The 72,089-nt window shown below is 45.1% G+C and overlaps 1 long non-coding RNA gene across 1 annotated transcript; it reads right to left on the minus strand.

The window, feature by feature from the left end:
• Positions 1 to 18,833: 18,833 nt before the first annotated feature.
• LOC141167148 (uncharacterized) lies at positions 18,834 to 53,068 on the minus strand. Its single transcript, XR_012251404.1, has 2 exons — positions 52,936 to 53,068; positions 18,834 to 19,925 (listed from the first exon to the last, which is right to left on the minus strand). It is a non-coding gene; the product is annotated as an uncharacterized lncRNA (long non-coding RNA).
• Positions 53,069 to 72,089: the final 19,021 nt, after the last annotated feature.

Consider the following 72,089-nt stretch of genomic DNA (forward strand, 5'->3'; position numbering starts at 1 on the left):
CTTTCTGCTGCTGGGTATGGATCAGTCCCCACTGCCTCGGACTCCGTGTCCGGTGAGATCTCTTCAGTCAGGACGAGCTCTACAGCTTCCAGTCTCTGACCCCTTTTATCACTGCTCCCACAGAGCTCCTGATCTTGCTCTCCCTGTATCTGCTCCACTCCAGACCAGACTGTGTCTCTGTCTGGGACTCCTCTTCTTCTCCTCTAACCCCGCCTCAGCCCCAGTTTATATAGGGGAAGTTCTTCCCCTCCCAGGACTGGGCAGGAAGTGTTGCATGCTTAGGGTTCCTGACCAGGAGACCTCCCACCTGCTCTCAGACGTAATATTGCTATTACTGTGGTAACCAGACCCCTGGGGTGCCACAGATGCTTAGAAACATCTATACAGTATCTACCCGTCACACATAGTCTCACTGCTCTTACAGTAAAGAATCTGCGTTTGTGATTATGATTAAACCTTATTTCCTCTAGACATACAGGATGCCTCTTTTGTCAAGGTTGCAGGCCTAGGGGCAAAAAGATCATTAGAAAGATCTTTGTACTGTCCTTCCACATACTTGTAGATTGTAATAAGATCACCCCTAAGCCTTCATATTTCAAAACTGAAAAAACTGAAGTTTAATGATCTATCTTGGTATTGCAGTCCATCCATTCCCTTTATAAGCTTGGTTGCTCTACTTTGCATCTGCTCTTGTTCGATGATATCATTCTTATGCACTGTGTTAGGGGGACGGTTGCAAACACTTTATTAAAAAGGAACGCAACCGACCCCGGGGTCCCCGATGCTGCCTGGTGGACTGCTGCCGAACTCTTCCCGGGTGAGAAGGGAAGACAACCAACTAAAGATAACCCTTCCATGTTAACTTCACACCGGACAGGGTATAGCGGTACGCTCTATCTCCGTTAACTGAACGGAGGGAGAGCGACCGGCGACGCACCTAACAACAATCTTAGCCCTTCGTGTTAAAGCACACGGAAGGGTAAGACGGTTCGCACAATCTCCAAGAACCGCAGGGAGATGTGCGACCGTGGGAACAGCAGTAGCCCTGTCTTTGATACAGGCGCTTCGCTATGGGGATTGGCGCTAAAGCGGTTCACACTATCTCCAAGAACCGCAGGGAGATGTGTGACCGGACTAGGAGCAGTAGCCCTGTCTACGGTACAGGCGCTACGCTATAGGAGACGACGCTAGTGTGCGGGAGTGATTTCCGCCAGGTACTCGTGCACTCAGCCGGCGTGCTACCGGACTGAGCCGACCCGCTCAATATAGATCTTAGAGGAGCTCAGGAGAGATGCGTGTGTAGCGCCCCGAGGGTTCGGTCGCTACAGGGGTATTGCGCCTCAACCAGAGGTGTGATATCCCACTCCCGGGTAAGTATGGTGTGTGGACCGGGACTCAGATAGCTGCATGCATCACATACACCCCATTTCCGGGGGACAGCTCAACGGTGCTCCCATTAGTACAGTAATGCAGGCACGAAAGAACATGTCCCTGGCTGGAGTGGGGAGGGGGGAGGAAAACCCAGTGATGTAGGAGCAGGAGGGGACGGTTTCTGGGCATAGGTAGGAGCCCATTGGTTGCAAGTCACCTGGGCTCATACACAGAGAGGGAAGTATAAAAGGTGGGCACCATCTTAGTTTTGGGAGAAGAAGGTCAGTTCAGTCTGAGAGAGGAAGTGACAGAGCAGGGCCTCTGTGGAGCTCTGCTCCGGAGGCGAGCCTAGCCTGTGAGGCCCAGCCAGCACTAGAAGAGGAGTTCAGCCAGAGAGGGCTGACAGGGAGCTGTGGCTCAGTCTGGGCCCAGCTCCACGAGGCAGGCCTGGAGTGGAGGCCAGAGCCAGAGGAGAGGAACGGAAACAGAAAGGAACAGAAAGGAAAGTAAGAAGGAATAGAACACCAAGAGAGGCCCAGAGACACGAAGGCAGAAGGAACCCTAAGGACCCAGGAGATTGCGGGTGACGGGTTGGCAGAACAGGGTACCGGATCCCAAGTTGGTGGAGGCGACTAATCCTCTGCCAAGGACTGGCGGTCGTGACCATTTACTGGTGCGACCCCTCACTACACCTACTAGAAAGGCACACCACATAGGGTCAGGGAAGTGGACACCCAGCCTCCCAAGAGAAGACCCGAGGCAGCTGGACAGAAGTAGTGGCACTGGTGGGGCACGGCTGACGAAAGGATAGAAGGGAGTCCTGTGCCACACTCCGGAATTGCCTGGGGGTTGATCGAGCCCCCTGCCTGGTGAACGCAGCACGGTTCGGGCTGTCCTATCTGTGCACAAGTGACCTGGATGAGAACTGTGAGTAAAGAACCTGAACTGCAACACCTTGTCTCTGTGCTTTCTCACTGCATACAGCACTACTAGTGCTGGGACGTCCGCACCATCACCCCCACCATCTACTACACTGCCCTGGGGCTGCACTCTTCCCGTGGGGAGTCACACTACCTCAGCTGCATACACCATCAGCCCCAGCGGTCGGCCTTGCAGCGGCGGTCCGCACTGACCGCAATCCACGGGTGGCGTAGTCAGACAATTAACCTAAAACCTTACAAATAGACTGCCACTGGTTTGACCACCCTGAGCCACGGGACTGGGTCGCCGCCACGGTGACTAAAACCCACAGCATCCCACAAAAGGCACGGTTCCGGGTTCCCCACGCGGCCAAGGGGGCGCGTCACGTGCACAACCAAACAACTAGCTCAAATGATCTGAGCGCGCCACCATGTTTGTGGGCGGACCTTTTAAAAACTAAGCTCTGCCCCACTGTCGCACCATTGGTGACGTTGCCTGTGACCAATCAGGCGATGCCAGGTCACCGGGTCAGCTGGTTCCTGAACCACCAATCACGGTGCGCCATGTCACGGGCATGCTCAGTGCAATGCATTTTAGACTTAGGCTGCGGTGGCCTAGTCTCTCTCCGCAACCTGTGCTTCATGTTGCTAGGCACAAATACACAAGATACCACTTGTACCTCTTGTACCTCTTGTGCATTGGCTAGGCGTTGGGACTGATGGTGATGCTGAGCAGCATCAGCCCTGGCTGAACCAGCATGGGAGACCACAGAATCCACTGATGATTCAGAACCCATTTCTGATCCAGCAAGCACCTGGCGCCTAACATTATCCCCCCTTCTAACCTCCCCCTCTACTTGATGCTCATATTCCTCAATGAGCAGCAGGGCATGAATGTGGTCCACAGGCTCCCAGGAGCAATCCTCAGATCCATGACCTCTCCAGTGTATGAGGTAAAATTTTTTCCCCCGAACTATCTTAGACCCCACAATCGCCTGTACCTCAAAATCATCACCCCTGGTGTCTGGAGCAGATTGGGGTTCCGAAAATTTTGTCAGACGAACCGGCTTGAGAAGCGACACATGAAAGGTGTCGTGAATCCTCATGTGTCGAGGTAATTGTAACCGGTACACTACGGGGTTTATTTGGGCCAGGATTCTGAAAGGACCAATAAAACGGGGAGCAAACTTAGCGGATTCCCCGCGTACCCTAATGTTGCGAGCCGCGAGCCACACTCTGTCGCCCAGGGAGAATACAGGGGCTGGACGACGATGAGCGTCAGCCGACTCTCTCATCCGATTCTTGGAAGCCAAAATAGCCTCCTGGGTATGATCCCAAACCTCCCGCGCCTCCTGAGCCCAATCTCTGACCCCAGGTTCCACAGAGGAAACCGGCATAGGAACCGGGACTCACGGATGTTGGCCATTATTTAGGAGAAATGGAGTCTGACCCGTGGAATCCGCCACTGCGTTGTTTAAGGCAAACTCTGCCCAGGGAAGCAATATCGACCAGTCATTCTGGTTGGCCGAAACAAAATGGCGCAAGCATGTCACCAGCGTCTGGTTAGTGCGTTCCACCAGACCATTGGTCTCTTTGTGATAAGCAGTGGAAAGATTTAGTTCAATGTCGAGCAAATTACACAATTCTCTCCAAAACCGGGAGGAAAACTGTGGTCCCCGATCACAGACAATCCTATCAGGCATCCCGTGGAGACGGAAAACGTGACGAATGAACAATGATGCCAGAACCCGGGAGGAAGGAACCCTAGGCAGAGGAACCAGGTGAACCATCTTAGAGAAATGGTCAGACACCACCCATATAGTCGTGTTTCCCCGGGACTTAGGTAACTCCACAATAAAATCCATCCCAACCAGCTCCCAAGGTCTATCCGCCACGGGTAATGGATGAAGAAGACCAGCCTGCTTCTGACGGGATGGTTTATTTCTCGCACAGGAGTCACATGCTTGGACATACTCCTTAACGTCCTGGGATAGCCGAGGCCACCAATATGAGCGTTGGAGAAGCTCTGTGGTACGCTTGACCCCAAAATGACCTCCGATCTTAGAGGCATGTGCCCAGGACAGTACCTCATTCTGTAAATTTGGTGGAACAAACATCCTCCAGGGAGGAACCTGGTTCAGGGACACTGGAGCCAGCGTCCGCATACACTCTGGCGGAACAATGAGCCTTGGCTCGTCCTCATCCTCAGCCATATCCATGGACCTGGACAAAGCATCCGCCCGAGGGTTCTTCTCTCCTTTTAAGAAATGGATGGAGAAATTGAACCGAGAAAGAAAAGAGACCACCTGCCCTGCCTCGGGTTAAGACGCTGCGCCGTCTGTAGGTATAACAGATTTTTGTGATCGGAATATACCACGAACGGATGCTTAGCTCCCTCCAAGAGGTACCTCCATTCTGAAAAAGCCATTTTAATGGCCAGCAATTCTTTGTCACCAATAGTATAATTCCTCTCTGCTGGAGAGAAGGTCTTGGAGAAGAAAAAACATGGTCTTGTCCCACCCTGTTCATTCTTTTGGGACAGAACCGCTCCTGCTCTGACAGAAGAGGCATCAACCTCCAGGAAGAATGGCTTGTCCACATCCGGGCGATGGAGAATGGGAGCTCTAGCAAAGTAGGATATAATCTCCCGGAATGCCTCGGATGTCTCCATAGACCAGTCCTTGGGATTGGCACCCTTTCGGGTTAAAGCGGCTAAGGGAGCCACCAGGGTGGAAAAATGTGGTATGAACTGCCGGTAGTAGTTAATAAAGCCCATGATGCGTTGTACCGCTTTGAGAGAATGGGGCTCCTGCCAGTTCTGTACCGCCACCAACTTTTGTGGATCCATAGCCAATCCCTTACTGGAAATGATGTAGCCCAGGAACGGTAATGACTCTCGTACAAATTGACACTTCTCTAGCTTACAGTACAAGGAATTTGCTCGCAATCGCTCGAAAACCCGGCGAACATCCTCTCGGTGTGTGGAGAGGTCCGGGGAAAAAATAAGAATATCATCAAGATAGACTACCACGGAAGATAGCCGCAAATCCCGAAAGATATCGTTGACAAAATCTTGAAAAACCGCGGGAGCATTGCATAATCCGAAAGGCATGACGAGATACTCGTAAGGGTCATCACGAGTGTTAAAGGCTGTTTTCCACTCGTCGCCCTCACGGATTCGCACCAGATTATATGCCCCTCGCAGGTCCAGTTTAGTGAAAATATGAGCCCCTCGCAACCTGTCAAACAGCTCAGAAATAAGGGGCAGAGGATATTTATTCTTGATGGTGATGGCATTTAATCCTCTGTAATCAATGCAGGGACGCAAATCACCCCCTTTTTTCTGAACGAAGAAAAACCCCACTCCCGCAGGAGAGACCGATTTTCTGATAAACCCCCGAGCCAGATTCTCTTTGATATAATCAGACATGGCCTGGGTCTCGGGTACAGACAGAGGGTAGACCCTACCGCGAGGAGGCTCAGTACCGGGGACCAGGTCAATAGGGCAGTCATACAGTCGGTGGGGAGGTAAAGTCTCAGCAGCCTTTTTAGAAAAGACATCCGCAAAGCTCCGGTATTGCACAGGCAGAGCGGACAAGTCGGAAGGAGGCTCAGAGACTGCTCCTGGAGCAGCTGTAAACATACACTGGGGCACACAGTGTTTACCCCACGACGAAATTCTCCCTGTACACCAGTCAATGTGTGGAGAGTGATGGCGTAGCCAAGGAAGGCCCAATAACACCTCATCTAATCCCCCGGGGATAATAAGGAAGGAGATAACCTCCCGGTGACCCTGAGGAAACGACATGGTGAGAGGAACAGACTGGTGGGTAATTTGTGTATCCAGCAGGGACCCATTGACCACCCTGATGTTCATTGGCCTAGGCAGTAAGTCCATAGGAATGGCATATCTCTGGGCAAATACTGCAGACAAAAAGTTGCCATCAGCTCCAGAATCCACCCACGCCTTGGCTGTGACCACGGTTGTTCCGAAGGACAACGTCACCTCATAAAGTAATTTGGAGGACGAGACCCCTGACTCTAACACACCCCCTCCAACGGCGGTTAGACACTTTCGTTTCCCGACTGCTTGGAGACCTTATTAACGGGGTACTCCAGGGGATGTGTGAGTCAGGAACGAGGGGACTTAGACTTAGTCCGGGATATGTCCATAGCCTCAGGCTCCGGATTGGAAACCACGGGTTTGGAGATAGGCCTAGAGAAAGCGGGTGCCAACCGAAGGAGGTCTGGAAAGCTCCAGCTCTAACTTGCATTCTGCATGACGCAGATCAATTCGGTTAGCAAGTGTAATTAACTCTTCCAGAGAGGTTGGAATCTCTCTGGTAGCTAGAGCATCTTTAATGTGCCCAGCCAGCCCCCTCCAAAACACCGGGATCAGCGACCGCTCCAGCCAATCCAGTTCAGCCACGAAGGATCTGAACTGAATGGCATAGTGGCTGGCGGTGACCGAACCCTGGGTCAACGCAAGCAGCTTAAGAGCCGTATCATGCGTGACCTGAGGCCCAAGAAAGACGCTTTTTAAGGTCCTAAGAAAAAGACCTGCATTAGCCACAACCGGGTCATTCCGCTCCCACAGTGGAGTAGCCCACTCCAGAGCCCTGTGCGAGAGCAACGAGATAACATAACCCACTTTGGCTCTCTCGGAAGGAAATCGTGCCTCCATTATCTCCAAATGAATGGAGCATACATCTATAAAACCCCTACAAAATTTACTGTCCCCAGAAAATTTCTCCGGGAGAGCAAAGCGGGGTAATGGGGCACTTGCAGCGGTGGCAGCCGAGTTTATCATGTTGGCTGCTAGAGAAGCCGCCTGGGTAGCTAGTGCAGTGGTATCAGCAACCGGGACCGTTTGTTCCAGAGACCTGAGTCTGGTCTCCAGTTGCTGTATATAACGCTGCAGCTGCTGGTTGTCGGCCATGTTCGGCAAGACCCTGGCGCTCAGATACTGTTAGGGGGACGGTTGCAAACACTTTATTAAATAGGAACGCAACCGACCCCGGGGTCCGCGATACAGTCTGGTGGACTGCTGCCGAACTCTTCCCGGGTGAGAAGGGAAGACAACCAACTAAAGATAACCCTTCCGTGTTAATTTCACACCGGACAGGGTATAGCGGTACGCTCTATCTCCGTTAATTGCACGGAGGGAGAGCGACCGGCGACGCACCTAACAACAATCTTAGCCCTTCGTGTTAAAGCACACGGAAGGGTAAGACGGTTCGCACAATCTCCTAGAACCTCAGGGAGACGTGCGACCGTGGGAACACCAGTAGCCCTGTCTTTGATACAGGCGCTTCGCTATGGGGATTGGCGCTAAAGCGGTTCACACTATCTCCAAGAACCGCAGGGAGACGTGTGACCGGACTAGGAGCAGTAGCCCTGTCTACGGTACAGGCGCTACGCTATAGGAGACGACGCTAGTGTGCGGGAGTGATTTCCGCCAGGTACTCGTGCACTCTGCCGGCGTGCTACCGGACTGAGCCGACCCGCTCAATATGGCTCTTAGAGGAGCTCAGGAGAGATGCGTGCACAACCAAACAACTAGCTCAAATGATCTGAGCGCGCCACCATGTTTGTGGGCGGACCTTTTAAAAACTAAGCCTTGCCCCACTGTCGCACCATTGGTGACGTCGCCTGTGACCAATCAGGCGATGCCAGGTCACCGGGTCAGCTGGTTCCTGAACCACCAATCACGGTGCGCCATGTCACAGGCATGCTCAGTGCGATGCATTTTAGACTTAGGCTGCGGTGGCCTAGTCTCTCTCCGCAACCTGTGCTTCATGTTGCTAGGCACAAATACACAAGATACCACTTGTACCTCTCGTGCATTGGCTAGGTGTTGGGACTGATGGTGATGCTGAGCTGTATCAGCCCTGGCTGAACCAGAATGGGAGACCACAGAATCCACTGATGATTTAGAACCCATTTCTGATCCAGCAAGCACCCAGCACCTAACACACTGGAGCCACTCTGGCTGTGTCTGTGATCTGAGGGGTACCAATTAGTGATGAGCGGGCATGCTTGCTGGTGCTCGCCTGAGCATCTCACTGCTCAAGATGCTCAGCGCTTGCAGAGTATTTCTGGGATTGCTTGGTGGGAGCTCGGGTCTCCTCCCTGCATGTTTGGTGCTCTTTACAGAGCCAATGAACATGCAGGGATTGCCTGCCACTCACTGTAATGTTGCAGCCATGTTGGTTGTTGCATTACAGTGATTGGCTGGCCGTGCAGCATCATCAGGTCTATATCAGACCTGGTGCTGCCATGCTCGTCACAGTCACTCCGGATCAGACAGTGTAGGGAGAGCTGCTGCTGAGCTAGGGAGAGATTTGTTTGTTTCTAGTTAGTGTAGGTATACCAAAGTATTTTAGAGACACATATCTATCTCAACAAACAGTCCTTCTGAGGACTAATCCATCTACAGAGATATCAGGCAGGCAGGGTATATAGCAGACTGCACTGCATATAGCACAAGAGGCTATATTCCAGTTCTGTCTGCTGCCGCTGTTAGGTATTTCTAGAAATAGTCCCAGATCTCAGGGGCCAGGAATAATTTTTTTTTGGATCCTAATCCTCATTATTTACTTAAGAAGCAATCCAGAGAACATAGTTTTTCTGCGCCATTTGCTTGTTGGCACTGTAGAATACAGCCAGGTTCTTTCCATATTACAGCGCAAAAAATCCAGCTATTTAAAACTGTGGTTTGTCCATCACACGGATCACATATAATTGTGCTGTAAATACTGCCATTTTTGGCCTCCATTTAAAATTTTTTCAGTGTGTCAGTGAAGCAATTGACACCAGTTTGCTGTTCAAAATAGTTACCTGCAGGCCAGGTATTTAAAACTGTGTTTTCTCCGTCACACGGATCACATATATGTTTTCAGAAAATACTGCCATTTCTGGCCTCCATTAAATTTTTTTTTCAGTGTGTCAGCAAAGTTTTTGACACTGGTTTTCTGTTCAAAATAGTTACGTACAGGCCAGGTATTTAAAACTATGTTTTCTCCGTCACACGGATCACATATACGTTTTCAGAAAATACTGCCATTTCTGACCTCCATTAAAAATTTGTTTCAGTGTGTCAGTGAAGCAATTGACACCAGTATGCTGTTCAAAATAGTTACCTACAGGTCAGGTATTTAAACCTGTGGTTTGTCCACACGGATCACATATAAGTTTGCTCCAAATTCAGTCATTTGTAGTGAGCGTGGAAGATATTGTCCTCCATTTAAAATGGGCAAGGCACGTGGCAAGGGACGGGGAACTGGATGTGATGGTGTTGATGGTGCATGCAGAGGCCGAGGCCGTGGGCAAGCTGAAATTGTACCACAACAAACACCCACATTTTTTCATTCGAAATTCCTGTCCCAATTAATAGGGGACCGCAGAACACCACTATTGAACACAGAGCAGTTTGAAAAGGTTATTGGTTGGATAGCAGATAATGCTTCCAGTCACTTAGCCACCACCACCACCACCTTGTCTTCCACACAGTCAAGTCTCAGTACCTGTGAGTCTGGACCGCATATTCCTCACCCTGAACCTCCTTCCTCCCACCATGCCGAGTGCCCAGAGACAACTGATCCCACACTTGAACACTTCGAAGAGCTGTTCACTTTTCCATTTATAGATTCGGGCCTCTTGCCTGGTCCACTTAAAGCGGGGCAAGAGGAAATTTGAGCAGCCACGATCACACGAACGCGATGGTGGGAAAGTGTCACAAGAGGTGGACGATGATGAGACACAATTGCCAGAAAGTCAGTAGGAGGACCAGAGTGCGGAAGTGGAAGACGAGGTGGTGGATGATATAGTAACTGGCCCAACCTGGCAGGAGGACATGCAGAGCGAGGGCAACAGCACACAGAAGGAGGGAGGCAGAGCACCCCAACAGGCAGGAAGAAGCAGTGTGATGGCCGCAGAAAGAAGGCAGACAACCGTTTCTCATAACACCAAAACGAAGGAAGTTGCCAGTACAACTGATAGGTCTTCCCGAGTCTGGTTGTTTTTTTAAGACTCTGCCGATAACCCCAAAAAGGCCATTTGCACCACCTGCCAGGCCAGCATCAGCAGGGGTGGCAAAACAACGACCAGCCTGACCACCACCAGCATGATCAGGCACATGGCAGCAAAGCACCCGACTTTGTGGGCCGAAACCCCAGGGTCCACGAACAGTGTCTGCGGGTGCCACCATTGCGTCTTGTGCTGTTGTGCATGCAAGACAATCCCCTGTTCATGGTGCATGAGAAGATGTCTCCTGCCCTGCACCTGTCGTTGCACACTCTCAAGTAGCAGCATCAGGAAGTACGTCCATGTCCTTGTCCCAGCGAAGCGTTCAGTTGTCCATACCCCAGTCCTTGGAATGCAAGCGCAGCCAAAGCCCCACAGGTCACACTACTAAATTCCCACATTTCACGACTGCTTGCGCTCGAAATGTTGCCTTTTAGGCTCATGGAAACGGAAGCATTCCGCAACCTGATGCCGGCAGCCATCCCTCGGTACTCGGTCCCAAGCCACCACTATTTCTCCTGTTGTGCCGTCCCCGCATTACACAAGCACGTGTCCCAAAACACTAGCCGTGCCCTCAACAGTTACCGGGAAAGTCCACCTAACCACGGACACGTGGACAAGTGCTTGTGGGCAGGGAAGGTACATCTCGCAGACGGCATACTGGGTTAACATAGTGAAAGCCGGGACCCAGTCAGACCTTGGGACAGAACACGTCCTCCTGACGCCAAGGATTGCGGCCCTAGATCAATCAGGGTTGCCCCCACAGTCTACAGCTCCTGCACCTCATCCTCTTAAGCCTACTCCTCCTCTTCAGCCTCCATCTCCAAAATGACCACATCAGTCACAAGCTGGAAGCACTGCAGCACTGTTTCGGCCAAGTGGCAACACGCTGTGCTGAAGCTAATATGCTTAGGTGACAAACCGCACAATGCTGAAGAGTTGTGGACAGCTCTGAAAAAGCAGGCAGATCTGTGGCTCATACCGCTGAACCTACAGCCAGGCATGGTCGTGTGTGACAATGACCGGAACCTGGTGGCACCTCTGAGGTGAGGCGAACTCACACAAGTACCATACCTGGCCCATGTGCTTAACCTCGTGGTTCAGCGGTTTCTCAAATCCTACCTGGAGCTGCCGAATCTGATTGTTAAAGTACACCGCATGTGTGCCCATTTTAGAAAGTCACCTACAACTTCCGCCGCCCTTGCCGTGTTTCAGCAGCATTTGCAGCTTGCGGCTCACAGACTGGTATGTGATGTCCCCACGCGCTGAAACTCTACACTGCAGACGTTGGGAAGGATTTGTGAGCAGAAGAGGGCAGTTGTTGAGTACCAGCATCAACAAGGCCATCGGTATTCAGTTCAGACTCCACACAAACCAGGGGAGGAGTCCTGAGGAGATAATTTGCATATTCCCACTGCATTTTGGGGTAAGTGAAGAGTCTCCGCGAGCTCAAAGAACACTGGATTTTGGCTGTTGGAGCTGAAAAGAGGACATCGGTAAACGAGGGGAGGAGTCCTGAGGAGATAATTTGCATATTCCCACTGCATTTTGGGGTAAGTGAAGAGTCTCCGCGAGCTCAAAGAACACTGGATTTTGGCTGTTGGAGCTGAAAAGAGGACATCAGTAAAGCATTTTGAAGCTTTTTTTTTAAGCTTTTTTCACTGTTTTCAGAACATTAACAGTAAGAACATGGAAGAGTCCAGGAGCCATTTGGTGAGCTGCATATCCTGCTACATGTTCACAGACTTGCCAGTGGAAAAGCCAAACTTCACATGCCAGAAATGCAAGCTTGTGTCCCTGTTGGAGGAAAAGTTGCGAAATCTAGAAGAGAGGTTAACTACCTTGAAAATCATTAAGGAAGGTGAACAGTTCTTAGACAGAGCAGAATTATCTCTTCATGATTCAGAAAGAGAAGAAATTCGAACTGCACCTGAGGAAACAGAGGAATGGAAGCATGTGACCCACAGAAGCAGGACGTTCGAGAGGCAGTCAGCACCCATACTGCTCAGGAATCAGTACCAGGCTCTCTCACAGGAGCACCATGAAGATAAGACTTTGCCAGCAATGAATAACCTTGCAAGCCCTCAGAATCCTCCTGGATGGAGAAAGAAGAATGTTGTGAAGAAAAAACGGAGAGTGGTGGTCATGGGGGATTCCCTGTTAAGAGGAACAGAGGCCGCTATCTGCAGACCAGACATAACCTCAAGAGAAATGTGCTGTCTTCCAGGAGCAAAAATTAAAGATGTGTCTGACAGGATATCAAGACTCTTCAGACCTACAGATCACTACCCATTCCTGCTAATACATGTGGGGACAAATGACACCGCAAGAAAGGACCTGGAAACCAACTGCAGTGACTTTGAAGACTTAGGCAAGAAAGTGAAAGAATTGGGAGCGCAGGTGGTCTTCTCATCCAGCCTCCCAGTGGATGGCCATGGAACAATGAGGTGGAATAAGATTCTACAGGTGAACAACTGGCTACGTCGATGGTGCCGTCAACAAGGATTTGGATTTCTGGATCACGGAAAGAATTACCTATACGATGGACTACTTGCTAGAGATGGGGTGCACCTTACGAAGACTGGAAAACATGTATTTGGAAGTCGCCTTGCTACACTCATCAGGAGAGCTTTAAACTAGAACAATGTGGGAAGGGAAGCAAAAGGCCAGAAAAAGCCATACAGCTGACAAATACTATTGAGATCTCTGCTACTGGAAGTGGAAAGGAAGAACAAAGACAAAACAATTTAAATAATAAAAATATGGGAGGAAGAGAAACCAATCACAAACTAAAATGTTTTTATACAAATGCACAAAGCATGGGCAACAAACAAGGAGAATTGGAACTACTAATGCAGGAAAAGAAATATGATGTCATTGGAATCACTGAAACTTGGTGGGACGATACACATGATTGGAATAAAAGGCTAAAAGGATACAACTTATTTGCAAGAAACAGACTTGATAAACGAGGAGGAGGTGTAGCATTGTATGTTAGAAAAGCGTATATCTGCACAGAGATTGAAGCTTCAGAGACTGGGAGTTCTGTGGAAACTGTTTGGGTAAGAATAAAAGGAGAGAACAACGGAAAGGACACCATTGTAGGCATTTACTACAGGCCACCTGGGCAAGCTGAAGATATGGATGAACTCTTTATGTATCAAATGACCAAGTTCTCCAAAAAATATGACGTAGTGGTCAAGGGAGATTTCAACTATCCAGACATTTGTTGGGAATCTCTCTCAAGTAAAACTAACAGGTCAAGCAAATTCTTATCCTCTCTTGCTGACAACTTTATCTTCCAAAAGGTAGGGGAGAAAACAAGGGGATCTGCTACTTTGGATCTAATCCTTATAAACAGGGAGGAAATGGTTGAGGAGGTAAAGGTGGCTGGGACCCTAGGAGGCAGCGATCATGCTATTATAGAATTTTGGATAACTAGAGGAGGAAGATATGTGAAGACTCAAACTTCAAGGTTAGATTTTAGAAAGCCAGATTTTAAGAGACTCAGAAAGAGAATAGGAGGGATCCAATGGCTGGATGTCCTTAAGGACAAAAATGTCCAGGAAGGATGGGAAATTTTTAAAAATGAGATTCTCAAAGCACAATCGTTAACAATCCCGAAAAGTAGGAAGAATGGGAAGCATTTAAGGAAACCAGGATGGATGAACACAGAACTTAAACACATGCTAAAAAGAAAGAAAGAAATGTTTATTAAATGGAAAGAGGGAGGCATATCTAAAGAAGATTATAATGCAGTCTGCAGATCCTGTAGGGCACGTATCAGGTTAGCTAAAGCTGACAATGAATTAAGGCTTGCAAGATATGTCAAAAGCAATGAAAAAGAATTTTGGGGGTATGTCAAAAGTAAAAGAAAAGTCAAAGATGCTATAGGATTTTTACAGGATGAAAATGGAGAAATGGTAAGAGAGGATGTTGAGAAGGCTGAACTTTTTAATTCCTATTTTGCATCTGTTTTCTCTCAGAAAGAAAATGTAACATCAACTGATCTTCACTGTCCTTTCAAAGGAATAGAAGAATCCAAGTTATCTGTAAACTGAAAGATTGTGAGGGAATATTTAGCTAACATAAATGAGTTCAAGTCTCCAGGTCCAGATGAATTACACCCCAGAGTACTGAAGGAGATCGTAGAAGAAATTTTAGAACCACTCTCCATAATCTTTGAAAATTCTTGGAGAACAGGAGAAGTCCCAGAAGACTGGAGAAGAGCAAATGTTGTTCCTATCTTCAAAAAGGGGAAGAAGGTGGACCCAGGGAACTATAGGCCGGTGAGTCTGACTTCTATACCAGGAAAGATCTTTGAACAAATTATTAAACAACATGTATGTAAGTACATGGATAAGAATGAAGTGATTAACCAGAGTCAGCATGGGTTTGTAACTAACAAGTCATGTCAGACTAACTTAATTTCCTTCTATGACAGAATCACTGACTGGGTGGATCAGGGAAATGCTGTAGATATAGTATATCTTGACTTCAGCAAAGCATTTGACAAAGTATCTCACACCATCCTTATTGAAAAAATGACCAAGTATGCAATGGACCAGGCAACTGTTAGGTGGATTCATAACTGGCTTAGTGATCGGACTCAAAGGGTGGTTGTAAATGGCTTCTCATCCAGCTGGATGAATGACTCAAGTGGGGTACCACAGGGCTCCGTCCTGGGACCTGTATTGTTCAACATCTTTATCAATGATTTACATGAAGGAATTGAGGGTAAACTGATTAAATTTGCTGATGACACAAAGCTAGGAGGGATAGCTAATACTAGAGAAGAGAGAGAGAGGATTCAAAAAGACCTAAATAAACTGGAGCAGTGGGCAGCAAACAACAGAATGGTTTTTAACAGGGAAAAATGCAAAGTACTACATCTGGGCAATAAAAATGAAAAAAGCATATACAGAATGGGAGGAATAAAGCTAAGCAACAGTACATGTGAAAAAGACTTAGGTATACTAATAGATCATAGACTGAACATGAGTCAACAGTGTGATGCAGCAGCAAAAAAGGCAAATACAAGTCTGGGATGTATTAACAGAAGCATACAGTCTAGATCACGTGAAGTCATTATCGGTCTTTACTCCTCTTTGGTCAGACCTCATCTGGAATACTGTGTACAGTTTTGGGCACCACATTTTAAAAAAGACATAGACAAACTGGAGCAAGTTCAGAGAAGAGCGACCAGAATGGTGACTGGTCTGCAAACTATGTCCTATGAGGAACGGTTGCAGGATTTGGGAATGTTTAGCTTGCAAAAAAGAAGACTGAGAGGAGACTTAATAGCTGTCTACAAATATGTCAAGGGCTGTCACATTGTAGAAGGATCATCTTTATTCTCATTTGCACAAGGAAAGACTAGAAGCAATGGGATGAAACTAAATGGGAGGAGACACAGATTAGATATTAGAAAAAACTTTTTGACAGTTAGGGTGATTAATGAGTGGAACAGGCTGCCACGAGAGGTGGTGAGTTCCCCTTCAATGGACGTCTTCAAACAGAGGCTGGACAGACTGTCTGAGATGATTTAGTGAATCCTGCTTTGAGCAGGGGGTTGGACCAGATGACCCAGGAGGTCCCTCCAACTCTACCATTCTATGATTCTATGATTCTACGACATAAGGCCTCAGGAGTGGACATTGATGTCAGACATATGTACCATACTCCAAAACTTTGAGGACTCCACCAAGATGGTGAGCGGCGATGACGCCATAATTAGCATCACCATCCCACTTCTCTGTCTTATGAAACGCTCTCTGCTCACAATCAAAGAGGATGAATTACAGGCAGAGCACGATGAGATGGAGCATGGAACCATACAGGGTGATTACACACAGCCCAGCCTCATCTCATCAAAATGTGGATTGGGTGACAATAAGGAAGAGGAGGAGGAGGAGGAACAACAGCAGCTAGTTTCATGCGCTATAGACAGTACTACCTGCACAACTGTCATACTGTCTGTTCAGCGTGGATGGCCAGAGGACAGAGAGGAGGAGGAGAGCATGGTCAGTCATCCTCTTGGTGAGGACATGGAAGTCTTGCCTGTTAGCAGTCTGGCACGCATGGCTGAGTTTATGTTACGCTGCCTTTCCCATAACCCTCGCGTTCTCAAAATTTTGGGTGACAGTCATTACTGGTTGGTGACACTTCTAGACCCACGCTACAAGGAGAACTTTATATGTCTTATTCCTGAGGTGGACAGGTCTACAAAAATGGGGCAGTACCAGAAGGCCCTTGTTGCGGAACTATTAAAAAAATTCCCATCTGAAAACGTTGGCGGCAGAGGGCACACTTCGTTGGACAACCAAGGAGTACAGGCAAGAGAGACACAACTTCAATCCAGCAGAGGCAGGGGAACACTGTCAAAGTTCTTGGAGAGTTTTCTCAGACCCTCCCAACGCACAGGCCCTGAGGCGCGGGGTACTCTCACAAGGAGTGCAAAGTTTGGGAAGATGCTGAGGGAGTACCTTGCCAACCGTACCAACGTCCTCCGTGATTCCTCTGTGCCTTATAATTATTAGGTATCCAAGCTGGATATGTGGAATGAACTGGCTCTCTACACCTTGGAGGTCCTGGGCTGCCCTGCCGCTAGCGTTTTATCAGAGCAGGTTTTTAGAGTCATTGATGGAATTATAACTGATAAGTGCATCCGTCTGTCAACTGAAAATGCTGATAGGCTGACTCTTATAAAAATGAACAAGGGCTGGAATGGGCCAGACTTCTCAACACCACCGAATGATAGCAGCATAACATAAACTCAAATCCAGTGTCTTTTTTTGGGAGGTGTATTCCCATGCACCTCTTCACACCCACACATGGGTATACGCTTCCTGATTTTGGCTATTTGCTCTTGTCCTCCTCCTTCTCCTCATCCTCATCCTCCACAACCTTATCACCAGGGTGACCGTGGTTTGTGATGCAACACCCACATAATTTTCTTAAAGGGTGTTTATGATGGCCATTAAAAAAATTAAAAAATTATACAGTATGTTCATGTTTACCCCCCAGGGGTAAATGTTTGTCAGCCCATACACTTAGTGCATGGGCATTACAAGTATAGGAGACCCGCTCCTTGCTATTGGGAACATTTTTTTATGAGGCCCTCTAAGTCTCTTCCAATGGGAATTGGAGTGCCTCCCTATTTTTCACATTTGGTCAGCCGTTGGACTCACTGCATACCCTATAACTGTATAGAAGACTCTCTCCTTTCTAATGGAAATTCCTCATTACTGTGGCCCAGCTCTATGTGTCTTTAAATTCTTAGTGGGGTTTTTCCTAAATTTGGTCAGCCGTTGGACTCACTGCATACCCTATAACTGTATAGCAGACTCTCGCCTTTCTAATGGGAATTTGTCATTACTATGGCCCTGCTCTATGTGTCTTTAAATTCTTAGTGAGGTTTTTCCTAAAATTGGTCAGCCGTTGGACTCACTGCCTACCCTATAACTGTATAGCAGACCCTCTCCTTTCTAATGGAAACATGTCGTACTTGTTACTGTGGCCCTGCTCTGTGTGTCTTTAACCCTCCGTCACATACAATATCGGTTCTAACGAGTTCACATACAATGTGACTGTCAGGCGCAGGCTAGAAAAATACCTATAATATCTAATGTTTGCAATATCAGTGCTCTAAAAGTGATCAGTGACCTTCATAGGGATGTAATAAAAGAGACTACACATAATCAGGTGCAAAAAAAAAACATTTACTTAAACTAAAACTAATAACTCTGAAATACAAACATTTCAAAACTCCCGCCAAATAGTCCCCAGTTCGACTCTGTCAAAAAACTCTACAAAGAAAATTTATGGAAACAAACTTAATTTTAAGGTACCTTAAGTACTATTAAACACATATTCAATCAGAATTAGATCCTGAAGTTTCCCCAGAAAAATTACACTTGCAGAGCAAAGAGCAAGAATTACACATCATTTTTGCATGTGTCAGGCAGATTGCATTATGACATTTGTGACATTCATAATTAGAAAGCCTTCTGATTCCGCTTTCTGTGGTGCAGGTGGTGCATCTCCTTCTTTTGGGAGGTGGTGCAGGTGGTGAATTTTCACTATCATCTTCTGGGCGGAATCTTTTGAGCTGAACTTGAAGGCGAGAGGGGATACCGATTGTTTTCATACTTCTCCTGCATAGCTCTCCAAGCACTAGTTCATGGGCCAATTTTTTCAGATAGAATCGTCTACGGAGTGGTTCAAGCTTGTTTTCAAGGTAAATGACTTGTGAATTTATACCACCCAAATTCAACATAGCAAAAAATATGACCATTGGCCAGCGTTTGGTGTTTCTGCTGACGTTGAAAGTTGAGCACATCTCCATTTTTTTTGTGCCTCAGTCCCAGGATCGATGGCATCATCATCGTGAAGTGTTGATAGAAGAAATACAATTTTTTTTGCTTGTGGTACATAGGAAACCAAAACATTTCCATTATGGAATGCAAACATACTGCTGTACTGTTGTCTCCCTTTCACACTTACAAACTGTGTAGGCAATTCTTTTTTATTTTTCTTACAGTTCCGACATATGAAAGCTTCTGCATTTTCAGATAATCAATCAGATCACAATTTGAAAACCAATTGTCAGCTGTTATATTGCGACCCAATCCAAATAAGGGCTCAGCCAGTCTTTTTACAACATCACTGGGTTTGTTGCTGACACAGTAAGGACCTTCTGGTTGTTTTCCTGCATAAACTTCCAGGTTGTAAGTGTAGGTCTTACTGGCATCAACAAGGGCATACATTTTTATTCCATATTTGTTAGGCTTTGATGGAATATATTGACGAAAGGCACATTTACCACGAAAACCAGGGAGCATTTCGTCAATAGTGAGATTCTCCCCAGGGCAATAGCTTTTTTTACAGTTTTCAACAAATTTTTGGAATATATCACGAATTGGAGCAAGTCGGTCATGTGTTTTACGTTCGGTTCGGGTAGTTCTGTCGTCAAACCGAAGGCAACGAATTAGAAGCTTGAATCTGTTTATGGACATAACAAGGCCAAATTTTTAAACTCTATCCCCATCTTTACTCCAAAGTTCCTCCAAACTTTGTCTATATGCCCTATAAGCTCCTGCAAGGTATAATAATCCAAAAAAAGCACGCAGTTCTATTTCATCTGTGGCCTTGATGGTTCTGTTGCAGATGAACTTGTCCTTTATAATGTCTATATATTGGTTGGTATATGTGACAATAGAGTCCAGAATGTCATCTGTGAATAAACTATTCCAGCATTCAACTGCAGTTTTTGCATTACTTGCAGTTCCTATAACTGCAGGAAGGTGAGTAATAATGTTTTGAGGTTCCCTACATTTTTTCTGGAGTGGCTTCTTGTTCCATTGTTTTTTTTAATCTTTTCCCATATAATAAGATTCTACATCTTCATCCTCATCACTGTCACCATCTTGCTCTGTTTCAGAATCCACTTCACATACTTCCACCTCATCATGAGAATCAATCTCACTTTCCTCTCCTAAATCCTCATTCAGTGTGGGGTCTGCATCATCTAACAGCATGTTTGTTACTTCCTCAACATCAAGGTTTTTTGATAAATTGTACATTTTCCTCTCCATTTCAGCAGATAATCTGAAGCAAGAGAAGGAATATGTGTTAGGGAACTACTGTATATGCCTAAGCAGCACACTTTCTTTTTTAATCTGCCTTATTTCTATGATATATCCTCACACTTTGTGCTATACATTCATAAAACAAGCTAAATAAACAATTGTGATGAATAAAAACATAAAATACCAACCTTATTGAGTGTGACGTGTTCACATACAATGAGCCTGAGAGATTAGCGCAGTTATATCTGTCCTCCTGAAGCTCTGCAATCCAACTGTGGTATGAGGTTTCACAGAGCTGCTAGAGACAGGAGACTACCTGGAGGGAGGGGATTTCCTCACAATCTGGTGAGGAAGGAGAAATGAAAGTAAAAGAGATGTGCCTGTCAGGCCTATTGTATGTGACGGAGGGTTAAATTCTTAGTGGGGTTTTTCCTAAAATTGGTCAGCCGTGGGACTCACTGCATACCCTATAACTGTATAGCAGACCCTCTCCTTTCTAATGGGAACATGTTGCACTTGTCACTGTGGCCCTGCTCTATGTGTCTTTAAATTCTTAGTGGGGTTTTTCCTAAATTTGGTCAGCCATTCGACTCACTGCATACCCTATAACTGTATAGCAGACCCTCTCCTTTCTAATAGGAACATGTCGTACTCATTACTGTGGCCCTGCTCTATGTGTCTTTAAATTGCTAGTGAGGTTTTTCCCAAATGTTGGCAGCCCTTGCAGTCACAGCATGGGCATTACCACTATAGGAGACCAGCTCCTTTATAATGGGAAGATTTTTTTTACTGACATTTTTTTTACTGAGACCCTCCTCTACGTCTCTTCAAAGGGGTATTGGGTTGCATCCGAATTTTTGGCAGCCCTTGCAGTCACTGCATACGTAATAACAGTATAGGATACCCACTCGTTAATAATGGGAACAACAAAGCATAGCCGGCTGATGACTCTCTAACAATAGCGAGCGCCAACTGCTGGCCTTTTAAGAATAGTAAGGGCCGCCTGATAGCCCTATAAAAATAGGCTTTGTGACTTTGAGTCCCTCCTTCATAAATAAAGCAGGATGTGTCTGATGATGTGGCACACACCACCTTGCCAGATAAGGTTGTAAAATGTTAAAATTACATTTCCTGGTGAATACATTTGTCTAGCACAAAAAAACAGTAGGATCTATCTTTAGTATAAAAAACAGAGTCGCCAATGTAACCTCAATGTAATCACATTGTTCAGCTCCTGCACCTCCTCCTCCATCTCCAAAATGACCACATCAATCACAAGCTGAAAGTGTTAGAATCATTTGTTTTTTCCATTTTGTGTTTTGTGGTCACGTGACCATCTGCCTATTGATTCCAGCTCCACCCTTTTGTCTCTGCTAGACTTCAGTGTTGTTTGACTGTTTTGCTAGCCAGGTGCTTCTGTGCCTATCTCTGTCAGTCTGCTTGGTCCTCCTGGGAACTCTAGTACCTTTTTGTCAGTTTATCTTTTTGTGTTCTGCAACTATCTTCTTTGTTCAGGAGGTGTCCCATTTTTGTTCCAGTCCTTAGATCTTTTAGGGACCCCTTCCTTTGTGCTATAGGTCTTCGTTCAGCATAGCCAAGGACTAAGGCGGGTCTGTTCGCAAGGAACAGGCAGCCCGCTACATCGTAGGGATTCAGCTTAGTCTTACTGTAGGGATAGCTTTCCCCTTTCTTTCCTTAGTACTTGTTGCAGATCATAACAGTAAGTGCAGCCCAAAAAAACTAAAAGGAAAGAAATTCAGCGATCAGTATGGCTTCCGTCCAGGATTTGTCTCAACGCTTGCAGGGATTGTCTCTGGAGGTGACCAAGCTCCAGCAACACGGGAGTAGCTGTTCTGGAGCGCATTTTGTGGAACCCAAGGTAGGACTGCCTGATGTTTTTTATGGTAAACAGCAAGATTTTTTTTCCTTTAAAAATGCTTGTTTGTTTTATTTTCATTGGAGACCAATGTCCTCTGGGAATGAATCACAGCTCATTGGTTTTATTATGTCACTTTTGCGCAATAAACCACAAGGGTGGACCTTTTCTCTCCAACTTAATGATCCATGCTTAAGGTCGATAGAAGAATTTTTTTCTGCTATGGGTCTATTATATGACAATCCTGATCGAATCTCATCTTCTGAGGCAGAACTCAGGCGTTTGAATCAGGGGTCAGGTGATGTTGAAAATTATTGCACACACTTTAGAAGATGGGCTTCAGAAGTCAAATGGAATTATCCTGCTCTGAAATGTCTATTTCTTGCTGGTCTGAATGAAAGGGTTAAGGATTTGCTAATTGCATTCCCCGCACCTGAAACTCTGCAGGATGCCATGCAATTAGCTGTTCGTATGGATAGGAGGCTGAGATCTATGCAGAATGAGATAAAGACTCCTGTAATGCCACGTCCTAGTCCCCAGAAAATCTGCTCAGACGGCGGAGAACCAATGGAGGTTGGGGAGATGTCACTCCACTCTCAGGAAAGAGACCAGAGGTTCGCCGAGGGATTGTGTCTTTATTGTGGTAAAGCTGACCATTTGATTAAGTATAGTGAGCTTCGTTTAAGTAAAGAAAAAAAAAATGTCAGGTACGCCCGTATAGCTTGTTTACGCTCTGCAGGAGTATTTTTTTCAGGGAGTACTACTTTGCAGGAAAATTTGATTGAATTTCAGGTATTTGTGGATTGTGGTTCAACACTTAATGTGATTGATAAAGGGTTTTTGGAAAAACTTAAATTGAAATCCAAACCTTTGTCATCACCTATTTCTGTGATTTCAATTGATAACACTCCCTTGAAATGTATTACTCACAAGGTTACTGCATTTCCCCTCACTATCAATGGACTTCACCACGAAATTTTGGACTTGGTTGTATTAAATAATTTACCCTCTCCGGTCGTTCTAGAATTGCCTTGGATAAAACTGCACAGTCCTTTGCTGGACTGGTCTACTAATATGATAAAGTATTGGAGTCCGAAGTGCTATGATAAATGTTGTAATGGTCGCATTGCGGCTGAGGAAAAAGGGGAATTACCTGTACCTATTCAAGATTTTTGGAGGGTTTTTTTCGGAGGAGGAGTCGCAAGTTTTACCTCCTCATAGGGATTATGATTGCGCCATTGAGTTTGTACCGGGAGCTACTCTTCCCAAGAGTCACTTGCTGAATCTGACTATCCCTGAAAGAAAGGCCTTGGAGGAGTACATACTCAATAGCCTGCCTACTGGTCACATTAGACCTTCTAAGTCGCCTATGGCAGTTGGATTTTTCTTTGTTTAAAAAAGGATGGGGGTTTACGTCCATGTCTGGATTTTTGTGAAATTAATAAGATTACCGTACGCAATTCCTACCCATTGCCGTTAATTCCTGACTTGTTTAACCAGTTAGTGGGGGCCAAGTGGTTCTCTAAGATTGATCTCTGGGGGGCATACAATTTGTTACGAGTGAAGGAGGGTGATGAATGGAAAACTGCTTTTAACATTCCGGTAGGTCATTTTGAGAATCTGGTGATGCCTTTTGGTCTTACAAATGCACCTGCATTTTTTCACAACCTTATTAATGATATCCTGAGACCTTTGATTAGTAAGAATGTGGTTGTGTATTTAGATGACATTTTGAGTTATTCGCCAGATCTGGAGTCCCATTGGCAGAGTGTATGTGAAGTTTTGCAGTTATTGAGTGATAATTTACTCTTTGCTAAGCTGGAGAAATGTGAGTTCGCTGTGCAGAAAATTAGTTTTTTGGGCTACATTGTCCATAGCGAGGGCTTTGAGATGGATCCGGTGAAGATTCAGAATGTGCAGGAATGGCCTAGGCCTATTGGTTTGACATCTATACAGACATTTTTGGGTTTTGCCAATTATTACAGGAAATTCATTAAGAATTTTTCTGTAATTGTTAAGCCTCTAACCGATCTCACTAGGAAAGGTGCGAATGCGGTCCAGTGGACTACTGAGGCCATTGAAGCATTTAAGGATCTCAAAGAGAGTTCTGCCCCCTATCCTCATGCAGCCTGATGAGACATAGCCTATTTTGGTCGCGGTCGATGCTTCATCGGTGGGGGTCGGAGCAGTTATGTCTCAGGAGATCAGGGATTGTGCCTTCTTTTCGAAAAAAATTTCTGAATTATGATGTTGGAAATTGGGAGTTGCTGGCTATTAAACTCGCGATTGAACATTGTTGTCATTTTTTGGAAGGCGCTAGATTTCCTATTCAGGTTTTCACAGATCATAAGAATTTGATCTATCTGGATGCTGCCAAGCGTTTCAATGCCTATCAAGCTAGGTGGGCACTTTGTTTTTCTCGGTTTCATTTTTCTGTTACCTATATACCTGGTACTAAGAATGTTAAAGCCAATGCTTTATCTCGCAGCTTCTCTCCTACGGTCGGTGCCGAGGAGGAGAGCATTTTACAGAAAGGAGTTGTGGTGGCGGCATTGGACTCTGTATTGGAGAATGGGATTCTGAAAGCTCAAGATGATGCTCAATCTAACACTCCCCATGAGAGGTTGTTCTTGCCTAGAACCTTTAGGAGAGATTTGTTTGTGGAGTGTCATGAGTCTTGGTTGGCAGGTTATCCGGGAATTTCTGAGACTAAGAGACTTATCAGTCGCAGTTTTTGGTGGACTGGATGGCAGAAAGAAGTCATCAAGTGGGTGCGTCAATGTCAATGTACTGTGTGTGCTAGGTCAAATGCTTCACATATTCCTGCTGCGAGATTGTTTTGCCCTCTGGAGGTTCCTAGTGCGCCTTGGACGCATCTCACAATGGATTTTATTACGGATCTGCCTGTGTCCGAGGGTTTTACTGTCATCTGGGTGGTCGTGGACCATTTTAGTAAGATGTGTCATTTGGTTCCATTCATTAAGTTGCCCTGCGCCAAGACACTCGCTAAGGCGTTTGTTAAGGAGATTGTCAAGCTTCATGGCGTTCCCACGGATAATGTTAGAGGACCTCAGTTTGTGGCTCGCTTTTGGCGTGCTTTTTGTGACAGGTTGGGAGTCCATTTGTCATTTTCGTCTGGGTATCATCCTGAGTCTAATGGACAGACTGAAAGAAAGAACCAGTCTGTAGTCATGAAATTAAATGCGCAAAGAAAGATGTTTGTGTGTCAAAGCACCACCGACAAGTGTGAGTTGATGTTGGATGGGCTGCCATTGCTTCTGCAACAAGCTGCATTAGAGGACTTCCTGGGAGAAATGACACCCAGAGTAGATACGGTTTACCTCTATGCCAGTCCTTTCACCGAGCTAAAGAATATGGCTGTGGTGAAATACAACTCTCAGCAAAAAAAGCTGTGGACTGGCTCCGTACCATCCCTGGTCACATTCACCTGTCCACGTGTTTGTGGTTAGGCGGTCCTTCCCTGTAAGCGCACTGGGGAGGGCACGGGTAATGTTGTGGGACCCGTGCTTGTGGAAGGCGGAGACGATACCGGGAGAAATAGTGGTGGCTGGGGACCGAGTATGGACACACAGCCACCGCCGGCATTAGGTTATGAAAAGCTTCCGCCTTCACGAGCCTAAAAGTCCACATTTCAAGTGAAAGCAACTTTAGAGGACTTCCTGGGAGAAATGACAGTTGGGTAGATATGGTTTCCTACGTCCTTTCACCAAGCTAAAAAATATGGCTGTGGTGAAATACAGCTCAGCAAAAAAGCTGTGGACTGGCTCCGTACCGTACCTGGCCACATTCACCTGTCCATGTGTTTGTGGTTAGGCGGTCCTTCCCAGTAAGTGCACTGGGTTGGGCACGGGTAATGTTGTGGGACCCGTGCTTGTGGAAGGTGGAGACAATACTGGGAGAAATAGTGGTGCCTGGGAACCGAGTATGGATACCCGGTTGCCGCTGCCATAAGAGGCCACTAAAAAGCCACATTTCACGTGCAAGCAGCTGTCAAAAATTTGGCAGTATAGTATTGCAACCTGTGGGTGGCTGGCTGCATACAGTACAGACCAAAAGTTTGGACACACCTTCTCATTTAAAGATTTTTCTGTATTTTCATGACTATGAAAATTGTACATTCACACTGAGGGCATCAAAACTATGAATTAACACATGTGGAATTATATGCTTAACAAAAAAGTGTGAAACTACTGAAAATATGTCTTATATTCTAGGTTCTTCAAAGTAGCCACCTTTTGCTTTGATGACTGCTTTGCACACTTTTGGCATTCTCTTGATGAGCTTCAAGAGGTAGTCACTGAAAATGGTCTTCCAACAATCTTGAAGGAGTTCCCAGAGATGCTTAGCACTTGTTGGCCCTTTTGCCTTCACTCTGCGGCCCAGCTCACCCCAAACCATCTCGATTGGGTTCAGGTCTGGTGACTGTGGAGGCCAGGTCATCTGGAGTAGCACTCCATCACTCTCCTTCTTGGTCAAATAGCCCTTACACAGCCTGGAGGTGTGTTTGGGGTCATTGTCCTGTTGAAAAATAAATGATGGTCCAACTAAACGCAAACCGGATGGGATAGCATGCCGCTGCAAGATGCTGTGGGTGCCATGCTGGTTCAGTATGCCTTCAATTTTGAATAAATCCCCAACAGTGTCACCAGCAAAGCACCCCCACACCATCACACCGCCTCCTCCATGCTTCACAGTGAAAACCAGGCATGTAGAGTCCATCCGTTCACCTTTTCTGCGTCGCACAAAGACACGGTGGTTGGAAACAAAGATCTCAAATTTGGACTCATCAGACCAAAGCACAGATTTCCACTGGTCTAATGTCCATTCCTTGTGTTCTTTAGCCCAAACTTGTCTCTTCTGCTTGTTGGCTGCCCTTAGCAGTGGTTTCCTAGCAGCTATTTTACCATGAAGGCCTGTTGCACAAAGTCTCCTCTTAACAGTTGTTGAAGAGATGTGTCTGCTGCTAGAACTCTGTGTGGCATTGACCTGGTCTCTAATCTGAGCTGCTGTTAACCTGCGATTTCTGAGGATGGTGACTCGGATAAACTTATCCTCTGAAGCAGAGGTAACTCTTTCCTGGGGCGGTCCTTATGTGAGCCAACAACACAACTGATGGTCCCAACCCCATTTATAAGGCAAGAAATCCCACTTATTAAACCTGACATTGCACATCTGTGAAGTGAAAACCATTTCCTGTGACTACCCCTTGAAGCTCATCAAGAGAATGCCAAGAGTGTGCAAAGCAGTCATCAAAGCAAAAGGTGGCTGCTTTGAAGAACCTAGAATATAACACATATTTTCAGATGTTTCACACTTTTTGTTAAGTATATAATTCCACATGTGTTAATTCATAGTTTTGATGCCTTCAGTGTGAATGTACAATTTTCATAGTCATGAAAATACAGAAAAATCTTTAAATGAGAAGGTGTGTCCAAACTTTTGGTCTGTACTGTACCTGCGCTTGCATTCCAAGGAATGGGGTAGGGACAACTGAACGCTGCACTGGGACAAGGACGTGGACGGTGATTGTTTCAAGTCTGCAATGACAGGTGCATGGCGGGAGTCATCTACGCATGCGCCAAGGATCACTTATGATGGGCACACTTTTAGGTAGTGACCTGGGAGTCAGAGATTCTTCCAGAGGTCTTCCCCATGCTGTTCCCATGTCTTTTCAGCACTGTATGCATGTATCTGATGATGTGTCACACACCACATGGCCAGATAAGGTTGTAAAAAGTTAAAATGACATTTCCCAATGAATGCATTTGTCTTGGTTGAAAGCAATGCAAAAGTGCAAAAACGCATCAAAAATGCTATGTGTGAACATAGCCTAGGTGTGGAGGAGTATTTTTGTTTTCTGTTATTTATTTTTCCTTATATACAAGTCATTACCCTGGAAAGGATGTTACTTAACATATTTCCCAGGAAAATCCATTTTGGATTAGTTTTTGTATGTTTTATTGTGAGTCCGTAAAAGTGATAATAATACCTCTGACAACGTTGTTGACAGCAGTGACCTGGGAGTCATAAATGCTTCCAGTGGTCTTCCCCATGCTATTCCCATGTCATTTGAGCACTGTTCCCATCGATTTGGGCAATTTTTAGGCCCTCTGCAGACCGCCGGGGGGAGCCGCCTGAAAAATGCTCGAGTTTCCCATAGACGTACATTGGGATCGTTGCTCAGGTCGAGCACCCGAGTATTCCAATTTGCTTGACCCTAGCATCGAGCATGAAAATTGATGAAAATGATGTGCTTTAGAAGGATTCACCAAATTTAGTTAGAGTTGTGTGCCTCTTATTTAATTTGGTTAATCTTTTACTTGCAGTTGCCCAGCAGAAGGAATATATGCCAGAGAATATTTCTGGTTTGGAAAACATCTAGTTTTATTTTAAGCCACTTTACCCTTTTATTCAAACTATTTGTCAAAGCTGGCTGTAACTTGCATAAAAATGCCGAAAAGTTGCAAATTTTTTCTGTAACTTAATTGATGGATCAGCCCCTTTGAGTTTGCTGTTGTTTATTTGTGCAAGATTGCCCAAATTAAGTGCATTATTTTGCGATGTCTTGAAAGATTGCTGCTTGAAGAGGTCTTCCAGTCACATAAGGAAATTCTAAAAAGCAAATTAATTAAAATAAAAAATAAATACGGTAAACAATTTCTATTTATCTACTGTAGCGTCGGCGTCCCTGCCTCCTGCTAGGCAGGGACGCTGTTCCCCTCACCTCTCCGCTCCGTGCCCGGCGTCCTCCTTCCGCTCTGCTGGCAGCGCGCGCTGCTTCCCGGCCACTGTGCTTAGGGTGCGCGCGCGCTCCCCCTCTCTTAAAAGGGCCGCGCGCGCCGTCCTAAGGAGTCCCCGGCCAATGGCCGGAGGACCTCACCATATATAAGGCACCGCCTCCAAAATGGAGGTGCCCGAGCAATGTTGTTGCAAAGCCTTCACTCTGCTTCAGCCCTCAGGTCCCGTTGCCAGTTACCTGCCAGTCACCTGCCAGATTCCTGCTTGATACCTGCCTGATATCCGCTTACTTGCTTACGGTCTGCCTTCCGACACCTGTCAGTCTGTCTATGGACCAGCCTGCCCGCTCACCTGGGAGCGCTCACCTGCTACCTGCCTGCTAGCCTACCTGGAGGCTCTGCCGTCACTTGCCGTGACCACCTGCCAGCCCAGAGACTCTTGCCCGCTCACCTGGGAGCGCTCACCTGCTACCTGCCTGCTAGCCTACCTGGAGGCTCTGCCGTCACTTGCCGTGACCACCTGCCTGTCCAGAGACTCTTGCCCGCTCACCTGGGAGCGCTCACCTGCTACCTGCCTGCTAGCCTACCTGGAGACTCTGCCGTACCACCTGCCCATCCAGAGACTCTTGCCCGCTCACCTGGGAGCGTCCACCTGCTACCTGTCTGCTAGTCTACCCAGAGACTGTCCCTGTCACTTGCCGTGACTACCAGCCCTTCTACCCAGAGACTGTCCCTGTCACTTGCCGTGGGTACCTGCCCGTCTTCCCTGGGAGCCACCCGCTTCCTCACAAGGACCGCCCCCTTGTAGAGTTGCTCAGAGGTTCCGCCTCCCAGACCCGTTACATCTACTATATCTTGCTCCCATGCCAAAGGTTCCCTGGTTGGTCACTTGCCTGCTTAACTGGCATCACCACTGCAGCTTATAATGAGCAGGGAAGATGGTGACCATTGGTAAAGGGACATCAGGGGGATTTTTAAAGCTGAAGTTTTAAGCCTTGTGTACTTATTTCAAACAATTTATGGGTCTGTCTCTAATACATTGAATATTTGCAAAGTACAGAGGCTGTCAACATTTACATACAATGTTAAAAAATGTAAAACTGCTAATAAATAAAATAATCATGATCGAGTTTATTGTCTTTGGGTGAACTGTATTGTGAATCACCTTCCACATATGTCCTAGCAGTTTCTCTGAAGATTATTAATCCTTAAGTAAAAAATTAAATAATTTGTTTTTCACATGCAATTTATTTGTGGCTATGAAAATTATTACCCATAGTACAGCACGAACACATCATTGAATTGAATTCAGTATGATGCTAGAATTGACCATGAACCTTTACAGAAGACACGGTGACCATTTTTATTTTCATTCTCATCACCTCTATAAAGTAACGATCACTGTGGATTGCTTCCCATATATTATTCTTTATAGTTGTTGTTTTTACTTACACACTGCTGCAAAGGAAGCATTTATTAGAAATGTTCGGCCGCTGGGTTTCCCCAAGCGACAGAGAAATAGATTTTGTTTGTTCTCTTTTATGGCTGCGCTCTTGCTCATAACGCCATTGAGAAGTAAGTACTGCAGCAGAGTTCAGGTGCGGTGCAAAGGTTTATTTGCCATCTTCTACACAAACTCAGCTATAAGTTTACTTTGATGTGGTTGGTGCCAAATAAAGCTGCTAACCAGATCTAATGGCAATTGGAGAATTAATAACAATACACAGTCTTATATCCTATTTTCCCTATATAAATATACCTCATATTGCACTTTGAATTGCAAAAAAATAACTTTTCTTTCAGACTTCTCTTTCAGAATTACGGCATAGAATATCTAACATGTTTTGCTGTAAATGTTGGGGGGATTAGTGATGCATGACCAGAAGTTACCTGAATACCTGTTATGAAAGCAAGAACCTAGATATATAATTAATATAAGTGAAAATCTTTTACAGTTCCAGGTCCTTGTGACTTTTTTGCAAATCAAATTATCTCTCTATGCTGAATACATTAAACTTACACTGCGTAAGGTCAACCATTGTTAGAAAATTTCTACAGCATACAGTATATCCAGCAGGTGCGTATACACACTGTTAGCTCCACTTATGTCCACTTGATGGAATATAATTGTGTTCTAAAATTGCAGAACATGATAAAAAGGTTATTCCCTCTGAGATGGATATAAAGCTGAATTATTAGGAGAATCAGTTGTTCTATGACCCAATCTACCAAGTGGGAAATCAGTAGGGAGTGGGATTCAGGTGTATGCATGAGGACAGAAGTACGACTAATTTTGGCATGATATAAATTAGTAAGTCTAAAAAGGGCTTTGAATTTGGGAAATAAGTTTTACTATGGATTTTGTAAGTTTATTAAAGATGTCCATCTACCATAGTAGATGTTTGGTTTTTACTGCAGCATTTCAAAGTGGCATAGATTCCACCACGTGCTGGAATCATTCTCCAAATATTTAGCCCCATGCGGACAGGTAAGCTTCTGAAAGTTGATGCAAATTATATCACTGTACTGACATTCTCTGAAATGCCTCTTGTCACAGAGATGTTCTACATGACAAAGATCAGGGGATTATGAAGGGCAGGGGAGCAATGAAAGAAAATCACAGCATGCAATGCATGACTATTTGACCATTGCAGCATGGTGCATTGCCCTGTTGAAAGTGAATTTGGTCAACCATAATGTTTAGGTAAGCCCTAAGGAAGATTAAATAGAGAGCAATGGGGCCCTCTGAATGAATGAAACTACCGGGAACAGAAGGCTGTGACAGGGTCGAACCAGGGTGTCTAACTGATGCCCCCCTGACATTCGTGACATCTGACTGGCTTGACTGTGAATATTTTTCTGATGCTCCTTCATTCCTGCTTGTGATGTGTGAAAGTGTTCCTTTATCCTTCATTATTTGTGGTGACAATGACAAAAAAGTACTTAGAGTAGTCAGAAAAATAATTAAAAAATAATTACCAAATCCATAGCTTTATTAAAGACACCAAAATGACAGTAAAAAGTAAAAAACAAGGAAGGAGAAGACATGAATGAAAGCCACACAATTACATTAAAAAATAGGAGGTGGAGGGACATCAATTGCATAAACCAATATGCTCTTATGAAATAAAGTGAACAAGTATACAAAGTGCAAATGCATAAAAAGAGTTAATTAACAATAACACAAATTAAATATAAAGGCTTATACTTGAGTATATACTTATATTGTAATATATTCCGGCTGTGGAGGGTGGTGGGGGGTGTTGCGGTGGCGGAGGAGCAGTGCACAGGCAGTAGCCAGTTGCTGAAGCTACCACGTGTGCACATTGCTAAAGATAATGAATATTCACTCTTCTGCACGCCCATGGGAGTGGAGAAGATTGAATAATCATTATCCTTAATAGCTACACTGTCAATCGCAGCAGCCAGCTTCCTGCTGCAGCTCAGCGATCCTGTGTGCCCGCTATTAGAGAGTATGAATATTCACTCCTCCCCACTTCCATGGGCGTGGAGAAGAATGAATATTCATTCCCTTTAGTAGTGGGCACACAGGATCGCTGAGCTGCAGCAGGATCTGCGGCCTCTCCTGACAGTGTGTGCTATTAAAGAAAATTAATATCCACTGCTCTCCACGCCAGGACTATGAGCGTGCAGAGGAGTGGACATGGTAGTCCACACCCTTACATTTACCTCTTGTGGTTAAGCATTCCATAGTCTGACTGCTTTAACTGTAAAGAATAATGTTGAGCAAGCACTAAAATGCTCAGGTGCTCGAAGCTCGGGCCGAGCTCACTGAGATACTCGTGTGCTCGACCCAAGCAATGAGCCCAATGTTAGTCTATGGGAGACCCGAGCATTTTTGCAGCGGCACCCCCAGCAGTCTGTAGAAAGCCTAAAAAGTGCCCAAAACGATAGTGACAGTGCTCAAATGACATGGGGACAGCATGGGGATCGCCCCAGCATGCATTTCTGACCCCCAGGTCACTGCTGTCAACAACGTGGTCAGAGGTATTAAGCCACTTTTACGGGCTCACAATAATACGTTAAAAAATGAAACTGAAATGGTTTTCCTGTGAAATATGTTAAGGAACATCCTTTCCAGGGTAAATACTTGTATATAAGGTACAATAAATAACCAAAAACAAAAATACTCCTCCACACCTTGGGCTATGTTCACAAGTAGCATTTTTTATGCATTTCTGCACTTTTGTATTGCTTTCAACCGTGACAAATGCATTCACCGGGAAATGTAATTTTAACATTTTACAACCTTATCTGGCCATGTGCTGTGTGACACATGCATACAGTGCTGAAAAGACATGGGAACAGCATGGGGAAGACCCCTGGAAGCATCTCTGACACCTAGGTCACTGTCTTAAAGTGTGCCGCATCAGAAGTGATCCTTGCTGCATCAGAAGATGCAGACTTGCAAGTCCTTGTCCCAGGGCAGTGTTCAATTGTACCTCCTCCATTCCTTGCAATGCAAGCGCAAATATGCAGCCAACCACCGACCCATCCACAGGCTGCAATACTATACTGCTAGGTTGCACTTGAAATGGGGCCTTTTAGTTTGTAGGAGGCCGAAGCTGGCCACTACCTCATGGCTGCTTCGGCAGCGAGGTCTCCATACTCATTCCCCAGCCACCACTATTTGTTCCGATAACCTTCCCCACACTTTTCTCAGCCTGGCCTGCTTTAGGGCAGCATTGGACGAGCCCACCAGACAACCAGACTCTTCCGGTGGGCCCTGGCTACTCCATCAGGGGAGTTGAGAGAGCCAAGGTGAGGAACATGATGATGATAGAAGTTAGCATCTGCTTTGTTTTCTTGGAATGCAAGCGTAAGTGTGCAGCCTATCACCCACCCACCCCAAGGCTGCAATACCATACTGCTAGCTTGCTTGCATTTGAAATGAGGCCTTTTAGGCTTGTGGAGGCAGACGCCGGCCACCATGTCATGACTGCGTTGGCAGCCTGGTATCTGTTATGTTCTGCTACCAGAGCTAAGGAAAGAGAGGAGATCTGTCCCTACGATAGAACTCAGCTTGATCCCTACGATGTAACAGGGAACCTGATCCTGCGATCAGACCTGCTAAAGTCCTCAGCTAGTCTGTACGGAGACCTATAGATGTGGGGAAGGAATCCCTACAAGTACTAGGGACTGGGAGCAAAATGGACACCTCCTAACAGAAATAGTAGCAGACAGACGAACAAACAAAATATATAGAACACAGAGGTCCGAAGACCAAGCAAACTAACAGAGTTAGATACTGAGTACAGGCTAGCTAAAGAGTAGTAATACAATGAAGTCCAGCAAAGCCAGAAGGGCGGAGCAGGACAAAATAGGCCAACAAGGTCATGTGACCAGCAATAGAAAAAACCTAAGAGCAAGGTTCTAACAGTACCCCCCCTTCTAAGAGGATCCTCCGGATCCCCTAGGACCAGGCTTATCAGGAAATCTCCTGTGAAACGCTCTGATAAGTCTGGACGCGGAAACATCATCCGACCTCACCCATGAGTTATCCTCGGGTCCGAAACCTTTCCAGGCCACGAGATACTGCAAACTACCTCTATACCGTCTAGAATTAAGGATGCGAGAAATTTCATATTCCCCGTCCTCCACCACCGGAGGAACAGAGGCAGAGGCGTCACAATCCGACATAACAGCTTTTTTCAACAGAGAGACATGAAACACCGGATTAATTCTCCAGGAGGTAGGAACCTCCAACCTAACAGCAGATTGGTTGACAACCTGAAGCACCTTAAAGGGCCCTACAAACTTGGGACCCAATTTCTTAGAAGGAATCCTCAACCGCAGATTCCTAGAGGACAACCAAACCATGTCACCAACAGCGAACAAAACCTCCTGTCGTTTCCTATCAAAGTAGTCTTTAGATTTTCTGTTAGCCTCCTGAAGATTACCACGCACATCCGTCCAAACTCTCTCCAAATCGCCGGAAAAATTCTCCTCCTCAGGCACGGCAGATACCAACTTGGAGAACGACCCAAACGACGGATGTCTCCCAGAACAACAAAAAAAAGGCGAACAACCAGCAGAAGAAGATGTATGATTGTTCAGAGCAAATTCAGCAAGTGGCAGAAACTCAGACCACCCCTCTTGATTGTCTGCCACAAAACAACGCAAGAACTGCTCAACATCCTGGTTTTTCCTTTCTGTCTGGCCATTAGATTCAGGATGATATCCGGATGAGAACGACAAATGAACTCCCAACCTGTCACAAAAGGCGCGCCAAAAACGAGCCACGAACTGAGGTCCCCTATCAGAAACAATGTCAGTAGGAACGCCATGAAGTCTGACAATTTCCTCGACAAAGGCCTTAGCGAGAGTCTTAGCGCAGGGCAGTTTGACGAAGGGAACCAAGTGACACATCTTGCTAAAACGGTCCACGACCACCCAGATGACAGTAAAACCCTCAGAGGGGGGAAGGTCAGTTATAAAGTCCATAGCCAAATGTGTCCAAGGAGCACTGGGAACCTCCAGAGGGCAAAGTAACCCCGCAGCAGGAGTATGTGAGGACTTAGATCTAGCACATATAGTACATTGACGCACCCACTTAATGACTTCCTTCTGCCATCCAGGCCACCAAAAACTGCGACCCACCAGTCTCTTGGTCTCAGAGATTCCGGGATGACCTGCCAACCGAGATTCGTGACACTCAACAAACAAATCTCTCCTAAAGGTCCCAGGCACAAACAACCTCCCATGGGGAGTGTTAGATGGGGCATTCTCCTGTGCTTTAAGAATCTCATCTTCCAAAACGGAGTCCAAAGCAGCTATCACAACACCTTCTTGTAAAATGTTCTCCTCTTTCTCAGCACCGACTATGGGAGAAAAACTGCGAGACAAGGTATCCGCCTTAACATTCTTAGTACCTGGGATGCAAGTAACGGAAAAATTAAACCACGAGAAAAACAGTGCCCACCTAGCCTGACGGGCATTCAGGCGCTTGGCAGCATCAACATATATCAGATTTTTATGATCCGTAAAAACCTGAACGGGAAATTCAGCACCTTCCAAGAGGTCGCGCCAGTGTTCAAATGCGAGTTTAATAGCCAATAATTCCCGATTACCAATATCGTAATTCAGTTCAGTCTCCGAAAAATTTTTTGAAAAAAAGGCACAGGGATGTACTCCATCCCCGTTATCCTGAGACAATACTGAGCCAACCACCACAGAGGAAGCATCAACCTCAACCAAAAACGGCTTAGTCACATCAGGCTGCATAAGGATGGGAGCAGAGGTGAACCTCTCCTTGAGATACACAAAAGCTTCAATGGCCTCAGCAGTCCACTGAACCGCATCAGCACCTTTCCTGGTGAGATCGGTCAGAGGTTTGACAATAATAGAAAAATTTTTAATGAATTTTCTATAATAATTGGCGAAACCCAAAAACCTCTGTATCGATTTCAAACCAATAGGCCTAGGCCATTCCTGCACAGCTTGAACTTTCACCGGGTCCATCTCAAAACCTTCGCTGGAGATAATGTAGCCCAAAAAACTAATTCTATGTACAGCGAACTCACATTTCTCCAGCTTAGCAAAAAGCGAATTGTCAATTAATAACTGTAATACTTCACGTACGCTCCGCCAATGAGATTCCAGATCCGGCGAATAAATCAAAATGTCATCCAAATACACAACCACATTTTTGCCGATCAAAGGTCTAAGGATGTCATTAATAAGATTCTGAAAAAATGCAGGAGCATTAGTAAGACCAAAAGGCATAACCAAATTCTCAAAATGACCCACAGGAGTGTTAAAAGCAGTCTTCCATTCGTCACCCTCCTTCATGCGCAACAGATTGTATGCCCCCCGAAGGTCAATTTTAGAGAACCACTTGGCCCCCACTAACTGGTTAAACAGATCAGGAATCAATGGCAGTGGGTAAGGATTGCGTACAGTAATTTTGTTAATCTCACGAAAATCCAGACAAGGACGTAAACCGCCGTCCTTTTTTTTTACAAAAAAAAATCCAACCGCCACAGGAGACTTAGAGGGCCTAATGTGACCGGCAGCCAAACTTGTCTGTATGTATTCCTCCAAAGCCTTTCTCTCAGGAATAGTAAGGTTAAATAAACGACTTTTAGGAATAGTCGCTCCAGGGACAAATTCAATAGTACAATCATAGTCTCTATGGGGAGGCAAAACCTGCGATTCCTTCTCAGAAAAAACTCTCCAAAAATCCTGAATAGGAACAGGCAATTCCCCCCTATCCACAGCTGCAATACGCCCGTTACAACACTTGTCATAACATTTATGGCTCCAGGATTTAATTTCATTGGTAGACCAATCCAGTACAGGATTGTGCAATTTTAACCAGAGCAATCCCAACACCACCGGAGAAGGCAAGTTATTCAAAACTACCAAATCCAATTTCTCATGGTGAACACCATTAATAGTGAGAGGAAATTCACAGACCTTGAGAGTAACATTCTTCAAAGGGGAGCCATCCACAGAAACCACAGCAATGGGGGATGACAAAGGTTCGGGTTTTAAATTGAGTTTTTCCAAGAATCCCTCATCAATTACATTCAGAGTAGACCCACAATCGACAAACACCCGAAATTCCATTAATTTATCCTGAGCAATAGTGGAAGCAGCTAAAAATACACCCTTGGAATTTAAACAGGCAATACGGGCATGACTGACCATTTTTTTTCTTTCTTCATACGAAGCACACAGCTTTTAATGAAATGACCAGAATTTCCGCAATAGAAACACAAACCTTCAAAAAATCTACGGTCTTTTTCTTGAGAGCGAGGTGCCACCGATCCAATCTCCATCGGTTCACCACTGTTAGTACACACATTCTCATAACCAGAAACTGACATAGCAGAGGATTTGCTCTCATTAAACCTTGCACGCAGTCTCCTATCCACCCGTATAGCTAATTGCATAGCCTGTTGCAAATCTTCAGGTGTAGGATAAGCAATTAGCAGGTCTTTAACCCTTTCATTGAGCCCAGCAAGAAACAGACTCTTCAGAGCAGAATCGTTCCACCCTATTTGAGTAGACCACCGACGGAAATGAGTACAATATTTTTCCACATTACCTGATCCCTGTCTCAAACGTCTCAACTCAGTCTCAGCAGATGAGACATGGTCAGGATCATCATATAATAGCCCCAAAGCAGAAAAAAAACTATCCACTGATCTAAAGCATGTATCACTAGGTTGCAAAGAAAAGGCCCACTCCTGAGGCTCTTTGCGCAAAAGTGACATTATGAACCCTATGCGCTGGGATTCATCCCCAGAGGACCTGGGTCTCAAACGAAAATACAATAAGCAAGCATTTTTAAATGAAAAAAATTCTTGGTGTTCACCAAAAAATAAATCAGGCAAACGTACCTTAGGCTCCAAGAAATGTGCTACAGGACAGTTATTCACGTGCTGATGGAGCTCGGCCACCTCCAGAGAGAGTCCCTGCAGGCGTTTAGCCAAATCCAGAACCGACACCATGATGGAACAGAAAAATCTTTCCTTAGAGAATTTGCAGGCTGGACTTACTGTTATGTTCTGCTACCAGAGCTAAGGAAAGAGAGGAGATCTGTCCCTACGATAGAACTCAGCTTGATCCCTACGATTTAACAGGGAACCTGATCCTGCGATCAGACCTGCTAAAGTCCTCAGCTAGTCTGTATGGAGACCTATAGATGTGGGGAAGGAATCCCTACAAGTACTAGGGACTGGGTGCAAAATGGACACCTCCTAACAGAAATAATAGCAGACAGACGAACAAACAAAATATATAGAACACAGAGGTCCGAAGACCAAGCAAACTAACAGAGTTAGATACTGCGTACAGGCTAGCTAAAGAGTAGTAATACAATGAAGTCCAGCAAAGCCAGAAGGGCGGAGCAGGACTAAATAGGCCAACAAGGTCATGTGACCAGCAATAGAAAAAACCTAAGAGCAAGGTTCTAACAGTATCCATACTCAGTCCCCAGCCGCCCGGCGGCCGGGTGTCCTAACTCGGTCCTCAGCCACCAGGGGGCGGCCAGGTGTCCATACTCGGTCCCCAGCCGCTCCTATTTGTCCCGGTGCACCTTATACACAAGCGCGCATACCAAAACATTACCTGTGCCCCCCCAGTGCATTTAGTGGGAAGGACAGCCTTTTCCGCTGTAGTGTGTGCACGCCAACCCCCTGTTCATGGCACATGCGAAGATGCCTCCCGCCCTGCACCTGTCGTTGCAGACTTGCAACTATCCCTGTTCAAGTCCTTGTTCCAGGGCAGTGTTCAATTGTACCTCCCCCATTCCTTGCAATGCAAGTGCAAGTATGCAGCCTGCCACCCACCCACCCAGGCTGCAATACCATACTGCTTGCTTGCACTTGAAATTGGGCCTTTTAGGCATGTGGAGGCGGAATCTGGCCACAACGTCATGGCTGCATCGGAGGCCTGGTATCCATTCTCAGTCCCCAGCCGCCCGGCGGCCGGGTGTCCACGCTTGGTCCCCAGCCGCCAGGGGGCGGCTGGGTGTCCATACTCGGTCCCCAGCCGCCCCGTGTCCAGGTGCTCACACACGGTCCCCAGCCGCCTGGGGGAGGCCGGGTGTCCATAAACGGTTCCCAGCCGCCCCTATTTGTCCCGGTGCGCCTTATACACAAGCGAACTTACCAAAACATTACCTGTGCCCTCCCCAGTGCATTTACTGGGAAGGACAGCCTAACCACAAACATGTGGACAAGTGAATATGGCCAGGGATGGTCCATCTCACTGACGCCTTCACACTGGGTTAATATTGTGGAAGCTGGGACACAGTTGGACACTGGGATGCAACACGTCCTCTAGACATAGAGCATTGCGGGTACTGGGTCAATCAGGCTTCAACACAAAGTTCAGAAGGTAGACAGCAGCAGTGGTCGGCCTCCTACACAACGAATAAATTATTTATGATCATGAGGCTATCCATCTCCTTAGCTTTCTGTTCCTTGGAATGCAAGCGCATGTATGTAGTAGCGGCTAGGCCTGAGGTGGTCAGCGTTTTGGCGCATATCCTACCTCCTCCGAGGATTGCAGGATGTTTTCCTGCTACTATCCCAGTTCTATGACTCCCGTTAAAACAAAGCCTCAGGTGATGAATGATGGATGAGGTGGTGGCAAAGGAGAAAGAGCAGGAGGAACAGTGACCATTCACATCAATATCAGGCCAGTCAACCACACATGTCTTGTAGTATATGTTTCTGTACCAAAAGGAGCGGTTCAACTACACAGTTATAGGGCATACAATGAGTGCAATGCCTAACAAAAATTTCGAGGCACTCCAATGCCCCTTGGAAGTGACATGGAGGTCAGAGGGCCTTAACTAAACCGTTTTTTCCATTTATAGCAACTGGGTCTCCTGTACACTGTTGGCCTAAGCAGTGATTGGAAGGATTTCCAAAAATTATGAGGAACTGCAATGCCCCTTGAAACAGACGTGGATTACAATGTACTAAAAACCTTCTACCCATTATTGGGGAGTGGATCTCCCTTAGTGTTCGACTATGTATTGAAAAGCAAAAGCTGACTAAAATTAGGAGGAAATGCAATGCCCGTTGGAAGAGTCGTGGAGGTTAGTGGTAATTAAAAACAACATTTCAATGCCCCTTGGAAGAGCTGTGGAGTTCAGAGTGGTTTAGCAACACGGTTTTAATGCCCCTTGGAAGAGTGATGGAGGTTGCAGTGGAATAAAAAGACAATATCAATGCCCCTTGGAAGAGTGGTGGAGGTTACAGTGGAATAAAAAGATAATATCAATGCCCCGTGGAAGAGACGTGCAGGTCACAGTAGCTTAACAAGACGGTTTTAATGCCCCTTGGAAGAGTGATGGAGGTCGCAGTGGAATAAAAAGACAATATCAATGCCCCTTGGAAGAATGGTGGAGGTTACAGTGGAATAAAAAGACAATATCAATGCCCCGTGGAAGAGACGTGGAGGTCACAGTAGCTTAGCAAGATGGTTTTAATGCCCCTTGGAAGAGTGGTGGAGGTCGCAGTGGAATAAAAAGACAATATCAATGCCTCTTGGAAGAGACGTGGAGGTCACAGTAGCTTAACAAGATGATTTTAATGCCCCTTACAAGAGCCGTGCAGTACAGCATATTAAAAACATTATTCCCATTATTGGGGAGTGGGACTCCCATAGTCTTTGCCTATGCCTTACAAGCAAAAGCTGCCAAAAATTAGGACGGAGGAACTTGCAATGCTGGCAACACGAACCACGGTCACCCTGGTGGTATAGTGGTGATGGAGGCTGAGGATAAGGAGAAGAGCAAAAAACCGCCGAAATAAGGAAGCGTATACCCATGTGTGGGTGTGAAGCGGTGCATGGGAACACATCTCCCGAAATAACACAGTGGATTTGACTTTATGTTACTCTGCTGTCATTTGGTGGTGATGAGAAGTCTGGCCCAATCCAGCCCTTGTTCATTTTGATTAGGGTCAGCTTGTCAGCATGGTCAGTTGACAGGCAAGTGCCCTTATCAGTTATAATTCCCCCAGCGGCACTAAAAACACGCTCCGATATCACGCTAGCGGCAGGGCAGGCCAAGACCTCCAAGGCGTACAGAGCGAGTTCATTCCAAGTGTCCAGCTTGGATACCCAATAATTAAAAGGCACAGAGGAATCACAGAGGACGCTGGTACGGTCGACAAGGTACTCCCTCACCATTTTTTTAAATTTTCCACTCCTTGTGAGAGTACCCCGCACCTCAGGGCCTGTAAGCTGGGCGGGTCTCAGAAAACTGTCCCAGAACGTTGACAGTGTTCCCCTGCCTCTGTTGGATCGGAGTTGCGTTTCTCTCGCCTGTACGCCTTGGTTGGGCAACGAACTGTGACCTCTCCCGCTAGCGTGTTCAGATGGGAATTTTTTAACAGTTCTGCAGCAAGGGCCTTCTGGTACTGCCCCATTTTTGTAGACCTCTCCACCTCAGGAATAAGAGAGTGAAAGTTCTCCTTGTAGTGGGGGTCTAAAAAGTGTCACCAACCAGTAATGACTGTCACCCAACATTTTGACAACGTGAGGGTCACGGTTAAGGCAGCGTAACATAAAGTCAGCCATGCGTGCCAGACTGGTAACGGGCAAGACTTTCGTGTCCTCACCAAGATGACAGCTGACCATGCTCTCCTCCTCCTCCTCCTCCTACTCCCCCCTGTCCTCAGGCCACCCACGCTGAACAGACGGTATGACAGTTGTATAGGTACTACCCTCTACAGTGCATGATACCAGCTCCTGTTCTTCCTCCTCATCCTCCTCCTCCTTCTCCTCTCCCTCATTGTCCCCCAATGCACATTGGGATGAGATGAGGCTGGGCTGTGTGTAATCGCCCGCTATGGCTTCTTGATCCATCTCATCATACTCTGGCTGCAAAGCCTTCTCTTTAATTCTCTGCAGAGAGCGTTGCAAAAGACAGACAAGTGGGATGCTGACGTTAATAATGGCGTCATCGCCACTCACCATCTTGGTGGACTCCTCAAAGTTTGTCAGGATGGTACATATGTCAGACATCCTGGTCAACTCCTGAGGTCTTATGTGTGGAGTCTAACCTGAATATCGACGGCCTTGTTGCAGCTGGTACTCCGCAACTGCTCTCTTCTGCTCACAAATCCTTTGCAACATGTGGAGGGTAGAGTTCCAACGTGTGGGGACATCACACACCAGTCGATGTGCCGGAAGCTGCAAACGCTGCTGCAACACAGAAAATGCGGCGGAAGCTGTAGCCGACTTCCGAAAATGAGCTGACAGGCGGCGTACTTTGATGAGCAGATCTGGCAACTCGGGGTACGATTTAAGAAACTGCTGAACCACGAGGTTAAGCACATGAGCCAGGCATGGTACGTGTGTGATCTCGCCTCAGAGCCGCCACCAGGTTACGGCCATTGTCACACACGACCATGCCTGAATGTAGGTTCAGCGGTCTCAGCCACAGATCTGCATGCTCTTTCACAAGCAGTGTGAGGTTTATCACCTAAGCTTATGAGTTTTTCACCTAAGCTTATCACCTAAGCACAGCCTGTTGCCGCTTGGCTGAGGCAGTACTGCAGTGCTTCTAGCTTGTAACTGATGTGGTGATATCTGAGATGGAGGCTGAACATGAGGAGGAGGAGGATGCGCAGGAGCTGTACACTGTGGGGGCAACTCTGACTGACATAGGGCCCGTAATCCTCGGTGTGGGGAGGATGTGTTCCTTCTCAAGGTCCGACTGGGTCCCGGCTTCCACTATGTTTACCCAGTGTGCCATCAGGGAGATGTACCGTCCCTGGCCACAAGCACTTGTCCACGTGTCCGTTGTCAGGTGGACTCTCCCAGTAACTGCGTTGTTGAGGGCACGGCAGATGTTTTGGGACATGTGCTTGTGTAGTGCGGGGATGGCACACCGGGCAAAACAGTGTCAGGTGGGGACCGAGTACCGAGGGACGGCCACCGCCATAAGGTTGCGGCAGGATTCTGTCTCCACCAGCCTAAAAGGCAGTATTTCCAACGCAAGCAGTCGTTAAATGTGCGAATTTAGGACTGTGGCCTGTGGGGCGTTGGCTGCGAATTTGCGCTTTCGTTCAAAGGTCTGGGATATGGACAATTGAACGCTGCGGTGGGATGTGGACGTGGACGTTGATGCTGTTTCTTGAGAAACTGCCATAACAAGTGAAGACTGAGAGGGGGGAGCATCTTTGCATGCAGTATGGACAGGGGATTGCCTTGCACGCACAACAGGGGGTTCTCTTACACGCACAACAGCGGAAGAAGCAGTGGTGACACCCACTGACACTGGTCGTGGACCCTGGGGTTCGCCCCACAAAGTCGGGTGCTTTGCTGACATGTGCCTGATTATGCTGGTGGTGGTCAGGCTGGTAGTTTTGTCACCCCTGTTGAAGCTGGCCTGGCAGGTGGTACAAATGGCCTTTTTGGGGTTATCAGCAGAGTCTTTAAAAAAATTTCAGACTCCGGAAGGCCTACCGGTTGTACTGGCAACGTCCCTCGTGTTGATGTTACGGGGAAAGGTTGCCCGCCTTCTGTGTGCGGCCACCACACTGCTTCTTCCTGCATGTTGGGGTATTGTGCCTCCCTCCCCCTGTGTGCTTCTGGCCTCACTCTGCATGTCCTCCTGCCACATTGGGTCAGTTACTAGATCATCCACCACCTCCTCCTCTTCCACTTCCGCACCACAGTCCTCCTCCTCACTTTGTGGCAATTGTGTCTCGTCACTGTCCACCTCTTGTGACAAATTGCCAGCGTCGCCTTCCTGTGGCCGTGGCTGTTCAAATATTTGGCCATCGCTACATGGGATCTCCTCTTCCACCACTTCAAGCGGAGTAGGCGAGGGGCCCAAATATGGAAATGGACCAGTGAACAGCTCTTCAGAGTGTCCAACTGGGGGATCAGTTGCTGTCTGACGACACTCGGCATGGTGGGAGAAAGGAGCATCAGGGTGAGGAGGAGGATGCGGTCGAGACTCACGGCTACTAACACTTGACCGTGTGGAAGACAGACCAGAGGTGGTGGTGCCCAGGTGACTGGAAGTATTATCTGCTTTCCAATTAATAACCTGTTCACACTGATCAGTTCGCAATAGTGGTGTTGTTGTGTGCTTCCCTAGTAATTCGGTCAAGAACTGGAAGCGAGAAGATGTGGCTGTTGGTTGTGGCACATTTTCACCTTGGCCACGGCCCCGTCCTCTGCACGCACCATCACCAGAATGTCCAGTTCCACGTCCCTTGCCACGCGCCTTGCCCATTGTAAATGAAGTAAAATAGCTTACACTTGCACTATCAATGGCAAAAGGGTAATAAAAAGGAGATTAGAACCGTGGAAGAGGAAAACCACAGTTCTATTTCTCTGACCTACACCAGAATCTTTTAAACATATATATTTGTGTCTGAACAGTCAGCGAGACACTCAAACTGTTTTTTTTTATGGAAAAAAGGCAAAAAGGTGGATTACACCCAGATTTGAACTGTGGAAGAGGAAAACCACAGTTCTATTTCTCTGGCCTACACCAGAATCCTTTAAACAGATATATTTGTGTCTGAACAGTCAGTGAGACACTCAAACTGTTTTTTTTATGGAAAAAAGGCAAAATGGTGGATTACACCCAGATTTGAACCATGGAAGCGGAAAACCACAGTTCTATTTCTCTGGCCTACCCCAGAATCTTTTAAACATATATATTTGTGTCTGAACAGTCAGCGAGACACTCAAACTGTTTTTTTTATGGAAAAAAGTCAAAAAGGTGGATTACACCCAGATTTGAACCATGGAAGAGGAAAACCACAGTTCTATTTCTCTGACCTACACCAGAATCTTTTAAACAGAAATATTTGTGTCTGAACAGTCAGCGAGACACTCAAACTGTTTTTTTTATGGAAAAAAGGCAAAAAGGTGGATTACACCCAGATTTGAACTGTGGAAGAGGAACACCACAGTTCTATTTCTCTGGCCTACCCCAGAATCTTTTAAACAGATATATTTGTGTCTGAACAGTCAGCGAGACACTCAAACTGTTTTTTTTATGGTAAAAAGGCAAAAAGGTGGATTACACCCAGGTTTGAACCGTGGAAGAAGAAAACCACAGTTCTATTTCTCTGGCCTACACCAGAATCTTTTAAACAGATATATTTGTGTCTGAACAGTCAGCGAGACACTCAAACTGTTTTTTTTATGGAAAAAAGGTGGATAACACCCAGATTTGAACCGTGGAAGAGGAAAACCACAGTTCTAATTTCCTGGCGTATACCAAACTTTTTTAAATAGATATATTTGTTATACTCCTATAAATATGACATAAGAACTATGATATTGTAAAACATAGCATTTATTGTTAGAATCGATAAAAGTCACATAAAATGTCTCAAAAGGGAAAAGAACCACATAACAGAAAAAAGTCAGACTAGGGGATACAGACAAAAATTATAGTCAGTAAAACATCCCAAAAATACCATATACGTTTCTTGACCTCTGACAAATATTGTTAGGGAAAATGCACAACTACCTAATGCATATATGATTATATATCTTGGATGGCACGGAAAGGAGATAATAAGAGAGTATATATATTAAGTGCATAGTGCATAGGACCCCTCCCTCAACTCTTCTGCATAGACCTCAAAAAAGCTATATTTGTCATGAATATGGTGTTTGTGATTACCAACAGAAATGTCATTAGTTGCACGGGTCAAAGCAAGTGCCACAGATCACAATGGTACATGGAAAGATGAAATGAAGATGCATGGTAATAGGTATAGCTCACCCCTGAGTACTGACCAGATCTAAAGCGCGTTTCGCCTCTGGTTTTGACGAGGATGTCAAAGCCAGAGGCGAAACGCGCATTGGATCTGGTCAGTACTCAGGGGTGAGCTATACCTATTACGATGCATCTTCATGACCCGTGCAACTTATGACATTTCTGTTGGTAATCACAAACACCATATTCATGACAAATATAGCTTTTTTGAGGTCTATGGAGAAGAGTTGAGGGAGGGGTCCTATGCACTATGCACTTTATATATATATTCTCTTATTATCTCCTTTCAGTACCATCCAAGATGTATAATCATATATCCATTAGGTAGTTGTGCATTTTCCCTAACAATATTTGTCAGAGGTCAAGAAATGTATGTGGTATTTTTGAGATGTTTTACTGACTATAATTTTTGTCTGTATCCCCTAGTCTGACTTTTTTATGTTATGTAGTTCTTTTCCCTTTTGAGACATTTTATGTGACTTTTATCGATTCTAACAATAAATGCTACGTTTTACAATATCATAGTTCTTATGTCATATTTATAGGGGTATAATTAGTATGGTGGACATATGAACACTAATATTTTGTCTGTACTAATAGTGCTGTCATAGATATATTCGTGTCTGAACAGTCAGCGAGACACTCAAACTGTTTTTTTTTATGGAAAAAAGGCAAAAAAGTGGATAATACAGAGATTTGAACCGTGGAACTGCAAAACCACAGTTTTAGTTATCTGGCCGAAACCAGACTCTTTTAAACCGATATATTTGTGTCTGAACACTCACAGACACACTCAATTTTTTTTTTTTGGGGGGGGAATACCAAAAGGTTAATAAGACAGATATTTGTACAGTCTGACTGAGGAAAAAAAACAGGAAGAGGATTTAGATGAAAAAAAAAGGATTTTTCCTGGCCCCTGAGACCTGGGGCTAAGGCTATGTGCTCACGATACAGAAATGCTCCGGATTTTTCCTGAGAGTTTCTGCATCTCCCCTGGCAGAAAAAACGCATGCGGATTGTGCATGCGTTTTTCCTGCCAGGGACATGCGGATGTGAAGCATTCTTCACATGCATTTCTGCATGCGGGTTGACAAGCGCTTTCCAAGCGATTTTAGCATCACTTGGAAAGTGCTTGACAACTTGGTCACACTATATAAATCAATGCAAACGGCATGGATTTATATAGTGTGACCGTAAAGAATGTTTAAAAATAAAAAAATAAATCTATACCTACTTTCTGATGGCCCCCAGAGTCTTGCTTCCCTCCGTTCTCCCTTGTCGACAGATCGCGGTACACTGAAGGGCCAGCCGACGTCAGCATCACGTGACCCGTCACATGACTATGACGTCAGCGCAGGTCCTCCAGTCCATCGCGAGCTGCCGGCAAGCGAAGAAAAGCACACCGTTGGCCATCAGAAGGTAAATATAAATTTATTTTTTATTTTATTCTGTTTTTCACAGTTTCTATGGTACCCGGTTCCAGAGGAGAGTCTCCTCTCCTCTAGACCTGGGTACCATCCGCACATTGAAACGCATGGATTGCTCATCTACATATACAGTGATGCGGAATCCATGAGTTCCAATGCAAGTCAATGGCGGCGAAAACGCAGCGCTTCCGCAAAATAATTGGTAGTGCTGCGTTTTTTTCCGCAATGATAATCCGCAGCGGAAATTTCCGCAGCATGTGCACAGCACATGCGGATTATCATTGGGGAGCATGGCAAGCCTTCTACCATGTGTTTTTTAAGCATTTCTGCAGCGCTTTTGCCGCTGCGGAAACGCTTAAAAAATGCATCGTGGGCACACAGCCTTAGTCTAGCAATTTGAGCAGCAGAAGCACACAGGACTGTAATGCAGTGTTTGTTGGTATAACCCCTGCGTCTCCTATACAGCCTGCCTGCCTGCCTGCCTGATATCTGGGATGGATATTAGTCCTCAGAAGAACTGTTTGTTTGATTTTGCAGGCTTTAGAGACCCTACACTACCTATTTCGCAGTATAAATCTTCCCCTAGCTCAGCAGCACTCTCCCTACACTGTCTGATCCGGAGCGACAGTGTCCAAGATGGCGGCGCCCAGTTTTAAATACTCGAGGTGACGCTGTGCGGCCAGCCAATCACTGTAATGCCCACAACCAAAATGGCTGCGGCATTACAGTGACTGGCTGGCAATCCCTGCATGTTCATTGACTCTGTAAAGAGCACCAAACATGCAGGGCGGAGACCCGAGCTACCGCCCGAGTAACCTGAAAATGCTCGGTGGAACATTCCGAGTAGTGAGATGCTAGGGCGAGTACCGAGCAGTGTCGAGCATGCTCGCTCAACACCAGTAAAGAACCCTTTCCTATACTGACATCTAAGTTTCCTTTCCTTCACACATAATGAATGTCACTGAGTCCATTGTAAGCAGTGATGAGCGAATAAGTTTGAAATCTGATCTCCAAACTTAAGTTTGACACGAATGTGGCACATTCGGATTCGTGATTGGAAAGGCAGGCAAAATTTGTTAAATTCGGGAAAATCGGTAACGTTTGGCGAATTTGGATTGAATATCCCCGCAACTCATCTCAGCATCTGAGAGTGCATGGCAGTGACGTCATGCGCTGCTCAGATGCTGAGATCAGCTGCTGGCAGAACAGGACGCAGTGCTGGAGCAGAAGTGTTTAGAAGTGTTTATTTTTTTCATGTGTGCAGTGATGGGAGGGCCATGCATTCCAGGATTGGGGATGAGGGGGCCATGCATACTAGGATAGGAGGGCCATGCATACCATGATTGGGGATGAGGGGGCCATGCATACCGGGATTGGGGATGAGGGGGCAATACATGCCAGGATTGGGGGTGAGGGGGCAATGCATACCAGGATTAGGGATGAGGAGGCCATGCATACCAGGATTGGTGATGAGGGGGCCATGCAGACCAGGATTGGTGATGAGTGGGCAATGCTTATCAGGATGGGGAAATTTACCAGTAGCTGCTGCATTTCCCACCCTAGGCTTATACTCGAGTCAATACATTTTCCCAGTTTTTTGTGATAAAATTAGGTGCCTCGTCTTATATTCCGGTCGGCTTATACTCGAGTATATACGGTAACTCTTTGTGCACTTGCACTTTATATACTTACTTAATTATCACTTTATTTAATAAGACCATGGTTGGTTCATCCCGTTGATGTCCCTAGGCCTCCTATTTGTAATGCAATTGTATGGCTTTTATTCATGCCTTGTCCTTCCATGTTTTTTATTTTCTCCTATCATTTTGGTGTCTTTAATAAAGCTATGAATTTGCTCATTATTTTTGGATTATTTTTCTGATTACTCTAAGTAGTTTTTTTATGGTCATAATATCTAATGTCTGCTTGGGTAGTGCTTGGAACTGCACTTCTATATATTTTTGTTTAGTGATATATTTCTTCTACTATAGGCTAAAGTCAGAACTATATTTGATAAATGAGATGTATACCTCTGTACTGTACACCTTGAATTATGAGACATAAAAGTAGTTATATTTTTCTTTATAAAAAAGCAACATATTTCTATTATTATTAGAACTTAAACCTTTTTGCTATCCCTCACTATGTATGTATGCATATACTGTATATACAAGTGCTTCTCACAAAATTAGAATATCATCAAAAAGTTAATTTATTTCAGTTCTTCAATACAAAAAGTGAAACTAATATATTATATAGAGTCATTACAAACAGAGTGATCTATTTCAACTGTTTATTTCTGTTAATGTTGATGATTATGGCATACAGCCAATGAAAATATACAAGTCATTATCTCAGTAAATTAAAATAATTAACAAAAAATACCTGCAAAGGCTTCCTAAGCATTTAAGTAGGTCCCTTAGTCTGTTTCAGTAGGCTCCACGATCATGGGGAAGACTGCTGACTTGACAGATGTCCAGAAGGCAGTCATTTACACACTCCACAAGGTCCCAGAGTTCAAATTTTAACTTGGAAATCAAGGTCCCAGAGTCTGGAGGAAGAGTGGAGAGGCACACAATCCAAGCTGCTTGAGGTCTAGTGTGAAGTTTCCACAATCAGTGATGGTTTGGTGAGCCATGTCATCTGCTGGTGTAGGTCCACTGTGTTTTATCAACACCAAAGTCAGCGCGTTCTCCAGCAGAACTTGGCACATGTCCACACTGCCAAAAGTACCAATACCTGGTTTAAAAACAACAGTATCACTGAGCTTGATTGGCAAGCAAACTCACCTGACCTTAATCCTATAGAGAATCTATGGGATATTGTCAAAAGGAAGATGAGAGACACCAGACCCAACAATGCTGATGAGCTGAAGGCAGATATCAAAGCAACCTGGGCTTCCATAACACCTCAACAGTGCCACAGGCTGATCACCTGCATGCCACGCTGCATTGATGTAGTAATTGATGCAAAAGGAGCCCTGACCAAGTATTCAGTACATTTACTGAACATACATTTCAGTAGGCCAATATTTCAGATTTTAAAAACATTTTTCAAGCTTTTGTTATAAAGTATTCTAATTTACTGAGATAATGAGTTTTGTGTTTTCATTGGCTGTAAGCCATAATCATCAACATTAACAAAATTAAACACTTGAAATACATCATTCTGCTTGTAATGACTCTATATAATATATGAGTTTCACTGTTTGTATTGAAGCACTGAAATAAATTAACTTTTTGATGATATTCTAATTTAGTGAGATGCACCGTCGTGTGTGTGTGTATATATATATATATATATATATTTATATATATATATATATATATATATATACAGTACAGACCAAAAGTTTGGACACACCTTCTCATTTAAAGATTTTTCTGTATTTTCATGACTATGAAAATTGTACATTCACACTGAAGGCATCAAAACTATGAATTAACACATGTGGGATTATATACTTAACAAAAAAGTGTGAAACAACTGAAAATATGTCTTATATTCTAGGTTCTTCAAAGTAGCCACCTTTTGCTTTGATGACTGCTTTGCACACTCTTGGCATTCTCTTGATGAGCTTCAAGAGGTAGTCACTGGGAATGGTCTTCCAACAATCTTGAAGGAGTTCCCAGAGATGCTTAGCGCTTGTTGGCCCTTTTGCCTTCACTCTGTGGTCCAGCTCACCCCAAACCATACTCTTGATGAGCTTCAAGAGGTAGTCACCGGAAATGGTTTTCACTTCACAGGTGTGCCCTGTCAGGTTTAATAAGTGGGATTTCTTGCCTTATAAATGGGGTTGGGACCATCAGTTGTGTTGTGCAGAAGGCAGGTGGATACACAGCTGATAGTCCTACTGAATAGACTGTTAGAATTTGTATTATGGCAAGAAAAAAAGCAGCTAAGTAAAGAAAAACGAGTGGCTATCATTACTTTAAGAAATGAAGGTCAGTCAGTGCGAAAAATTGGGAAAACTTTGAAAGTGTCCCCAAGTGCAGTTGCAAAAACCATCAAGCGCTACAAAGAAACTGGCTCACATGAGGACCGCCCCAGGAAAGGAAGACCAAGAGTCACCTCTGCTTCTGAGGATAAGTTTATCCGAATCACCAGCCTCAGAAATCGCAGGTTAACAGCAGCTCAGATTAGAGACCAGGTTAATGCCACTCAGAGTTCTAGCAGCAGACACATCTCTTCAACAACTGTTAAGAGGAGACTTTGTGCAGCAGGCCTTCATGGTAAAATAGCTGCTAGGAAACCACTGCTAAGGACAGGCAACAAGCAGAAGAGACTTGTTTGGGCTAAAGAATACAAGGAATGGACATTAAACCAGTGGAAATCTGCGCTTTGGTCTGATGAGCCCAAATTTGAGATCTTTGGTTCCAACCACCGTGTCTTTGTGCAACGCAGAAAAGGTGAACGGATGGACTCTACATGCCTGGTTCCCACCGTGAAGCATGGAGGAGGAGGTGTGATGGTGTGGGGGTGCTTTGCTGGTGACACTGTTGGGGATTTTTTCAAAATTGAAGGCATACTGAACCAGCATGGCTACCACAGCATCTTGCAGCGGCATGCTATTCCATCCGGTCTGCGTTTAGTTGGACCATCATTTATTTTTCAAAAGGACAATGACCCCAAACACACCTCCAGGCTGTGTAAGGGCTATTTGACCAAGAAGGAGAGTGATGGGGTGCTACGCCAGAAGACCTGGCCTCCACAGTCAAGAGACCTGAACCCAATCGAGATGGTTTGGGGTGAGCTGGACCACAGAGTGAAGGCAAAAGGGCCAACAAGTGCTAAGCATCTCTAGGAACTCCTTCAAGATTGTTGGAAGACCATTTCCAGTGACTACCTCTTGAAGCTCATCAAGAGAATGCCAAGAGTGTGCAAAGCAGTCATCAAAGCAAAAGGTGGCTACTTTGAAGGACCTAGAATATAAGACATATTTTCAGTTGGTTCACACTTTTTTGTTAAGTATATAATTCCACATGTGTTAATGCATAGTTTTGATGCCTTCATTGTGAATGTACAACTTTCATAGTCATGAAAATACCTAAAAATCTTTAAATGAGAAGGTGTGTCCAAACTTTTGGTCTGTACTGTATATATAAATATATATATAGATAAATAATGTTGGGTCCTATTGTACAATGCTTTACTTTGTATTTATTTGGTATAAGCACTACTGTCCAAATGCCTATCAATAAGTATCATAAGACCTACGGAGTGCCAAGAAAGCTATCCCCACAGCATTAGTCCATCTGTATGAGCCTGAACTGTTGACACCCCACAATTTTAATTCATGCAGTTTACCCGAACTTCACCCGAACTTCTGCTCCTTACATCAGCGTAATGCAACAAAAAACTGAATTCATTTGACCAGGTAATGTTTTTCCACTGCTCAGTGATTCAATTGTTTGTGCTTTTTTGCCCACTGGAGACTTGCGTTTCTGCTTTCTTTAGATAGTAATGGTATGCAAACAAGGCATCTGCTGTTATAGCTAGAGATCGATCCTCAGAGGATCAACATCAAGTCTAAATACCTGAAATTCAAACACTTTGAGATTCAATTCACGAGAGACAAGAAAAACATGTCCAACTCCATTTCTCACATTGCTGAAGCATTAAAGAGCAAGCTAATGATATCTTGTATGGTGTACAGGCTTCACCATAATGCCCTACAACTATGGCACCACATTGTCTATCATAGTTTATAGAATGGATTCTTCTACCTTGTACGGTGGTGGCCAGTACTTGAGTTATCAGAGATCTGTGAGTCCCAGTGTAGCCCAGCCAGGCACAAGGCCAAACGTTGGTGCGGCAGAATTGGATTCCATCTCCAGATTCACCATGGATTATACATATCATACTGAAACTAAGAGTATCTCTCTCGCTTTCTCTCTCTTTCTCTCCTCCCTCCTTGGAAAATCCAAGAGTGTTATACACATATTTTCCAAGTAATTAGAAGCTTTCCAGTATTGCAATTCACGGCAAATTTATTCTATGCAAATTGAAGTTTTGAGTTAAATTTGGCAAAGAAAGAGAATTTGAATTTCAAATAATCAGCTCATATCTAGTTATATCCCATCTGTAGGAATTCTGCATTCGGACATATTCGTAGGAGAACCAGTATTGTACTTAGCTGCATTTTACTTGACTGTTCTCCTCTGACCCCTTTTGATGGCAAATATTTCTATGCCAACAGTATTAACTTTTGACAGATCTTTTTCCTTGATCAAATCATTCTCAATAAATTCTGTAAAACTTATGAAATGGTAAATCACCACAAGTTTGGCAGTTTTTTAAATACTTGCTCATGTTAGCTTAGCACTAATGATCATGCTTAATTCAAGGTCACTTTGATCTCTTGATTTCAGTGAAAATGATCAATGAGAAACATGCTCACTTCATTTTATGCTGCAATCTGTGGTCACATGTCTGATTTTTATACAGGAAAGTTTCAAACATAAAAGGGCAGGTGTCTCTAATAAAGTGACCATTCAATGTATCTTAATAGTTTTAAGACTTCATGCTGAAAATGAGGTCATAACACAAAGAGGTAATATTAAAAGGAACATATTCTAGTAAATCATTTAATAATGTACTGTATGGTTCCAGGTCACAAAGTGTCTATTGCATGCTTAATCTACCAAAAGATACATTTTTAGAAACTTATTTTCCATGTTGAGCTCTCATAACAGGGTTTTGGAGGTTTAATGTATGTAAAAAAAAATGTATAAAATTCTTGAAGTTTGCACTTTTTTATAGTTTTAGTTGCGCTAAAAGCTATATTTCTCCTTTCTCCTTTCAAAGACAATAAATGCTAAAATAGGTATCTGCATTAAAGTTTTCAGTCCCTGTGCTATTTTTCCAAAATGCCATACATTTTCAACAATATGGTTAAAATCATTGCATTAGTTTATTTATACCAAACATGGTATACATATCTTAGAGAAATTAAGCTTCTTATAAGTTTCATGTTACAACAAATAAACCCAGTGAAGTGTACATTTACATCTCATATAAAATTCAGTCTTGAGAAATGTATTTCTTGCCAAGTTACAGCCAGAAAAGTATTAAAGGTCTCAAAATATGATCAAAAGAAATCATAACACTGAAATGCCCAATAAACATGACAATCTAAATTTCTACTAATACATCTATGGTTTTGAATACTTTGTATTGAAATCCACATTTACGATTATTATTTTTTTCTAATCGTCGTCCATGGTACATCCTTTACCATAGCCCAAGTATAATAGTGAAAATGGCCAGCACATCCTAACTAATGTGAACAGGATCCCTTTTTTATAGTTTGATATTTTTTTGTTGGCTCCTGTTCACATTAGTTAGGATGTGGTGACCATTTTCAATATTTGTTTCTAATTCTCTTTTTGGCATGTGCACTCCCTGCCCCATCAGTCTCAGGTGATTTTAAGTAGTTAGCCTAAAATTTATGGGTTAGGAGTGGACCAGCTATCAGCCCAGGAGAGGTGACAAAACAGGACAGGAACCCAACAATGAAAGACACCTTAATGCTGGTTATTGGGTACACATATATTGGCCAATCTATGTGCTAAGTGCTTTCCTTTACTGTAATTTTTCATGTTAATATTACAGAAAAAAATGTTGAAATATTTAATGTGTACATTTTGTAGCACTTTCTTATTTTTTCATTGCAGTAATGCAGTTTCAATGTCTTAGAGCAATCACTCTTAGCAATTTAGGAGGCAACTTTGACCCTCTTTTATAGTGTAAGCAAACTGTTGACAAAAAACTCTATTTTTGTTTCATCTGTCCACAGAACATTTTCCCAGAAGGATTGTGGTTTGTCAAGGTACTCTTTGGCAAAGATCAGTCGTTCCCTTTTATGTCTTTTCTTCGGCAGTGGTTTCTTCAGTGGCCTTTGCCCATAAAGCTCTGCTTGGTTTAGTATGCGGCGTAAGGTAATTGTTGAAACCAAGACCCCTAGTCTGTTCCAAGTTGGCGTTCAGGTCTTTGGATATTTGACATGGTGTTTTTTCCACCATTCACACCAACCTTCGAAGACATCTCTTGTCAATTTTCCTCTTTCCCCCACATCCAGGGAGGTTCTTGACAGTTCCATGCTTGGCAAACTTCTTAATAACATTGCACACTGCTGAAACTGGGATACCGAGGTCTTTGGAGATGGCCTTATTGTAGCACCCCGAGGGCTCGGCTGCTACAGGGGTATTGCACCTCAGTCCAGAGGTGTGCTATTCCACTCCCGGGTAAGGATGGAGTGTGGACCAGGGCTCAGTAAGCTGCATGCACCACACACACCCCATTTCCGAGGAACAGCTCAACGGTGCTCCCACTAGACAGAAGTGCAGGCACGACAGCATCTGTTCCTGGCTGGAGTGGGGAGGGGGTGGAATACCCAGTGGTGTAGGAGCAGATAGGGGTAGGTCTCTGGGCATAGGTAGGAGCCCATTGGTTGCTAGTCACCTGGGCTCGGGTGTCAGAAGGAGGTATATAAGGTGGGCACCATCTTAGGACAGTAGCCAGTTCAGTGGAGACAGTCTGAAGAGAAGACAGGAAGCAGAGCCCCTGCATGGGCTCTGCTCTGCAGGCGGGCCTTGTCAGGAGGCTGGAGCCTGAGAGAGAGAGAGAGAAGAAGGAAGAGAAAGGAAAGTAGGAAAGGAACTGGAACAGAGGAGAAAGGAAGCAAGGAACACAGAGAAAGGCCCAGAGACACGAAGGCAGAAGGAACCCCATATGCCCAGGAGATACAGGGTGAAGGGTTGGCAGAGCAGGGTACCGGAACCCGAATAGGTGGAGGCGACTAATCCTCAGCCAAAACCGGAGGTTGTGACCACATCTTGGTGCGACCCCTCACTACATCCACCAGAAAGGCATACCGTATAGGGTCAGGGAAACCGGAGAGAGGTTTCGCCAACAGAAGGCCCGAGGAAGCTGGACAAAGGTGGGTCCCTGGTGGGGACGGCCAGTAGAAAGGAAGAGAGGGGAGCTCTGAACCACACTCTGGAATTGCCTGGGAGTTGACCGAGTCCCTTGCCTGGTGAACGCAGCATGGCTCAGGCGGTCCCTCATGTGCACAAGTGACCAGAATAACAACCGTGAGTAAAGCTTTGAAAACTGCAACTGCACGTCTCTGTGATTCCTCGCCGCACCAGCACCATAAGTCCTGGGACGCTCACACCATCACCACCATCATCCACATTAGCTGCCCTGAGGCAATACTTCTCCCGTGGGGAGTCATCCCATACTCAGCTGCGCAAACAACATCAGCCTCAGTGGTCTGCAGCGCAGCGGCGGTCCCCACTGACCGCAATCCACGGGTGGCGTAGTCGGACACTTATTACAATACAAATAGACTGCCACCGGTTTGACCACCCTGGGCACGGACCGGGTCACCGCCACACGGAGACTACAACCCCCAGCATCCTACAACAGGCCCGGTTCCGGGTTCCCCTGCACAGCACAGGCCGAGGGGGCGCGTCATTATACCCTTTGGAACTCTTGTGTTTGTTAATAATAGCAGTTCTGATGTCCTCAGACAGCTCTTTTGCCTTCACCATTGTCACAAAGGAGCAGGGCCTACCATGTGGCTTTTTAAAACAGTGAAGTCATCATTCATTGTCTAATTAATGACACATGGGCACCGACAATTATTCACAGGTGAATCTCTTTTGTGATTTACCAAAGGAGAGTCAAAATGTGTTTCCATACTAAATTAATATAAAGGATGCCAATACCAGTGACACAGCAAGCTTTAGGTTTCCTATTTTTCCCTCCCATTGTTTTTTGTTTTATATTATTGTTTATCATTTGCTCTTTTGTATTTAACACGAGTGCTCTATACAAAAAACTGTTTCACTTGATTTGTTTTTTTCAGGAGATATTCCACATTATGTACTTAAACTTCATGGGTAGCAATCATGATGAGCATGACTGTATCTCAACATCCACTACTGCTTCGAACGTGAGACTGCCATCAATTTATAAACAATTAACTTGGCTATCTCATACATAAATTTGACTTGCAAATAATTAGCATATGATTAGTTCTGCAGATTCTTGACATGTCTCTGCATTGTTACTGTTTTGTTCCTGGTCAGGGCCGGCTCCAGGTTTTATGGGCCCTGGGCAAAAGAGTCTCAGTGGGCCCCTTTAACACATACCACGATTCATGATGCACAGATACCGCAGAGAAATATATATACACTACCGTTCAAAAGTTTGGGGTCATTTAGAAATGTCATTATTTTTGAAAGAAAAGCACATTTTTTTCAATGAAGCTGACATTAAATGAATCAGAAATACACACTATACATTGTTAATGTGGTAAATGACTATTCTAGCTGCAAATGTCTTGTTTTTATTGCAATATCTACATAGGTGTATAGAGGTCCATTTCCAACAACCACCACTCCAGTGTTTTAATGGTACATTGTGTTTTCTAACTGTGTAAGAAGGCTAATGTTTAGAAAACCCTAGAAAACCCTTGCACAAGTATGTTAGCCCAGCTGAAAACGGTTTAGCTGATTTGAGAAGCTATAAAATTGACCTTCCTTTGAGCTAGTTGAGAATCTGGAGCATTACATTTGTTTGTTCTATGAAACTCTCAAAATGGCCAGAAAAAGAGAACTTTCATGTGAAACTTGACAGTCTATTCTTTTTCTTAGAAATGAAGGTTATTCCATACGAGAGATTGCCAAAAAACTGAAGATTTCCTACAATGGTGTGTACTACTCCCTTCAGAGGAGAGCACAAACAGGCTCTAACCAGAGTAGAAAGAGAAGTGGTAGGCCCCGCTGCACAACTGAGCAACAAGACAAGTACATTAGAGTCTCTAGTTTTAGAAATCCATGCCTCACAGCTCTTCAACTGGCAGCTTCATTAAATAGTACATGCAAAATGCCAGTGTCAACGTCTACAGTGAAGAGGCAACTCCGGGATGCTGGCCTTTCAGGGCAAAGTGGCAAAAAAAAAGCCATAGACTGGCTAATAAAAGGAAAAGATTAATATGGGCAAAAGAACACAGATATTGGACAGAGGAAGATTGGAAAAAAGTTTCATGGACAGATGAATCAAAGTTTGAGGTGTTTGGATCACACAGAAGAACATTTGTGAGACGCAGAACAACTGAAAAGATGCTGGAAGAGTGCCTGACGCCATCTGTCAAGCATGGTGGAGGTAATGTGATGGTCTGGGGTTGCTTTGGTGCTGGTAAAGTGGGAGATTTGTACAAGGTAAATGGGATTTTGAATAAAGAAGGCTATCACTCCATTTTGCAATGCCATGCCATACCCTGTGGACAGAGCTTAATTGGAGCCAATTTCATCCTACAACAGGACAATGACCCAAAGCACACCTCCAAATTATGCATGAACTATTTAGGGAAGAAGCAGGTGGCTGGTATTCTATCTGTAATGGAGTGGCCAGAGCAGTTACCAGATCTCAACCCCATTGAGCTGTTGTGGGAGCAGCTTGACCGTATGGTATGCAAAATGTGCCCATCAAGCTAATCCAACTTGTGGGAGGGGCTTCAGGAAGCATGGGGTGAAATTTCTCAAGATTACCTGAGCAAATTAACAGCTAGAATGCCAAAGATCTGCAATGCTGTAATTGCTGCAAAGGGAGCATTCTTTTAAAGTTTGAAGGAGAAAATTATTCTTTCAAATAAAAATCATTATTTCTAACCTTGTCATTGTCTGGACTATATTTTCTATTCATTTTGCAACTCATTTGATAAATAAAAGTATGAGTTGTCATGGAAAACACAAAATTGCCAAACTTTTGAACGGTAATGTATATATATATATACAGTGCTGGCCAAAAGTATTGGCACCCCTGCAATTCTGTCAGATAATACTCAGTTTCTTCCTGAAAATGATTGCAATCACAAATTCTTTGGTACTATTCTCATCATTTAATTTGTCTTCAATGAAAAAATCACAAAAAGAATTGTCCTAAAGCCAAATAGGATATGATTCCGCACCAAACCTGAAAAAGGGGGTGGACAAAAGTATTGGCACCCTTTGAAAAATCATGTAATGCTTCTCTAATTCGTGTAATTAACAGCACCTGTAACTTACCTGTGGCACCTAACAGGTGTTGGCAATAACTAAATCACACTTGCAGCCAGTTAACATGGATTAAAGTTGACTCAACCTCTATCCTGTGTCCTTGTGTGTACCACATTGAGCATGGAGAAAAGAAAGAAGACCAAAGAACTGTCTGAGGACTTGAGAAACCAAATTGTGAGGAAGCATGAGCAATCTCAAGGCTACAAGTCCATCTCCAAAGATCTGAATGTTCCTGTGTCTTCCGTGCGCAGTGTCATCAAGAAGTTTAAAGCCCATGGCACTGTGGCTAACCTCCCTAGATGTGGACGGAAAAGAAAAATTGACGAGAGATTTCAACGCAAGATTGTGCGGATGGTTGATAAAGAACCTCGACTAACATCCAAACAAGTTCAAGCTGCCCTGCAGTCCGAGAGTACAACAGTGTCAACCCATACTATCCGTCAGAGTCTGAATGAAAAGGGACTGTATGGTAGGATACCCAGGAAGACCCCACTTCTTACCCCGAGACATAAAAAAGCCAGGCTGGAGTTTGCCAAAACTTACCTGAGAAAGCCTAAAACTTTTTTGGAAGAATGTTCTCTGGTCAGATGAGACAAAAGTAGAGCTTTTTGGGAAAAAGCATCAACATAGAGTGTACAGGATAAAAAAAGAGGCATTCAAAGAAAAGAACACGGTCCCTACAGTCAAACATGGCAGAGGTTCCCTGATGTTTTGGGATTGCTTTGCTGCCTCTGGCACTGGACTGCTTGACCGTGTGCATGGCATTATGAAGTCTGAAGACTACCAACAAATTTTGCAGCATAATGTAGGGCCCAGTGTGAGAAAACTGGGTCTCCCTCAGAGGTCATGGGTCTTCCAGCAGGACAATGACCCAAAACTCACTTCCAAAAGCACTATAAAATGGTTTTAGAGAAAGCACTGGAGACTCCTAAGGTGGCCAGCATTGAATCCAGACCTGAATCCCATAGAACACCTGTGGAGACATCTCAAAATGGCAGTTTGGAGAAGGCTCCCTTCAAATATCAGGGACCTGGAGCAGTTTGCCAAAGAAGAATGGTCTACAATTCCAGCAGAGCATTGTAAGAAACTCATTGATGGTTACCGGAAGTGGTTGTTCGCAGTTATTTTGGCTAAAGGTTGTGCAACCAAGTATTAGGCTGAGGGTGCCAATACTTTTGTCCGGCCCTTTTTTGGAGTTTTGTGTGAAATGATCAATGATTTGATTTTTGCTTTATTCTCTTTTGTGTTTTTTCCTTGCAAGCAAATTAAATGAAGAGAATAATGCCAAAGAATTTGTGATTGCAATCATTTTCAGGAAGAAACTGAGTAATATCTGACAGAATTGCAGGGGTGCCAATACTTTTGGCCAGCACTGTATGTATATATATATATATATATATATATATATATATATACACATATATATATATATATACAGTACAGACCAAAAGTTTGGACACACCTTCTCATTTAAAGATTTTTCTGTATTTTCATGACTTTGAAAATTGTACATTCACACTGAAGGCACCAAAACTATGAGTTAACACATGTGGAATTATATACTTAACAAAAAAGTATGAAACAACTGAAAATATGTCTTATATTCTAGGTTCTTCAAAGTAGCCACATTTTGCTTTGATGACTGCTTTGCACACTCTTGGCATTCTCTTGATGAGCTTCAAGAGGTAGTCACCGGAAATGGTCTTCCAACAATCTCGAAGGAGTTCCCAGAGATGCTTAGCACTTGTTGGCCCTTTTGCCTTCACTCTGCGGTCCAGCTCACCCCAAACCATCTCAATCGGGTTCAGGTCTGGTGACTGTGGAGGCCAGGTCATCTGGCGTAGCAGCCCATCACTCTCCTTCTTGGTCAAATAGCCCTTACACAGCCTGGAGGTGTTTTTGGGGTCATTGTCATGTTGAAAAATAAATGATGGTCCAACTAAACGCAAACCGGATGGAATAGCATGCCGCTGCAAGATGCTGTGGTAGCCATGCTGGTTCCGTATGCCTTCAATTTTGAATAAATCCCCAACAATGTCACCAGCAAAGCACCCCCACACCATCATACCTCCTCCTCCATGCTTCACGGTGGGAACCAGGCATGTAGAGTCCATCCGTTCATCTATTCTGCGTCGCACTGTGATTGGAACCAAAGATCTCAAATTTGGACTCATCAGACAAAAGCACAGATTTCCACTGGTCTAGTGTCCATTCCTCGTGTTCTTTATCCCCAACAAGTCTCTTCTGCTTGTTGCCTGTCCTTAGCAATGGTTTCCTAGCAGCTAAATTACCATGAAGGCCTGCTGCACAAAGTCTCCTCTTAACAGTTGTTGAAGAGATGTGTCTGCTGCTAGAACTCTGTGTGGCATTGACCTGGTCTCTAATTAGAGCTGCTGTTAACTAGAGATGAGCGTTGTTCGACTCGAACTGTTCACCAATCTCAAATTCGAGCTGTTTTGGGCGGTGTTCGAGCCGTTCGGCGAACACGAACGATTTGAGAAAAATTCGGCTGTTCGAGGTTATGTTCGATAACTGTTCGTGCACCAAAATCATAACTGGATTTTTTCTCAGTAATGATGAAAATTAATGTTAATACGCAGTTTGTGTGTACAGCGGGGCGGGGGGAGGGGCAGGGGATGGATCTCTGCAGGAATAATGAAGATCTCCATTTTTTTTTCTCTTTCCCGCATTTACAGTTGGGAGGTGCAATCTGTCAGCCTATCAGCAGCGCACACATGGAGCGAAGTGCTTTTTTTCACACAAGCAAGGGCATGTGTCATTGGCAGTGTATGTCACATGTCCTTGCCCTATAAGACCAAGCCATTTTCCCCGTCGCCACCATTTTCTCACTGCTGCAGCTGCGTGTTAGACGGCACCGCTGTTGCTGTGTGCGCTATACCTTGTTAATTTCAAGCCAATTTTCGCACAAATCTACAGATAGCTTGGGAGTAGGGAATAGTTGTGATTGCAGTCCTTTTAAGGACTAGGTTACAGCATTTCCTACGACTTTTATCAGGCAGGTCTGTGCTCTTAAATAGATAGGTTGTGGGAGTAAAGACTAATTGTAATTGGAGTCCTTTTCAGGACTAGGTTACATCAGTTCCTATCAGTTTTTGCCAGGCAGGTCTGTGCCAGTGCTGTGCAAAATTTTTTCACAGCATTTGGCTGAATCTAGCAAAGCTAATCCTTTTTGGCCTATTGCAGAGTGTGCTAGTCAGTGGAGTAGCCTATCTGTGTTGCAAGATATACCACCTGTGTATAGAATACCAATTTTTTTACTGCACCTAGTGAAGTAAAATCTTTTGGGCATAGCATCATTCTATTAGTCCATCTATACTGACCTCCATCAGGTTGCAAATTGAATATAATTTTTTTCTGCATCTAGCTCTGAAAAAATATTTGGGCTTCTAGCAGTGTGTGGGACTTGTTCTATTAGTCCATCTATACTGACCTCCATCAGGTTGCAAACTGAATATAATTTTTTTTTGTATCTAGCTCTGAAAAAATATTTGGCCTTCTAGCAGTGTGTGGGACTTGTTCTATTAGTCCATCTATACTGACCTCCATCACGTGGAAAAAATTAAAAATATTTTTTTGTCTGCATCTAGCTCTGAAAAAATATTTGGCCTTCTAGCAGTGTGTGGGACTTTCTCTATTAGTCCATCTATACCGACCTCCATCAGGTTGCAAATTAAAAATAATTTTTTGTCTGCATCTAGCTCTGAAAAAATATTTGGCCTTCTAACAGTGTGTGGGACTTTCTCTATTAGTCCATCTATACTGACCTCCATCAGGTTGCAAACTGAATATATTTTTTTTCTGCATCTACCTCTGAAAAAATATTTGGGCTTCTAGCTGTGTGTGGGACTTGTTCTATTAGTCCATCTATACTGACCTCCATCAGGTTGCAAACTGAATATATTTTTTTTCTGCATCTAGCTCTGAAAAAATATTTGGCCTTCTAGCAGTGTGTGGGACTTGTTCTATTAGTCGACCTATACTGACCTCCATCAGGTTGCAAATTCAAAATAATTTTTTGTCTGCATCTAGCTCTGAAAAAATATTTGGCCTTCTAGCAGTGTGTGGGACTTTCTCTATTAGTCCATCTATACTGACCTCCATCAGGTTGCAAATTGAATATAATTTTTTCTGCATCTAGCTCTGAAAAAATATTTGGGCTTCTAGCAGTATATGGGACTTGTTCTATTAGTCCATCTATACTGACCTCCATCACGTTGCAAACTCAAAATAATTTTTTGTCTACATCTAGCTCTGAAAAAATATTTGGCCTTCTAGCAGTGTGTGGGACTTTCTCTATTAGTCCATCTATACTGACCTCCATCAGGTTGCAAAATAAAAATAATTTTTATCTGCATCTACCTCTGAAAAAATATTTGGGCTTCTAGCTGTGTGTGGGACTTGTTCTATTAGTCCATCTATACTGACCTCCATCAGGTTGCAAACTGAATATAATTTTTTTCTGCATCTAGCTCTGAAAAAATATCTGGCCTTCTAGCAGTGTGTGGGACTTTCTCTATTAGTCCATCTATACTGACCTCCATCAGGTTGCAAATTAAAAATAATTTTTTTCTGCATCTAGCTCTGAAAAAATATTTGGCCTTCTAGCAGTGTGTGGGACTTTCTCTATTAGTCCATCTATACTGATCTCCATCAGGTTGCAAATAAAAAATAATTTTTATCTGCATCCAGCTCTGAAAAAATATTTGGCCTTCTAGCAGTATGTGGGACTTTCTCTAATAGTCCATCTATACTGACCTCCATCAGGTTGCAAATTAAAAATAATTTTTTGTCTGCATCTAGCTCTGAAAAAATATTTGGCCTTCTAGCAGTGTGTGGGACTTTCTCTATTAGTCCATCTATACTGACCTCCATCAGGTTGCAAACTGAATATATTTTTTTTCTGCATCTACCTCTGAAAAAATATTTGGGCTTCTAGCTGTGTGTCGGACTTGTTCTATTAGCCCATCTATACTGACCTCCATCAGGTTGCAAACTGAATATAATTTTTTTCTGCATGTACCTCTGAAAAAATATTTGGGCTTCTAGCTGTGTGTGAGACTTGTTCTATTAGTCCATCTATACTGACCTCCATCAGGTTGCAAACTGAATATAATTTTTTTCTGCATCTATCTCTGAAAAAATATTTGGCCTTCTAGCAGTGTGTGGGATTTGTTCTATTAGTCCACCTATACTGACCTCCATCAGGTTGCAAATTCAAAATAATTTTTTGTCTGCATCTAGCTCTGAAAAAATATTTGGCCTTCTAGCAGTGTGTGGGACTTTCTCTATTAGTCCATCTATACTGACCTCCATCAGGTTGCAAATTAAAAATAATTTTTATCTGCATCTACCTCTGAAAAAATATTTGGGCTTCTAGCTGTGTGTGGGACTTGTTCTATTAATCCATCTATACTGACTTCCATCAGGTTGCAAACTGAATATAATTTTTTTCTGCATCTAGCTCTGAAAAAATATTTGGCCTTCTAGCAGTGTGTGGGACTTTTTCTATTAGTCCATCTATACTGACCTCCATCAGGTTGCAAATTAAAAATAATTTTTATCTGCATCTAGCTCTGAAAAAATATTTGGCCTTCTAGCAGTGTGTGGGACTTTCTCTATTAGTCCATCTATACTGACCTCCATCAGGTTGCAAACTGAATACAATTTTTTTCTGCATCTACCTCTGAAAAAATTTTTGGGCTTCTAGCTGTGTGTGGGACTTGTTCTATTAGTCCATCTATACTGACCTCCATCAGGTTGCAAATTGAATATAATTTTTTTCTGCATCTAACCCAGACAATAGTTTTGGCCTAATACCACAGTTTGGCCACTCAGCTCTGCTCGGTTCCCATCCATTGTTTTTTTGTGCAAACAACTCCAGAGTTGTGAATTAGTTAACCACCAAAATGAGTGGAAAAAGGAATAGGCGTGTTGGGAAGGGGAAAAAAGGTTGTGTCCGTGGGGTAGGTGTTAAAGCAACAGTAACATCTGCAGAAGAAAGACCATCTTCCAGCCAAACTAAAATGTCTACTTCTTTTAGCCGACAATGTGATAAGATCCCTTTCTTACGGCCACGCCAATCGCTACAATTTCCAGATGAGGCACAAAAACAGCAGGTGCTTCAACGGATATCAAGTGCTCCTTTAAGTGGGCTCTCCTCCACATCAACTTCAACATCGCAAATACTCCAGTCCTCAAAGGTGTCACCCCAATCGCACTTGCTTCCTCACAGCTCCCAAATCTCCAGCTGCCCGTCTGAGTATGAGGTAGAACAGATGGTTGAGTCTGCAGAGCTGTTTACTCATACTATAGCCTGGGAATCAGAGGTCGACTCCAGCGCTTCTGTGAATCCAGACGAGGAAATGATCTGCACTGATGCCCAGAATCTTTATGAGTCGGATCCAGGACCAGACGCAGAAGGTTCTGACCATAATGTAGACCCTCATTCCCAAACTGTAACTCCTGTTGGTGGAGACAATGAGGAAGACGATGATGAGACTCAAATACCTGATTGGAGCGACTACTTTAGTTTTTTGTCAGGGCAGGAACAAGTTGGCTCTGAGGACGACGGGTGTGATAACGCACAGGGTGATGATGATGAGGTTGGAGATCCCACTTACTGTCAACCCACAGTCAGCCAAGAGATGAGGTCAGCAGAGGAGGTGGGGGAGGATGCTAGTGACGACGAGGTCAGGTTGCGCCTTCCTGGACAGAGACGTAGTTCTGTAAGCACGTCAACAACTGCATCCTCAAACACAACTCTGCCTCTCACCACAAGTCGTGGTGGCTCTTCAGGTCGCATGAGTGCTAAGCCTTGCATAGCCTGGGCATTTTTTCAGATCGATAAAGATGACCCAACTCGTGTTATCTGTAACATTTGTCAGCAAAAGCTAAGTAGAGGCCAAAAAATACATAGTTTGAGTACTTCATGCATGAACCGGCACATGGACATGAAGCATAAGTTGCAGTGGGAAGCTCACTGTGCTACAATGCGGCCTAGCCGGCCGGGCCAACCACCGTCTGCCATATCTTGTGCATCCGTGGCCTCTTCATCCTCTGTGACTGGGGGGACAGCAGTCACACCTGTTTTGGGGTTCAGACCTGCCACCTCTTTACCCGCAACAGCCAGCGTGATTGGCAGGTCATCATTTTCTTTGGAGGTGGTAACACCAGCTGGTGTTGAGCGCTGTCCGACATCGATAGCACCACCTTTGGATCAAGGCAACCTAACATGTCCGCCTGCATCTTCCTCACAGACTGGCAGTTTGCCGGGGACACCCTTATCAACCCCGTCTAAGCACAATAGCCAGCCCTCGGTCCCTCAGATGTGGACAAGTAAAAGACCATTTCCTCCTAGCCATGAGAAAGCTAAGAGGTTGAATTTCACCATCTACAAGCTCTTGGCTACAGAAATGCTGCCTTTCCGCCTGGTGGACACAGAGGATTTTCGAGACCTTATGTCCGTCGCAGTGCCCCAGTACCAGATGCCCAGTCGGCACTACTTCTCAAAGAAAGGTGTGCCTGCGCTCCACCAGCATGTCGCACACAACATCACCGCTTCTTTGAGAAACTCTGTGTGTGACAGGGTGCATTTCACCACAGACACTTGGACGAGTAGGCATGGACAGGGGCATTACATGTCGCTGACTGGGCACTGGGTAACTATGGTGACAGCAGGACAAGGGGCTGCTGTTCAAGTCTTGCCGTCCCCACGAGTTGTGCGTCAATCCTCTTTATCTCAAAGTTACTCCACTGCTTCTGCCTCCTCAACCTCCTCTCGGTCCTGCACCTGCACCCAAAGCCTGTCTGGTCATGCCACAAGCTTTCTAACTGCGCAGAAGGGATCCTGCACACCTCCTTACTATGCTGGCAGTAGGGCTCAACGTCATCAGGCGGTTTTTACTTTGAAATGTCTGGGAAATGTGAGTCACACAGCTGAGGAGTTGTGGTCAGCTCTGGAGAACCAATTTCATGATTGGTTGTCTCCACTGGACCTGAAACCAGGGAAGGCCGTGTGCGACAATGCTGCAAACCTGGGTGCGGCCCTTCGCCGGGGCAATGTCACACACGTGCCTTGTATGGCTCACGTGTTGAACCTGGTTGTCCAGCAATTTTTAGCCCACTATCCCAGACTAGATGGCCTTCTGCAGAGGGCACGGTCGCTGTGTGCTCACTTCTGCCGTTCACATCCCGCAGCTCAGCGACTTACATCTCTACAGAAGTCGTTGGGCCTGCCACTTCAACGGCTAAAATGCGATGTGCCTACCCGGTGGAATTCAACTCTGCACATGTTGCAGCGACTGTGGCAGCACCGACAAGCCCTGGTGCAATACGTTCTGACGTATAGCCTGGGCCAACGAGATCCAGAGGTGGGGCAAATCACGCTGGAGGAGTGGTCTCAGATCAGGGACCTATGCACCCTTCTGCACAGTTTTGAAATGGCGACGAAGATGTTTAGTGCTGACGATGCCATTATCAGCATGACTATTCCGGTGATTTACATGCTGGAGCACATGTTAAACAGAATTCGGAGTCAGGTGGTGGCACAAGAGGAGGTAGAGGAAGTAGAGGAGGAGGAGTTGTATGCGGAAGGGCTAACATCTGCAAGGTCCAGACAGTCGGCAGCACCAAGGCAGCAGGCATGTGAGGGTGGGGGAGATGGTTTTACCAGGGCGCATGGTAGCAGCCAAACTAGTGAGGAAGGTGCAGGAGCCCAGGAAGAAGTGGAGGACAAACTGATGGAAGACTCATCAGATGAGGGAGACCTTGATCACATTTCTGTTGTGCGAGGTTGGGGGGAGAGGACAGAGGAAGGAAGCATGATTGTTACCTCGCCACCAACACAACAGGGACTTGGTGCTCCTGGATGCGCAACACACATGAGTGCCTTCTTGCTGCACTACCTGCAACATGACCCTCGAATTGTGAGAATTAGAAATAATCCTGACTACTGGGTTGCCACACTGTTAGATCCCCGGTACAAAAGTAAATTTGCAGAAATTATTCCTGCCATAGAAAGGGATGCATGCATGCAGGAGTATCAGCAGAGACTGTTGCAGAATCTTACATGTGCTTTTCCACAAAACACCAGTGGTGCACGTAGTGAATCTCACAGTTCCAACTTGCCAACCGTGGGACCGTCGAGTGTTCAGCACTCAAACCATAACAGAACCACAGTATCTGCTGGTAACATCAATTTTGCGGAATCATTTCACCACTTTTTTAGCCCATCCTTTGCAAGGCCACAGGAGACAGGAAGTCTGACACATAGTCAACGCCTAGAGACGATGGTACAGGAGTATCTCCAAGTAAACATTGAAGCCATGACTGTGTCACTGGACCCTTGCTCTTTTTGGGCTTCCAATCTGGATAAATGGCCGGAGCTAGCCACTTACGCCTTGGAGATCTTGCCATGCCCCGCAGCCAGCGTTCTGTCTGAACGTGTGTTCAGCGCTGCTGGTGGTGTGCTGACAGATAAGCGCACGCGGCTCTCCACTGATAATGTAGACAGACTCACGTTCATAAAGATGAACAAATCATGGATCCGAAACGACTTTTCTACCCCTGTGTCATCCTGGGGAGAGTAAAAGCTTGATGATTGGTTAAAATCACCTCACCAACCGTTTTAAGCTTTCAAATTACTAATCATGTTTATCTGTATCTTAACTGGAAAATAATTTGGGCTTTGTAGCAGTGTGCAGCACTGATTCTATTAGGCCATCTATAATAAGCTCCACCAGATTTAAAATTACTAATCATGCTTATCTGTACCTTGGCTGGAAAATAATTTGGGCTTTGTAGCAGTGTGCAGCACTGATTCTATTAGGCCATCTATACTAAGCTCCACCAGATTTAAAATTAATAATAATTTTTAGCTGCATCTAGCCCGGAAAATAATTTTGGGGCTCCGAGATGCGCAAAACACATAAGTGCTTTCTTGCTGCACTACCTGCAACATGACCCTCATATTGTCAGAATTCGAAGTAATCCTGACTACTGGGTTGCCACACTCTTAGATCCCCCAAACTTTTCGATCAACCTTTTCATTTTAATAAAGACCAAAAAAATGTTCATTTTTGAAATTATAAGATTTAGCAGGTTATTAGAAACTGAAATCAAACAGTTTTCAACTCAAAACTTTATTCTATGTGATGTTACATTTTCACATAGGACCCCTTGTTCGAAAAGAGCTTCTGAACTCTCTCGTCCATTGAATTTGTCAGGTTTTGGATGGTTTCTGCTTCAATTGTTTTGCATGAGGACAGAATACCCTCCCAGAGCTGTTGCTTAGATGTGAACTGCCTCCCGTCATCATAGACACTCCTTTTGATGATGCTCCAGAGGTTCTGAATGGGGTAGAGGTCAGGGGAGCATGGGGATCACACCATAAGTTTGTCCCCTTTTATGCCCATATCAGCCAGAGATGCAGATGTTTTATGTGCAGCATGAGATGGTGCATTATCATCCATAAAAATGATCTTGCTGTGGAATACACGGTTCTTCTTCTTGAACCATGGCAGGAAGTGCTGTTTGAGAAACTCCACATACATTATGGAGTTCATCTTTACCCCTTCAGGGATCCTAAAGGGGCTGACAATCTCTCTCCCCATGATTCCAGCCCAAAACATTACTCCACCTACTCCTTGTTGGCGCTGTAGCCGTGTTTGCGTGGGGCGTCCATCAACCAGCCATCCTCCACTCCATTTATCTGGACCATCGAGCGTTGCACGGCACTCATCCGTGAACAAAACAGTTTTGAAATCAGTCTTCATGTAATGTTTTGCCCACTGGAGCCGTTTCTGCTTGTGTGAAGTGGATAGAGGAGGTCGACAGGATGGCGTATGCACAGCTGCAATCCTCTGAAGGACCCTGCATCTTGTTGTTCGGGGGACGTTGGAGGCACCAGCAGCTTCAAAAACTTGTCTGCTGCTATGACAAGGCTTTTTTGCCGCTGCTCTTTTAACCTGACGTAATTGCCTGTAGGAAAGAGTCCTCAATTTGCCCTTATCAGCACACACACGTGTGTACTGTGAATCAGCTACATACTTCTTGATTGCCAAGACACTTCATCCTGATCATCGCACAATGTTGATTGTAGTCATGCCTTGACCTAAACACTCCACAATTTGTTGCTTCTCAGCAGCCGACACATCCTTTTTCTTTCCCATTTTGGCAAAAAATGTACGCTGCTTAATAATGTGGGACAGCCTTCTTAAGTAGTCTTGCCTTTCATTGGACACACCTGCCAAACTAATTAGCACAGGTGTCTGCAATTGCTTACAGTGATATAAAGAGCCCTGACACACATCACCATCAATGAGTTTAACTGACAAACAAACAAATTCTTCCCTTATCACTCCTAAACACTTTTTGCATAATAATTTGGAACACAGTGTACATGTGCTTTTCCACAAAACACCAGTGGTTCACGTAGTGAATCTTATAGTTCTAACTTGCTGTAACATACCTGGCGGCGCCCTTGCATGGTGGTCCATCTCCCACTGTGCAAGAGCGCGCACTTGATCTCCAGTCCAGAATGTCTCTCTGGCTTCCCTCCATGCTGTCTGTTTGTGTCTGTTTCTGCTGCTTAAGGGCGGCGCCCAATCACTTCCTGCTTTTTGTACCTGCTGTGGGTCACACCCCTTGTGCGTCCTCAGCCCATTGCTGTCTGTCACCTGGTATATAACCCAGCTGCTCCAATCAATCCCTGCCTGAGCATTGTGTTTCATTCAGTGTGTGCTTGCACTCTGAAGGTGCCAGGTCCCGTTCTGTGTTTCTCTTGTCTGCCTATCCTGGAGGCTGTATTTCCAGGCTTGTCTGATCACGATCCTAGCCTGTTCCTCCCGCCTTCTAGGGGCCGATTACCTAGACCCGTTCCTGTATCTTGTCTGTCCTGTCTGAACACGCTCCTAGCCTGTTCCTCCCGCCTTCTAGGGGCCGATTACCTAGACCCGCTCCTGTATCTTGTCTGTCCTGTCTGAACACGCTCCTTGCCTGTTCGTCCCGCCTCTCTGGGGGCCGTATTCCCAGACCCGCTCCTGTATCCCGCTGCAGTGTCGGTCTCTTCCGTACACTCAGTTCCAGTCTGAACTCTCTCCTATCCTTTACCTGTTTTGCCTCTATGTCCATTCCTTTCCTTTTTCTGCAGAGTCTGAGCTCGTACCTAACTCCTGCTTGTTGTCTCTGTACTCCCGTTTGTGAGTTTGTGGTCCACTCGCTACTTCACTGCAAGTACCCTGTGGGTATCTGGCTCTGCCTTTCCCTTCCTGTCTGTTCCGTGTGAACAGAGCCCTGTCTCGTCCTGCTCTGCTCTTGCTCACCGCTCCAGGCGGTCTCATCCTGCTCTGCTCTTGCTCACCGCTCCAGGCGGCCTCATCCTGCTCTGCTCTTGCTCACCGCTCCTGGCGGTCTCGTCCTGCTCTGCTCTTGCTCACCGCTCCAGGCGGTCTCGTCCTGCTCTGCTCTTGCTCACCGCTCCAGGCGGTCTCGTCCTGCTCTGCTCTTGCTCACCACTCCAGGCAGTCTCGTCCTGCTCTGCTCTTGCTCACCGCTCCAGGCGGTCTCGTCCTGCTCTGCTCTTGCTCACCGCTCCAGGCGGTCTCGTCCTGCTCTGCTCTTGCTCACCGCTCCAGGCGGTCTCGTCCTGCTCTGCTCTTGCTCACCGCTCCAGGTGGTCTCGTCCTGCTCTGCTCTTGCTCACCGCTCCAGGCGGTCTCGTCCTGCTCTGCTCTTGCTCACCGCTTCAGGCGGTCTCGTCCTGCTCTGCTCTTGCTCACCGCTCCAGGCGGTCT

Source organism: Phyllobates terribilis, unplaced genomic scaffold (genome assembly GCF_046119375.1).
Source record: "Phyllobates terribilis strain yellow unplaced genomic scaffold, ASM4611937v1 Scaffold_1__5_contigs__length_1240528914, whole genome shotgun sequence".
Taxonomy (NCBI): domain Eukaryota; kingdom Metazoa; phylum Chordata; class Amphibia; order Anura; family Dendrobatidae; genus Phyllobates; species Phyllobates terribilis.